General features: G+C 39.7%; 5 protein-coding genes across 7 annotated transcripts in view; 4 read left to right on the top strand and 1 right to left on the bottom strand.

Moving 5' to 3' along the window:
* The window catches only part of LOC311016538 (alpha-protein kinase 3-like), a 10,207-nt gene extending 9,106 nt beyond the window's left edge, over nucleotides 1-1,101 (top strand). The window contains exons 12-14 of the mRNA XM_084014286.1: nucleotides 1-50; nucleotides 538-586; nucleotides 684-1,101. The exon at nucleotides 1-50 is cut by the window's left edge and continues 168 nt beyond it. Coding sequence (XP_083870412.1) covers nucleotides 1-50; nucleotides 538-586; nucleotides 684-957 — 373 coding nt within the window. The 3' untranslated portion in view covers nucleotides 958-1,101. The remainder of the gene's footprint in view (nucleotides 51-537; nucleotides 587-683) is intronic.
* An 8,683-nt stretch (nucleotides 1,102-9,784) lies between these two features.
* sec11a (SEC11 homolog A, signal peptidase complex subunit) lies at nucleotides 9,785-14,579 on the top strand. Its single transcript, XM_084005910.1, has 6 exons — nucleotides 9,785-9,951; nucleotides 10,449-10,558; nucleotides 11,913-12,062; nucleotides 12,305-12,424; nucleotides 13,991-14,048; nucleotides 14,153-14,579. The coding sequence occupies exons 1-6, from the start codon at nucleotides 9,901-9,903 to the stop codon at nucleotides 14,201-14,203; spliced, it is 540 nt and encodes a 179-aa protein (XP_083862036.1). The 5' UTR covers nucleotides 9,785-9,900; the 3' UTR covers nucleotides 14,204-14,579.
* Nucleotides 14,580-16,571: 1,992 nt separating this feature from the next.
* Nucleotides 16,572-17,790, top strand: nmbb (neuromedin Bb). Its single transcript, XM_084025471.1, has 3 exons — nucleotides 16,572-17,023; nucleotides 17,227-17,414; nucleotides 17,525-17,790. The coding sequence occupies exons 1-3, from the start codon at nucleotides 16,858-16,860 to the stop codon at nucleotides 17,576-17,578; spliced, it is 408 nt and encodes a 135-aa protein (XP_083881597.1). The 5' UTR covers nucleotides 16,572-16,857; the 3' UTR covers nucleotides 17,579-17,790.
* A 3,933-nt stretch (nucleotides 17,791-21,723) lies between these two features.
* LOC311016112 (tetraspanin-3-like) lies at nucleotides 21,724-25,731 on the top strand. Its single transcript, XM_084013613.1, has 7 exons — nucleotides 21,724-21,886; nucleotides 22,790-22,981; nucleotides 23,207-23,281; nucleotides 23,718-23,819; nucleotides 24,007-24,159; nucleotides 24,302-24,385; nucleotides 24,546-25,731. The coding sequence occupies exons 1-7, from the start codon at nucleotides 21,824-21,826 to the stop codon at nucleotides 24,636-24,638; spliced, it is 762 nt and encodes a 253-aa protein (XP_083869739.1). The 5' UTR covers nucleotides 21,724-21,823; the 3' UTR covers nucleotides 24,639-25,731.
* Nucleotides 25,732-25,874: 143 nt separating this feature from the next.
* Nucleotides 25,875-35,591, bottom strand: LOC311016098 (proline-serine-threonine phosphatase-interacting protein 1-like). Of its 3 annotated transcripts, XR_014597445.1 has the most exons (16): nucleotides 35,389-35,591; nucleotides 34,668-34,768; nucleotides 34,176-34,250; nucleotides 33,398-33,432; nucleotides 33,182-33,288; nucleotides 32,824-32,886; nucleotides 32,568-32,660; nucleotides 32,201-32,246; nucleotides 30,589-30,668; nucleotides 30,069-30,167; nucleotides 29,332-29,428; nucleotides 29,032-29,122; nucleotides 28,652-28,743; nucleotides 28,264-28,379; nucleotides 26,428-28,048; nucleotides 25,875-26,358 (listed from the first exon to the last, which is right to left on the bottom strand). XR_014597445.1 is itself a non-coding variant. In XM_084013587.1 (15 exons), exons 1-15 carry the CDS (start codon nucleotides 35,419-35,421, stop codon nucleotides 27,917-27,919), a joined length of 1,260 nt encoding a protein of 419 aa, XP_083869713.1. In that variant the 5' UTR covers nucleotides 35,422-35,591; the 3' UTR covers nucleotides 25,875-27,916. The 3 variants fall into 3 exon arrangements, 2 of the variants coding, with proteins under 2 accessions (XP_083869713.1, XP_083869714.1); XM_084013587.1 differs by having other exon boundaries at nucleotides 25,875-28,048; XM_084013588.1 differs by having other exon boundaries at nucleotides 25,875-28,048; nucleotides 28,658-28,743.
* Nucleotides 35,592-64,489: the final 28,898 nt, after the last annotated feature.

Below are 64,489 nucleotides of genomic sequence, written 5' to 3'. Positions count from 1 at the left end.
CTGGATTTTTGAGTGGACCAATGGCAATCTGCTCCTCAGTCGACTAGAAGGTAGACTTATACACGGCAATGTGACATTTGGGGATAAAGTATTAAGAATATGATAATGCTTTGGGATGTGTGATGCTGCGAAAGCGATGCTACCTTTGTTATTCACAACATTTACCAAATCAGTGGCATGTTGAACTGAAGAGGCAGCGAGTATGTGAAGCTCAAAATTGGTGGAGGGATTACACAGATGTTGCCATAACTAATGAGGTAAACTTATTGCTTGCAATATGGAGAAGTGTGAGAACAAAACCATCACATTAAACCTTCTCAACCCTTAAAGGCGACGTGAAAAGACGACTTATGGGATTATTACGCACAATTTATTATGCAGCATTATATTAACGATAAGTTAAAGACTCAACTTGTATTAAAAATGTTAATCCACCTCTCATATTTTTAGTTCTGGAATGAATGTGACTATGGACATTTGCATATGGTACCTGGACAACAGAAAAATAAAGGCATTGTTTGTGCTTTCGTTTTGCAGGTGTTGACACCAAGATCACCAATGTTGGTATTTCAGTCAAATTGACTGGGTAAGTATAATTGTGTTGTGAAACCCTCATTTTACAGGTAATTTACAATTATTACATTGAAATGATCACATTTGTTTTTCTTGTGTGTTTGCTGCAGGCATCAAGGTCTGTCTGTTGAAGGGAATCCCAAAGTGTTTGAGCAGTTTGTTTCCCAGCACCAGTGTAACTACTTCTGTGGTCTGCTCGCCCTGAGGTCAGTAAAGGTCATGGACTCTTTGTTGACACCATCAAAGCCCAAGGGCTCCAAGAGCCCGTTGCTTCAACGCAAAATGGCTGCTGGCTCCTCCAGCCCTCAGACCGCCCGGAAAGCTGCTGGCAGCCCCAGACTGCCCAGGAAGACGGAGCAAGAGGGCGTAAAAACCCCCAACTAAACCAAAAAACTGCTGATGCTCCCAAAGTGGGTGGAATCGACGAATTACACTCGATAAGACATGAAAGATCACACCTTTTCTCAGTGACTTTCTCAATGCTGAAGTCCAAAACCGAAAATGGTTCACTGCTTGGCCCAGATCAGCCACACAGCCCAGTAGGAGCTGGAAGAAAGAAAGAAGGCTGTTGTAAGAGAGATATGAAACCCTTCAGAGACCACAGAAGAGATTTCATAATAAATATTATTATCACAGCCACCATTCCTTGCTGTTGTCACGTATAGTGGGTTGATGCACTCACATGTTTATCTACATTCACCCAATCACAGGGATTGAAACTACAGCATTGTAGTGAGAAGGAGCTTTCCTGGGTTTGTATTCTATTGATCCATGTACCACTGTAGGTCACAGATTGCGAATCTCAATCTCAGGTCAGTATATTTGTACTAAATTAATGTGCAAGAAAAAACATTTTGAACTAAAGTAGTAGTCTGTCATTTTCAGTGTTATAGCACAAACATGATTTTTTGTGTGTGAGTGTGGTCAGCCTTGTGAGAATGTAGGTCAGTTATTATGTCAATTGGAGTAAAAGCATAACGGATACAGAGCACATTTTTAGCCTGGGATTTAACAACCAATATATTTGGTCAGGAATATATCACGCTAAATGTAGCTTCACGTGACACTGTTGTACAGTGGCAATGGTGCTATGCTTTTATATTGTAAGCCGTCATGTTTACTCGCTGTTCTACAATGCATTGTAATTTTCAGAAACTGCACCTTTGAAACAAAACCGGCTGTAAAATAAAAGAAATGATTAATCCTTGAACATTTGGAGACGCTGTGAAAGTGCATAACATGTGCCTTTTAATTGATGAGTGTCAGTCATAATAGGAGCATTTTGTGGAGTGGACTGAATCACTGCAATGAAAGCCATCCCACTTAGTCTATCTGACATCAGTAGTCACCATTAACATATCATTAGAGATATGTAGCCCGGTGTTATCTCAGTGATGCCTATTATCTAAGAGGACTCCGTCACATTTCTTTCTGTCATTACGCTGACAGGAACCTGTTATTTATAGCATTTCCATGAAAAGGATTGCCATATTTGAGCTGATTCCATCAGACAATTTTTGAATGGGAACACTTTATTGCTATCGTTATTCTTGTCTTTTCTATGTGGAGCATGAATGTACAACACTGCCATCTTAAGGAGTAGGTCATGTAAAAAAAATTACAAGCCTTCAGACTTGTTGCGTGACAAAAGAAGCACACCGAGTCACAAAAGTGCACAAATACATCAGAGGGGATCAGCAAAGACTTAAACGAGACCAGAGCCACACGAGCAGCTCTGTGACTGTATTGGTGCTTGAAGTTAAAATTTCAACACGCTAATGTTTTGCATGTAATTTAAAGGTGAAATTGAACCTTTGCTTATCGGCAAAACCATAGTGGACAAATTTAAATTTAACCTAGTGATGGTACTAGATAAAACATTAAGGCATGTCCACATTCATCTTAAAGAGGACGTGAACGTGTGTAGAATCCATCTAGTTTAGTTTATTGGTTTAAATATACAGAGACAATGCACAAACATTTCTGTAAACATGCCGGTTTAGCCAAGTTGGCTAATTTTCAACCATAGTCTCTGGGGCAGGTGACTTGAGCACTACAATAATTAAAATGCACTAAAAAAAATAAATAAAAAAAATAAAACAGTACTATGCCTTCTTATAAAATACATGGTATACGATATATTACAATACAATGTATTACAGTGCATTCATACATATAGTAGTTGAGACGTTTACTAAAAAACATAAATATGAGCCTCACGGCAGTGCCTCTGCTTACGTCCGTAGGATTCATCGCACAAAATGCGATGGCACTCTCTCTTACATGTGATATTTCCGTTTGGACTGAAGTAGAAAACTAACTGCTTGCATTGCTGAATATGAAAATCATTTGTTTTCATATGACTAAGAGTCAGAATAAAATACACACATTTGGAATAAATCTATTAAAGGATTCATGCTGTAGGATCTAATGAATATCTTACATGAGAAAAGACACATTGTGACCAGTGTGGAGGAAAAAAAGAGATCCCTTCTTTCAGCCGTTGCATGCTTTGACAACGCTACCACTCGGGGGCAAATCAGATTTCTTCACAGATATGAACGAATGAAGTGTTGCTCGCAACGATTGTGTGTTTACAGGGTGAAAGGCTAACTTCATCATGATAATCATTTGTGATTCCCGGTCATTAGTGAGTCATCGTTTATGTAAGCAGCGGCCTCATGCACAAGTGTGAGCAGTGCAGGGATGCTAATGTACACCTGACAAGAAAGTATCACTTAGTGTCAATTTTAACGTAATCCAGTCCCATGAAAGTGTCAGATACTGCCAACAGAAGGAAGAGACGACAGAGTGTGACGTAGCTGATGCTTCTGTTTATAGTGAAAGACGTTGGTAGACTTCCCAGTGTGTATAATGTCTGGGATTTAGGAAACAATCTTCTGTAACAATGAGAGCAAACCTTTATTTTAATTGAAATAGACATCTGGCCCACAGGTCTCATAAATCCAGTGATTTCCACCACGTGTCCACATGGTGCTGAACCACAGTGCACTCGATTCATGATTATTCAGACAACATGGGCACGCAGTATGTGCGGACCAGCCACACAGGAGGCGATGTAGGTGAACAGATTATTGTGTTGATGATGTGTGACAACATGGAGAAGGTGTTGGACCATTTATGAAAAAAGACACTTCTGCCACCTACTGTTTGTTCAATCGCCACACTATTGATGGAAATAAACAAGTAAAACAACGTTACTTGCAAACGATGTCTGTTTTCAGTTGGCCGATATTGAGGTGAATGCTTGCTTCCTCTGGGAAAATGATTACAAACATCTCATGTCACTGTCAATGCCACATCTGTCAATGCTAGTATTTGTTTTCCCTTGTATCTTTATTGTGGGGCTGCACTTTGGTGTAGTGGGTAGCACTGTCGCCTCACAGCAAGAGGGTCCCGGGTCTGATACCCGGTTTGGGTTTGGGTTCCTTCTGGAGTTTGAATGTTCTCCCTGTGTGAGTGTGTGTTCGCTCCGGGTTCTCTGGCTTCCTCCCACAGTCCAAAGACATGCAGGATGGGGATAGGTTCATTGATGTCTCTAAATATCCCGTAAGTGTGAATGTGAGTGTGAATGGTTGTCTGTCTCTACATGTCAGCCCTGTGATAGACGGGCGTCCTGTCCAGGGTGTATATGGCATGTGTAAACACTCAGCTAGTATACGCTATACTTGATTTTATAATTCATTTTAATTTCTCTATGTTAGTATCACAGATTTATGCTACATTGGAGGTTTCCAGTAGTCAAATATTAAGCTGCTTTATTCCAAAAAAAAAATTACATACTCATCACAAAATAGGTATTTATAGTATGCATGAAAGGTTACCCTCAATGCTATAACTGGACTCAAATCATCTCATACCTCACCATATTCATTTGAAAAATCAGATCTTTTCAAATCCAGTTTTTTAATTTTTTAATTTTAATTTTTTTTATTATAAACATTTTCTGAGAGGAATAATGTCAGACAATGACACATACCTTAATCTGAATGTGTTTCCTGTAAGGCGTTACTGAAATAGTTATTAGCGATGCACGGAAATTACAGAGAAATGATGCGTTGGCACAGCTTTTCCTGCTGCACTGAGTAGCTCTGACCAAAATGCTATGAAGAGCACTGGATCGCTCACAGTAATCTCAACATTAATACCCATGATAAGACGTAGCAAATGAGAGAATTGTTAGTCCCCAACTGTAGAAATTTTGTGTACATTTAGGCCTAAGTAATTGCCATTTCATTTAATAGGACGTAATGAGGAGTTAATGTGAAGACCTCAAACTCAGAGCCCGGGTCTTTAGCACATTCAACACATTTGTAGAATTCGGCCAGGCTCATTATGTGGCAGCATGTATAAAAATATGCTTCTCCACTCAACAAGCTCATTTCGTTTTGAATTATATTATAAAATATCATCTTTACATTCAGCCAGACATTGTTTTGTATCACATCAGAGGCACAGTTCAGTTGCACAGTCGATCGAGAAGATCTCATTAAATCAAATGGAGAAAAAAAGAGGCAAAACGGATACAGACACAAGTGTGGTATCTAGATACCGCTCTCTCAAAAGGCTGCCTGACCTCACATTGTTGTGCCTGACTGACCTCAATTATCATTGGCAGTCCAGGGTAGTTGTGACCATTTAGGCAGATTATATGAAAATTATCACACCTCCCTAAATGCCACAGACTAGTTGGCATTTGAGCAAAGTTTTATCTCCGGTCCACCAAAAGTCCCAGGCACTGGTCTCGGTGCCATTGCTAAGTTGACTGTCATTGCTGAGTTAATCTACCGTATCACAGCAAGCTATTGCTGACTACGAAATTATGACATTCTGATGCATATCTCATGTCATTTCCTCTCATGGGGGAACATAAAGGCTAAATCAGAATAAAATCGGAGTCGTCTAAATGTTGCGTTTGCATGGGTGATGTGCATGTTATTGCTGTCCAGCAGGGCTGAGCAATCCTCCTTTCATATACTGCAGAGGTAGAGGAGGTGTGGGCAGTGGATGAATCTGCAACAGAGATCAATATATACTGCTAAATCTGCACAATTATGTTTTGCATAAAGCTCACCTCAGCCACTTATTGTGATATCTGGGTGTCGAGAGGTGTTTTTAATGTTGTTGTGGAAAAATGAATCTGCCCAATAAAGATCAACAACCAGGATCAGCTTTTTCTCCGAGGTTTATTCCACTAAGTATTCTCATCTGCAGAGGAGGGACTGGTCACCCCTGCCTTCTGATGCAAAGGTTCAGAATCAGCAGGAACGACCCTGAGTCCAACAACAGTCTCCCTTTTAAGGAGGAGGAACCATGGACAAAGGACGGATCATGTCCTATCTTACAAAGACAAGATGTACAGGCAAGGTCAAGATTTACAGAACACAGGCGTCATAGTCCTGAAATTATCTTATGTCAATGTGGCACTCATGTTCATATCATCTACAAACAGGCATTCATTTTCGTCATAGCATAACAGTCAGATGAGGAGATGTGGATCGACGTCTGGCCTGACAAATATTCTGATTATAAAGTACAAACATCCAAAATTCCCATTACAATGTCCATAACAAAAACATGGCCTATTACCTGGTATCAACCCAGACTTAGTAGAGGTATTCATATTCAAGAGGCACTGTGGGCAGAGCAATGGGTTTGCTCTTGAAAAGAACAATCAAAACATTCAAAAAAGTCTTTAATATTAGAAGATTTAGTATGAAATCACATCTAGCAGAGTAGCACCATGCAGTAAAATTGATAAAGGATATTTACCAACCCTAGCATCGTCTGTATGAAACATAGGAAATGTATCACCAAGACGTCGACAGATCACAACAATCTGAAGGAGTAAACCATAAACCATCTGGGATACTCTGCTTTGTTTGAAGTTTGCTTATGAAGCAGATATGGAAGTGAAAAAACATTGAGTTGCATTTTTTTCTTTAAGGAATACAAGAAAACAAAAACAAAATGTTGAATCCAAAGAGTACTTTTTAAGGTAGAAACAAGAGTACATACATACACGTTAATGAATAACTGAACTTTGCAGTGTGTGTGGGAACTTGACAGCTGCTGTTGTTGCATAAGTGCAGAGATCAAAGTTACAATATTAGATTTAAATTTTGCATTTTTCAAAATTGATAACAAAAACAGTTTGGATCTTCTGTATTTTACAAATCGAATGTGTAAAGCTTTTTAGGATACTCCTCAACATTGACTGTTGCGAATAATCATGCTTACACACATTATAAACATTCAATATTTACATTTACATTTACATTTAGGTCATTTAGCAGACACTTTTGTCCAAAGCGACTTACAATAAGTACATTTGTCAAAAGAAGGAAACAAGGAAACCACAACGTATCATTGCCGATAAAGTAAGAGCTAAAAATAGAACAAGTGTTAGGTCCTCATCTGAGTAAACTAGTACTTCAAGAGCAACAGTGCTACGATCAGAGTGCTATAGGTAAGGGGTTTTTTTTTGGGGGGGGGGGGGGGGGGGGGGGGTCGTTAGTGGGTCATGCTAGTCGAGGTGAAGTCTGAACAGGTGAGTCTTGAGCCTTTTTCGGAAAATGGCAAATGACTCAGCTGTCCTGACATTAGTCGGGAGTTCGTTCCACCACTGAGGCGCCAGAACAGAGAAGAGTCTGGACTTTGCTGAGCGACATTTGTTTGATTTCAGCGATGGTGGTACCAGCCGGCCAGCTGAAGTAGAGGAGCGAAGTGCTCGCTTCGGGGCATGAGGTTTGACCAGTGTTTGAAGGTAGATGGGTGCCGTTCCATTGATGGCCCTAAAGGCCAGTGTCATCGTCAATATATATATATATACAGTGGCTGGAAAATGCAGGACTGACAGACAGCACAGAGGCACTAATCATGGCAGCACAAGAACAGGCCATAAGCACAAGAGCCATAGAGGCCAGGATCTACCAGAGCAGATCAGACCCAAGATGCAGACTGTGCAAAGAAGCCCCTGAGACAGTCCAGCACATAGTAGCAGGGTGTAAGATGCTAGCTGGATCAGTGTACATGGAGAGGCACAACCAAGTGGCTGGGATAGTACACAGGAACATCTGCAACCAGTATGGAATAGAAGTACCCAAATCCCAATGGGCCATACCACAGAAGGTGACTGAGAACAACAGGGCCAAGGTTCTGTGGGACTTCAGCTTCCAGACTGACAAGCAGCTCCTGGCTAACCAACCGGACATAGTGGTGGTGGACAAAGAGCAGAAGACAGTGGTGGTGATAGATGTGGCGATCCCAGCTGACGCCAACATCAGGAAGAAGGAACACGAGAAGATTGAGAAGTACCAAGGATTGAAAGAGCAGCTGGAACAGATGTGGAAGGTCAAGGCTAGCGTGGTCCCCGTGGTAGTGGGGGGACTCGGGGCAGTAACCCCCAAACTGGGAGAGTGCCTCCAACAGATCCCAGGAACAACATCTGAAGCCTCAGTCCAGAAGAGTGCAGTCATAGGAACAGCCAAGATACTGCGCAGAACCCTCAAACTCCCAGGCCCGAGGACCCGAGCTTGAGGATGACACAGATACCACCCCACCGGGGGTGAGAAGGAGATTTTTTTTAATATATATATATATATATATATATATATATATATATATATATGTGTGTGTGTGTATATATATACATAGTTTTACATGAGCAAGTAGGCCTTTATACAGGTTTTTTTTGGTGGAGAGATACAACACTTCTGAAGAAGACCAATTTTGTTTTACCTTATGTATTTACTTAAATGTATTACAAGGTAAATTTCCAAAACACCATTTTAATAGCCCATCACGGAATCCCTGCAAACACATATGTCCCCCAGAAAACCCAAACGTGCTGCTAAAACACACTATAGCCGGGGGAAACTAGACGCAATTCAGAAAAACACACAGAGCATATTGTGAAATTAAATAGACTTGACTTTTAAACACTGAGGGGGAAACAATTAAGCATCAGTCATATAAATGTCAGTGTAAAACCTGACTTTTTAATGATGGCTCAAACAAGTGTAACATATGTGTTACTAATAATCCCCACAGGCTGAGTCAACAAACAAACATGACAGGTGGGTTTCAGGTGTGTAGTCATTAATTATGTTATCACCTTCTCAGTCAAACACACTTCCTCTAGGAAATTAGATGTGACATATGATAAGAGAAAGCAGTTAATAATCCACTGTGATGTAAGCTTCTCACTTGTTAGGAAAAAAAAAACTTAGTTTGGTTATTAAATTTGACAGTCCAGGTGTTGTTTGCCCACCTTTAAAGGCGGCCATTAATATGTCATGAATTATTCATTCAAATTGATTGTGTTCATTGGTGGTTATTTGGTCAAATATACCCACATTGAGTCATTCTAATTATATAATTATTCACATCATTAATTCTATGTTGGAAAGCCTTACTTAATTCAACTCACAATTTTCATTCATCAAAGTTATCAGGGTACGTAAGTGCAATATCATTGACATAATTATGAACATTCTGTTTTAACCATGCACTCTTACACTTGCCTACTTCAGATCTGCACTCTGCATATAGACCTAAATGCGACTGGTCCCTCTTTATATTTTTATGAGCCATACTGTATCCTATATATTGTATATATTTAGTATTAATACTTTTATTTGTACTTTACTGTTATTATCTCAGACTTTTATATTTCACACTTATACTTCCCACTTTGTATTGCAAAGCTGCTGCATAGCAATATCCCTGAAGATGACACACACACACACACACACACACACCTATATTATGCACATATGCACAAATGACCACTAGTGGTACATAGTCCATTATTTTTTTGTATTTTGGTATTTCTTTATTGTATTTGGTATTTTGCATTGTTCTGCTATCTTCACTATCCTCTTTGCTGCTGTAACCCTGCACATTTCCCACATTTATTATTTTATTTTATCTTGATATATAAAGACTTGTGAATCCACAGAGAAATATCACTCATCTCGTCTCTATCGCATTAATGTCCTTATTTTGTCCTTATATTGCATCTTGGCTGTCCCTAAACTACTGTAAGAAATTATTGAGAAATGAAACATTTCGTTTCATTTCGCCCTTTTTTCTCAGTAGTTTTGCAAACTGCTTCTCTTCTCTCGTATCCTGAACTGACACCTCAACACAGCCCTCGCGCGGGGGGCGGGACTTCCGGTTTCGCGCACCCGGAAGATTCGGATGCAAGTTTTTCGGTGCTCGACCGTGCATCCATATGCTCGTTACTTTCGTCGTTTTGATGTGATTTAGGTGTTTTTTTTCTACCCAGTAGTATTTGCAACCATGTTATCTTTAGACTTTCTCGATGATGTTCGTCGCATGAATAAGCGGCAGGTACGTACCCTGACATTAGTGCGCTCTGCGGCGACGACCGCCTCTTTGTATGGTGAGAGACCTGTGAGCTAACGTTAATTAGCCGCCGGCTACCTATTCTTTAAACGTCACCTGTTAGCAACCAAGAAAGTGACCGTTGTGTGCACATGTATCTCGTTGAACGCCCCCTTTATACCGCAGCGTAGAAGACGGCCGATAACATTGTTTTAAACAAATATCTGGACTCGGTGTAACGTTAGCTAGCTAGTCTTCCTCATTTACCACACTGTTGACATGGCACTGCCAGCTAACGGTGGTATTGCTTTACTTTACCAGTGAATCAGCAGTTAATGTTGTATTTTCTCACACATATACTGGATACAATCAGGAGTTGACTACGAAGAAGGTTTTTGGGTTAGTTTTTACTGAATTGTCTAACTTACTACTAAACAGGAAGGCTTTTGAGGGATTGTTATTAAAGTGCAATTTAAATATCCCCCTTTTTTGTGTGTTTGCAGCTCTATTACCAGGTTCTGAACTTTGGTATGATTGTTTCCTCCGCGCTTATGATCTGGAAAGGACTCATGGTGGTCACAGGAAGCGAGAGTCCTATTGTTGTTGTTCTCAGGTAAGTTAATCACACGTGTCACGCGAATTAGATGCCTGTTCTGCCTTAATTTGGCATTTCTACCTTCTGCTGATGAGAGGTAGTGTCGCAAGATTTTAACAATTTTCTCATATGTATTAAATAACATTTCAAGTTGGTGAAATCTGCATGGCAATACAAAAAGCACACACTGGTAGAAGGTAGAATGTTTGAGTAGAATGCATTTTCATTTAATAAAGTGGTCATTGTGGTATTCTTTGTTCTTGGTAGATAAGTCCCAGTTTACTTAGGATGTATGGACTCAAATGCATGGCTAACACTGCCCTTGGATGATGTGTGCATATGTGTACCTCAACAGTTAGTGCAATTATGGTTTTTGGAGGCGGGGTGAGTTTTACCTCAAGAGATTGAGGAGAACAGTAGCAAACATTTAAACTGCATTGTAGCATAACATACTGGATGATATATATATATATATTTTACTGTCTGTCTTTAGTCCATTTGTTCAGCTCCAGTTAGCCATGCATTTGAGTCAATACATTCTAAGCAAACTGGGGCTATTCCAACAAGAACAAAGAATACCATAATTAAACTAAAATGTATTCTACCCAAACCTTTGAAAGCAGAAATAATTGCTTATATTACTATTAAAACACCAAATGCCGATGGAACCCAAGTGCCTGGTCTGCTCAAGAGTTGTGCCACTGTCGTGCTGCAGCGTTGGCTCCTGGATGATTTTGGGATTCTGAAATTATTGGCTTTGAAAATCATGAGCATACTCTGGTCCTGCTCGATGTGTAATTTGTCCTGAGATAACTTATGTTGTGATAAGACACTATAAATAAAATTGAATTGATTTGAAGTCAACTTTTCACCATCATTATGCTAAATACAGCAATATTCCTGAAGACATGCATAAAAATGTGATTTTTCTGAAACACAACATTTACAGAGTGTCTTTCTGACTCTGTGAAAGTGTGTGTACGTAATTTACTCACAAAAGTGTTGTTAAGGTGTGATAATCGGTCCTCTCATGCTGCCTGTTCCTAGTCTAGATTAATATGTTGTGAAGAGTAACACTGTACGCAAGTAAAAGTACGCATACTGTTATGACAAGTAAGATTGTAGACTGTGCTGTTTAAATGATGTTATGCTCTTTTGACTGAAATACATTTTTAGGTTTGTCATCTCATATTATCATTTAGTTTGAAGAAATGCAAGCCATACAATCCCAGTTTAAACACTGGAGGATAGGGATGTCCTGAGGCCGTTAGTATTTTGCTCCTAATCATTTGATGTTGATCAGTAATGTTGAAGGTCAGTGTTATCAGTACCTACTTGTGGCTTTCGTAACAGTTTCTCACATTCATTTCAGTGGGAGTATGGAGCCAGCTTTCCACAGAGGAGACCTGCTGTTTCTGACCAACCGGGTAGAGGATCCCATCAGAGTCGGAGAGATTGTTGTCTTCAGGATAGAAGGCAGAGAGATCCCAATAGTGCACAGAGTACTTAAGATCCATGAAAAGTAGGAATACACTTTCTGTTTGTGTTGCTGTCCCTGATTAAGTTGCACTTTAAGTATCAATGAGTCCCATACCCGTGTGTCAAAGCTGAGAAGGCCAATTTTAGTATTGAAAAGCTATCTTAAAATGCAGCTGCGATATTTCACACTCACTATATATCCTCATCCAGTCACACATATGTTGGGGAAAAAAAGGCTTGGTGTTTATTTTGGTCTAAAATCTCTGCTGATAATTTGTTCCACAGGGAAAATGGAGACATTAAGTTCCTGACCAAAGGGGACAACAATGCAGTGGATGACAGAGGACTGTACAAGCAGGGCCAACACTGGCTGGAGAAAAAAGATGTGGTGGGACGAGCTAGGGGGTAAGTAGAATGTTTGGAGAAAAATCCATAAAAATACAGATATCTTAATAACATTATAGGACAGATAACGGCACCTATTCCACTCCACTGCCGGGGCCGCAGATACATTTACTCAAAACAGGTGGAGAAGAACAAGTCAGAGAATATGCATTTAGTTATCTTTACAGGCAAGATGAAACAATATGTTGCCAAGGCTTTTCTGCAAGGGGTGGACACAATAAAAGCAACACATGTACAATCTAATGGATCTAATCTAATTATATGCATTATATATTATAGTTATAGGTATTGCGGAAAAAGCAAACAAAAAAAACAACAACAAAAAAATAGCAGCCTCCTTACTCACCTTGATACAAACAAATCAAATTAGATGCAGGTGTGCAGGAAATATTGGTTGCACCTCCACACAGTGACTGAGTGATTGGTAAATCAAGTACGTCCCTTGCTCCTACATATATGAAGGTGTTTGTTTGAGCAGATGTCCATTCCAAAATTTGGCTATAATGATCAGGAAATTTTAGTCGACTACTAATTGTGATTAACAATTTGTCCTTTTCAGTGAATTTTATGCCACACAGTGATGCTGCTGTGTTTAGCTTTTCATACTAGACCTAAATTTATGTTGTAAATTTCAATGGCTGCTCATGTAAATGATGTGGTTATTGGCAAAGGAGCATGAATTAATCCTATTGTTTGCTCAAACAATGTTTCACCTCTAGTCTGTTGCACATATATTTATTTTAAATAGCTTGTTCTACTACTGACCTAATGTAACAAAGAGTGTTTCAAGATAGTTGCTGAATGTAGAAAGAGGCTTGATATTATTTTCAAAAGTTAATATGCAAAAGGGATTAACCGTTCCTGCTTCAGCTTCCACACTGTAGACGGGAGGCACAGGGGAAGACACTCTCAGGGCTGAAGTTGACTAACCCACTTCACAACCCAGCAGAAAGCAAGACATAGGAACATTACTTGGCTCTTGAAGATCTGCAATATTTATTCAGAGACAAAGCAATATAAAATAGTAATCAAGAGACGCGCTATTGGCACCTCTCTGTCATCATCTTGCTTCAGAAAGCAACAAATACAGTCTCGTGTGAGCTGAAACAGAAAAATGTGTCCAACAGCAGTAAGATCCAGACAACCAGGCACTCATATTCCATGTGATTTCCTCCTGACATTGGATCTGCATGCTCAGGTAGACAGCTGATTTATCGAGCTGATGTAAACGCACCTAATTCACTTTGTATTTGTTGCAAATTTGTAACATTGACTAACGGTTATGCAAAGTGATCGCGGTCACTTCAAATAATATGAAATAATGGTGACTGGCCCAACCCAGAGAGCGTTTCTGATTATTTACGTTATTTTGCCATGTTTTACCTTAATTTCGTATTTCTAATTTGAAATTAATTTCTGCTCTCCAATGTCTGATTAAATCACTTACAATACCACACGCTTAATTAAATTACTTATGTTGTAGACCTGTTGTGTACTGTTACAAAATGACATATGATATGCATCAATGAAATTGGTTGACCGCATTCATCTTTTCGTCAATTCCAGGTTTGTGCCATACATTGGAATCGTGACAATTCTCATGAACGATTACCCGAAGTTCAAAGTAAGTTGTTGGTTCCAGTTGACAGGATCTGCTTTGTTTTTAACCTTAATGATTTTCAGCATGGCCATCTTATTCATTATTTCTCCTGTGTATTTTTTCTGCAGTATGCTGTTCTCTTCCTGCTGGGTCTCTTTGTGTTGGTCCATCGGGAGTAAGATCCCCAAACTTCAGGCCTCGGGAAGGATAAACTACGTCCAGGAAACCTCAGTCATGCCTTTAAAAATTAAGTTAGATTTTGTCAAACCCAACTGGCTTTTTTGTACCATTTGTTCAAACATTTTGTAGAAATGTGGATAGGATGTTTACATTTGAAAAATCCAAGCTTTAAAAGTATTTTTGTGAGGGAACTAGGCTGCCTTCCATTGGAAATCAATCTTTATTTGTAATCCTCAGAATGTGAAACCGCATTCATCAAGAGAAATTAAGTTTTGTTTCTTTCCTTTTGATTCATTGTCTTTGAAAAAGATATGTGAAGTATTTTATGACAACTGAATATGAATATTAAATATGAAATCTGGTTACCATCCACTATTTTACTTCTTCATCTCTTTCATTTTGACCCGTTTTACATTAATTGTCTTTAAAAAAAATATAAGTATAAGAATAAGTAATCTCATCAGGAAAAAGTTTGGCCAGAATTTTTCTTTTCCTCCATAATGTTGAGCAATGTATTATTTCATATAGAATTGCGTAAAAATGTTGAAATTAGATATATACGATGAAGAGGATGGATTTCATGGAATCTGTTTTACATTCATAAAGCAAAAAATTCTATGAAACCAATAATAACCTCTGTCAAATCAGGGTGAATTTGCAGAGCTGAGCCTGTAATGGCTCTGATAACTTTCTGTAAAGGTCACTGGAGCGGGACACAGGCACTTCCTCTATTTAATAAGCACCTCATTAGAGATGCTATTGAGGGTTAATGTGAACAAAGTAACGTGTAATCAAGGTGAATACGACTTTATAAAGCTATCATTATATAATTAGGCATAGGAATATATGAAAATTGTATTTAATTATTATACCAGCCAAAATAATTGCAATTGATATCATCCTGGTAATCACCAAAATGTGCTTAACAATTTGAAATTTAAGGAAAATGTTTTTATTGTGCCACATCAAAGACATATTTTTGTAGTGAACATCCTATTTAGTGAACAATTACATAATCTTAAATAAGATTATCATGACTAATAAGGGCATCCCAGCATAAATAAAGGATAAATATATTTTAAAAAATATCTTTGTATTTTTATTTAAATCAGGCTCTTTTTTCACTTGTCTTCCGTGACAGTGAGCTAGGCATATTTTCAAGTAACTTGTGACAATATTGACCAATATCCTGATAATGAAAATTCACCATGATCATTTATTGTGAATTTGTTATCCCGATAAGCGAAAAAACCTATATCGTCACATCCCCACGGTCAAAAGTATGGATCAAAATACAACCATACAACCGTGTGGATCCACTTGAAACTCTATTGGGCTACTTGAACTTTGACTGAAACTGCATTTGGTTGTCTTCTTCATTAGACCTCATAGGCCTTGTTATGTGGAGCTATTCATCGCTGCCATGTTCGATCACAAAAACATTCTTCAGTGGTTACAATAATTATCAAGCACTTCACGTGTTTTGGATAACCATTGGTTCTGTTATTGGCACGGTCTGGTGTAAGTTGTGGAATCAACATGAGCTACTACAATGTCATCTTTACATTGGTGTGGCCCCAAGTGAACCAAGTAACACTTGAAACTCACTGATATATCCATCATATATTTTAAGGAAAATGCAATGTTGCATAAACCCATCGCTGTCTCGGTTCATCTAACTTGTGAACTACAGTGAGAGTGATGCTGTGATGGTCAGACAGTCTCCTAATTAGACTGACATTCAGCTATAAAGAATGTCTGAAATCACAAGGATGTCGTGTGAATGCCAAAGGTTGTGAAAAGAGCAAGATGCAAACTGCAGCCCACTAAATTTGTAACTTTAGCACCCTGAAGTGACAAAGAGCCCATCTGTCTTATCAGCTCTAAATTAGCAGTGAAACTCAGCAGGTTCTCCTGTCCTCAGAGGACTGATGGTGATCACAGCAGCATGCTACAACTGGCCAAATGTCATGTTGCTCATTGTTAGCGGCCAGGCCTGGCCCTGAGAGCAGGAGGGGGGTTGAGGAACCTAGGCAGGACATTACTCCAGAAGCAAGCATTGAGTATTGACTCCCACTTGGTGGATCTGGTTACACAACAGTGCACAACGTCCAAGACATTATTTCAGTGTGGAGCAATAGGCTATAGGCTGCTGTTATGGCATGCTATGTTGGATTGGTTTAATGTGAATTGATACATTTATTTGATATAATATTCCCTATAATATTTTTTTATATATATTTCCCTAGGACATACAGCCATACTCATCCCCAAATACGACTGGAAATCAAACAAAAACACTCAGCCTTTAACAGAGGAAAGTAAAACCAGGGTGAATTAATGAAACCCCACTGCATACAGACATTCACATCCGTCTTGAGTTTAAAGACAAATTGTGTGGTGCGTAAAATACGCACAGCCAGAGGTTTGGTCCCAACGAAACCTTGACAATGACTCGGCTGAGTGGGCTACATTTATGCAGCTGGGATGAATCAAAATTAGACCGCACGAAAAAAAAAAAAGAAAAAAAGAACCGAGCCCACCCCGCACAGGAGCGCCTATAAAAGCAGGATGCGTCTGAGCAATCCACGACCAACAGGAGGCACTGGGAGATCCGCACCCTGGAGGACAGTTCCGCCACTCACGCGCTGTAATGAGAGGGTTTACGCTGAATAATGTTTGCCAGTGTGGCTTATTTGCTTATCTTGTCTTATTTTCCTTCATGTCTTTCACCGCTGCGGTCAGTTTCGACCTGACTGAGCTCCGGAATAAAGTTGCAAAAATCAAAGTGAATCCAAGAGGCAATCTTTGGGCTACAGGTAAGAATCGCCGTCTGTGAACTGTTGGACCAGTCGGTCACGTTTGGATGGAATATGATTAATCTAATTCCATGTGTTTTCACCTATAATATGACATTACTTTTTTTACATTTCACATTTTCCAATTTTGCTTTTGTCCCTAAAATATCTTTTCTCTCCCTAATTGAAGTCAACATTAAGGATCGTTGTATTTGTTTTGGCAGGACATTTCATGGGCAAGAAGAGCGTGATGGATGCCCCCCGACTGCCTCCGGCTGAGGGACAGGGCGTCGATGCGCTGGCAGCCTCCCTACCTGCGGAGCAGGGCGCGCTCATGGAGCTTTTTCAGGACTTCTTGCGGGTGGCGTTGCAAGCGCAGGTGGATACACAAGAGAGCCGCACGAAAAATCAGGTGAGCTCCACTGATGTCCAAACGTTTTGTTTTTTTTGGGTTTTTTTCCGTGGACTGAAATGACTGAAATCCTGTAATGTAATATGCTGTTATTGGGCTCTCTGTTCTAGGAGGCGGACATGTTGATGAAGATTTTAGAAAGCTACATCCAAAGCAGAAAGTGATACAGAGGATGTCTCGGCGCGCATGAGCACGGATCCGAGGTCATCTGGCCTCGCTGGGTTCAAATAAACACAATAGACGCAGTCTACAGTCTCCTGTTCATCATGATTGTAATTTACCGTAACTGTCATGCTGCTCATGTGCCATTTGCAATAGACATTAACGTTGTTTTTCTTTTCAATTTGCTTTGATGATGATATTTTACATTGTCTTGTCGTTTACAGTTATTTATATTAAATCAAATAATTATTTGCATTCCTGTGACTTTGATCTGCGGCAGAACACATTTTGACACCTGTCAGCACACAGAATTATTTCATTCATGGCTGCATCTAGAATGAAAAGAGAAGAGTTTCTGTAATAAGGTTAGTTTTTGGCTCTGAAGCTTTAACATGCATGGTGTTGGCCTGTGTTTGCTTTGTCTGGTGTGACCTTCACAGCCCTTATAGGCCCAACACTAACAACCAATTGTTAAGTACAAGTAAGATTTCTTTTTTCTCACACTTTTGTAAAGGCATTTCCAAAATAACACTTATATAAATCCAAATGTAGGCAGCTTATATAAACACACTTTATAGATTCCTGTCTTTGCAGGGATGATTTGTTCTCTCGATCAATATCGTGAGGTGGCCGATTCTTCGCCTGAGGCTTATTCTAGATGACGGGTATAGGCTATTTCAATATCTCTCCCACGATGCCTCGTCTGCTGCTTTACATCAGGTTCAAGGTTAGGCTCAGTGCTCAGAGTAGTTAGTGGTGGGAGGAAACACGGACTTTAATCCACGACTCAGGTGTGAGATAGATGAGAGTTGTGTAGTCTAGATTTCTGGTTAACTCCAAATAAATAACACAGTTTATTAGATCCACCTAAAAACAAATGTAGTCTGATCCAGCAGTCCTGCAATAATCATGAAGGTTCAAATGTTAAAATTAGTTTTATAGTCATTTTGGTGGTTGCAGTTTGTGGTACTGTTGAGAGGTGTTGAAAAAATGATTGAAAAAGTTGTATTTTTCTCCATAAATACACATTTTAAGCTAACCTGATTTTGACAAACAACGGCATTGAACTTTCAGGTGCAGAACAAGTAGGTTAGGCTTGAAAATTGGGTACAATTTGATAAAATGAGCCTTCTCAGTAGGTGACAGGAAATATAAGTCCTTAAAGAGCAGCATTCAAACATTCAAAGCTTTGATGAGGAGAGATAGTAAGTTAGGAAAAAAAGCATATTCTCAAGTATTATTTTGGTTAAAATGTTCTTTTCGGTTCCATATAAAAAGGCAAATCAGTCCTTTCAGTGAAAACAGCTAAATTTCAGAACATTGTATTGTCTAATAATGAGCCATCAGCCGCTTATGATTTTCACTAATAGCACATATACACAAGATGTGCCTGTCTGTATTTGAATACTGAGAGAAATTTCACCAAAATATTGAATCTTACATTAATTAACTTGAAATGTCAGGCAACTGCATGATAATCTGTTGCACAGTGAAGCTCAATGTGTTCATGCAAAGATTACTTGTGTGCACAATCGTGCGCACAATCACACACACACACACAGTGCGTGTGTGTGTGTGTGATTGTGCGCACGTTTGGGGTGTGAACAAGTGCCTAAAACTGTCCTCTCATGATGTAAAAGTGCAAATCCAAACATGCTCCAGTGTTAACCATTGAGGAAGGTGTCTCCACACAATCTGAGGGTGTCACAGATCTCCAGAGGTGGGAAATAATGAAGTACAAATACTTTGTTACTGTAATAAATAGAATTTTCAGTCATCTGTTACTTGAGTATTTATATTTCTGACAATTACATTTTAAAACTAAAATCTGTACTTTCTACTTACATTTTCAAAACAGGCTTATTACTTTAGTTTAAATGCATTCGAGGGGAATTATCTATTTAGTTTTTTCCTATTAATATGACTAGAGATTCATTTATAAACAGGCAGTAGAAATTTCCTTCATAGGGATACTTTTTACTTTATATTTTGAGTAAATTTCAGAGCCTGATCTTTACTTTACTCGAGTAAAGAAGTCGAATCAGTACTTCTACTTTTAGTCTTGTTCAACAAAAGTATCTGTACTTCTACTTGATCTCTCTCAATCCTGGGGAATAAAATGTTCATATGAACAAATATGCCTTTACAATTTTATATATTCACCCTACATTGTGTTGTATCCATCAACAAAATTCAGATGATGGTCATCCAAGAGGACACTAAACTCTCAGCTGCAATGTGGTTAAAAATAATTCATATGAAAAGTTCTTGTGGCTTAAAGACTCAAGAAAATGCTACTGAAATATAAATGTTGTTTAGTCATGTGTATAATACTGACTATTTAAGAGCGATAATACACAAACTACTGCCTTTACTCAGCATGGGGAATCAAGGAATATGTACATCAAATGTGGTACAAAATACAAAATTATATTTGTCAGTAATCTGTTCAGTAATAACTTTATTTGCTCATGTTTTGAGAAAAAGCAGCAACACATTTTCACATTTTTCAACTCAAATGACATGAGTGATGTCATGTGAGTTGTCGTCACATGCTGACGCTTTGTCAGACCCTTTGACATCACTTTGGTATAATTTGTTTCTGTGAGGGTGATTCTTGGACATCTTTCGTCTTTCACTAATTAAAGCTTCACTTCACAAACATGTGAGATCATTTGAATTTGAAAAGTCATAATAGACGGTATGGACATCAATCTGCTTACTGTACAATTAGTGATATTCTATGTCAATTTCTAACTCAATTTGCATTTGTGCATGATTTATAAACATTTATCATTCTTGTTATAAATGTCATGTTTTCATCTGACATGTAAAAGAGGAGCAGAATGTGTAAACTCAACCAAGTCCTTTTACTTTGTTCAGTAAGTGAAGCCGTGCTCTAAACTTTACCACATCATTAACCAACCAGCCATCACTGTGAATCAATGTAAGAACTGTAATAGTCAGTCACATGTCCAGTGGAAGGTAATGATTTTGTAAACATATGATCCAAAGTCACAGACATTCGTCTATCACTGTCACTTTTGGAACCCTGTCTTTGACTCCCTGCATGCGCTTGTTTAATAATGACTCAATTCATAGCCAACAGGTAAAATTGATGCATAATTCACACTGTGGATGTATGTTGTGTCAACAGTAGTAGACCTGGCTTCTACTTGAATTTGTAAGTGCCTGGTTTGAACACCGAAAGCTGACAGAGACAAATGTGGCGAGCTTTAACTCAATAAAAACAAGACTTTCAGGCACCAGCCCCAGTCATTTATTGATCGAGCGCCCCTAAGATACTAATTTTCAATTGAGTTATTTATCTTGCCTTCATGGGAGATACATGTCTCGTAGGTTTTAGTGAAGAAAGCAGGGGTACATCTCATTCGTTCATTTTTTATCACGCTAGCTGTGTGGGTGCAGTGCGTATTTCATTATTTTATTCAGGCCTGAGACTGAACATGAGGACTATCATATGGTTGTAGGTTTTTTTTTTTACCAACTGCTTCTACATCTTCCTCTCAGACAGTGTAATACTAGCCTAGCAATGCTACACTGCCACCCTCTGGCAGAAAACCCCATAAAATAGACCCAAAACCAATCTCTATGCTGATGCTGCCTGACAGTATTTTAGGTTTACAGTAGGCATATGCTCAAAAGACAGGAGCCATTCTTGCAGGAAAATTATAAACCCCTTACACAAACAATTTAACAAGCATCGGCACAAGATGTAGCTCAGATATTGTAGCCCTACAACCTAAATTCCTTTCCTGGACCAACTGCCTGGAGAAAGTAAAAAAATATATAATATATATATATTTTCTAAAAAAAAAAAAAATGACGTTACATTAAACTGTTTTGTACGGAATAATTGTATGATGGCAATGTGATAAAAGCGTTCAACGAGATTTCAGGGATTCTCTGTTCTGTATAAAACACTCAAACATTCAAACAAGGTACTTACAAATTAATAATAAATGTATAAGCTCCGATGTATAGTTGCAGGGCTCAACGTTCAAATATCCTCAATCACGTTGTTTGTTTTGAATGTGACGTCATTGGAGCACGTGACCATTCTTTTTTTTTTTTTTAAGCAATTTCATTGGCCGAACCCAGAAGAATCTGCACAGTGGGGGCAGGACCACCGAAGCCATTTTATTATCAAAACAGCAAAGGTGCAGGTGCATCAATATATGTATATATAATTTTTTTTATAGTTACAGTTTGATTTTAGAGTTACCATGGGGCAGTGTGGAATTACGTCATCCAAAACCGTCTTGGTTTTCCTCAATCTCATATTTTGGGTAAGAAAGCGGTGGATGTTTGAATGACGTGCAGCATCCCAGCGAGGCCGATGGATGGAGAGCGTTAGCAAGCTAGCAAACTGCGCCAGAGACAACGATGCAGTCTGCATTTCGGCGATAGATAGAGTCGCTTCTTTTGGGGGTCAGGGCTGTTCGCTGGACACTGTGTCACTTTAGCATTCACCGTGAGGGGCTCTTAACTGGAGAAACGTGTAAATGTCTAGCTACGGTGCGTCGCTAGCTGACGCCCACAAGTCGGAGCTACGGTATGACGTTATGCAGCAGCCGTCGGGTCCTGTAGCTGCTGCTATTGTTGGCTTCATGATATTAAACAGATGTGGATTAAGAAAAACGTTAATATTAAAAACATGAAGGATGAGCACAGCTTTAAACGGTTCCCCACCAAAAGAGAGACTATATCACCTCTCAGGGTGGATGAATAAAATAGAGATAACAAGTGGTCCATTGCAGCAGTCTCTCATGTTTGTCTTGTCTCTTCTTCAACTGGAGCCAAACAGGTTTAATGTATGGGGTAATGCATGTTGTATTTTAAAGTGTTAGTTATTTATCTCTTGTCTTTGTATGGTGTAGAAATGTGCTTTATTGGCATGGCCATACTTAAATACAGTATTGACAAAGCAATACTAATAATTCTGAATGTTAGAGGAAAGAAATGCTTTACAAAGTCCTACACTACTACACTCCAACACTACAGTATAGACAGTGATTAATACATCTGTATGCAAACATACTCTAAAGACCAATTGACTTACTGTACTAATGAAAGAAAAACAAATCACCACTAACTACAAACCCCAAATGCATTATCAGACAGTTCAACAATTGACAGATCAATACAAAGCTTTCCATATGTGTCCCTCTGCCTTCTGTCTCTCTCTGCAGGCTGCAGCTGGAATTTTATGCTACATTGGAGCGTATGTCTTCATCACTTATGACGACTACGACCACTTCTTTGAAGACGTGTACACTTTGATTCCTGCTATCATAATAATAGCTGTCGGGACCCTCCTCTTCATCATCGGCTTGATTGGCTGCTGTGCAACAATACGTGAAAGCTCCTGTGGTCTGGCAACTGTGAGTGTGAACTACTTCTATTTGCACCCTTCAAATGAACTGAAGGCAGAGGAAGAACATGGATGTGACATTTCTGGTACAAACTTTAGGGAGCACAAGGATAAACCAAAATAACATAAGATTTGGGAAATGCTGAAAAATCATTAGCAATGTCAAGTAATTGTTTTTTCTCTAACTCACCTTACTAATGAACCTATGAACAATGTGTCTTTGTTGTCGTTTCAGTTTGCTGCCATTCTCCTGCTGGTGTTTGTAACAGAGTGTGTAGTGGTGGTGCTTGGCTACATATACAGGGCAAAGGTAAACACCATCTCATTGGACTACATGAGTATTTTACAAGTAAAGTTAAGAGAAAGTGGGTCTACGTTCGCAGCATTCATGCAGAATAAATGAAAAGACCATAAATGTGATACTGTATTTTGTGTCTGCTTTTATACATTTGTTCCAGCTGTACGATAAGGTGGATGTAGTTTGCAACATTTAAAGTTGATGTTTTAGCAAGGCATAGTATTTTGTTGCATCCTGTTTTTGTTTTGAAACTTCTGTTGCTAGGATTAATTAATGTTGATTTGTTCAGCTGCTCTCATGTATTACAGATCCCTTTGGGTATGAGTGTTTCCTAAGGGCCTATATTTTTAAATTAGCTTTATAACAATGTGAAAAAACAGTCCCTCAGAGGTAATGTGGAAATTGCAGTCACTGAACAGGGACAGTAACAGCTGCTGTCTTGTTTCAGGTAGAAGATGAGGTGAATCACTCCATCCAGAAGGTTTACAACCAATACAACGGCACTAACACTGATGCTCCAAGCCGTGCTATTGACTATGTGCAGAAACAGGTAAGAAGAAAAGTTTATTGTGGCAAACATTTTCTTTTTGAATTCTGTGTTTAATTCTAACGTGAACAGACATTTGAATTGAACAAATGTACCTTTTTATGTTGTTTGGATGAATGTGTCAGATTGTGAAACAAAATGTCAAATTGTATTCTGAACTCCAGATTTACCTTCTCTGTTCTCCCGTTAGCTTCACTGCTGCGGCATTCACAACTACTCTGACTGGAGGAACACACGCTGGTTTAAAGAATCCAAGAACAACAGTGTCCCAGTCAGCTGCTGTCAGCCAAGCATCAGTAACTGTACGGGCACTCTCACTCGACCTGCAGATCTCTACCAAGAGGTACAAACAAGCTGCTCAGGTGTAGGGTTATGTGAGCAAAAACAACAGTACAAATGTTTCAATGTTAAAAGTTTTCTGATAATATAGCCTCTGCAAGAAATGTTCACAGAACGTATTACATGTCATTCATTTTCTGTCATAGGGTTGTGAAGCTCTTGTAGTGAAGAAGTTAAAGGAGATCATGATGTACGTCATATGGGCTGCACTCACTTTCGCATCTATACAGGTAAAGAGGACCATTTCAGTGTCCCCTGAAATCAACATGAATTGGAAATGTACTGCTCATTAGCTTTTTGATTACACTCGCACAGTTTTCCTTGTCAAGTTTGGGGAAGGGCATAAGGACTCAAATAACGGCTTTTCGTTCCCTTGCTGTCTGCCTGCAGATGCTAGGCATGCTCTGCGCCTGCGTGGTGCTGTGCAGGAGGAGTCACGACCCGGCGTACGAGCTGCTTGTCACAACCAACAGCTACGCGTGAAGGAAGAAGCCAAACAACGAAGCACTCAGTAAATCAAAAGGAGCATCAATGGACATGTCCACAGTAGATTTCAGCCGTAGTTATATAAGCTCAAGCACACCTTGCACAATTCATGATAAAGCAGCGAATACTGGTGACGAGGTGTGGGTGGGTGCTTCAAGGGAAAACCAGTTATTTATTGATATGCTTTGTGAGTTACTGTTACTTTAAATGTTCTTTTTTTTCCTCCTTACAAATAATGAAATATTTACAGAAGCCAAAGTAGTTTATGGCTAATTGGCATTATTGATGTTGATGCAGATTTTTTTCTTCTTCTTTCAATTGTGTTTTGATCAAATTTGGGCCAATCCCCAGTGAGGATGATGAGTAGTAATTTGGAGCAAGTGTATATAATAATTGCACACAGTGTGGGAGTGTTGTATGGAATGTATTTACTTGTGTGCTAGTTTGCACTACAGCTGGAGCTCTGGAGATTTTCATGGTTGTAAATGGAAAACCTATGCTTAAAAGAACATGTACTCTTCCTGAGAACCTGGTTTGATCAGACTTTGTGAAAATGAAGAAAAAACAACTACCCCTTTTTACCATAGACGGAACAGATTCAGTGGTGTAGACTTTACATTTTTATTTGTGGAGCAGCTCTGCATTTGTCTCTTAAAGCCATGTTTGGTAGAAACATTCTTTATATTCACAAATATTCAGGTTGTGAATAATGTATTGTTTTAGTGTGTATGTTCTCTGAATTGGTCTTCAAGAGTGAGGCGTTGCCAATATTTCAATTGTGAATTAACCTTTTAGTCTCCAGTGCTCTCAGTAGAAGTACTATCAGTGTTACCTGAAGAACTGTGTATCTGTAGATTCAGTTTGTTACAGTCAGAGAATTCACTCTTTTTAGGTTGTTAGTTATAAACCTGCTATAGAGATCATCACACAATCTTTATACTACTTTTTGTGAAATTGTGCACCATTTTAATATGTTCAGCTGTTAAGTTGACCCCTAGATATTTAGCTTGTGTTGCAGAAAAAAAATATGATGATCAAAATTGTGTATAGATTGGAGAAAAGGCAAATAAACTCATTCATTTCAACTTGACGGTTTAATTTCCATTTCATCCACATGGTTTTACATTAAATGTTGCCAGGTAAAAAAACACAGGTAATGAATGCAGAGTCACATGAAAATGAAAATATATATGAACAAGCTTAAACAAATAGCTGTGTTATTGCTCGACAGATGTAAAAATAGTTCTTCAGTTATACAAAGTAGATTGTTGGTTTCTATTAGTTGCTACTAGTACAGTAGCTGATGTCTACGCAGTGGTCACAGACATTTTCAAAATGACAATATATACATACAGGACTGTAACCCTCAATCTTCCTCAGCTAAAAAACATTGAATAAAAGCCACATACAGAACCTGGGAGACCGGGCTCAAAGCCCAAAATGTTGGCAGCATAGAAAGTGTGCTTTTAATTTATAAATTAAAATAATCCTGGATAAAAGCATGGTATAGTTATTTATCTCACAATTAAAATGCAGAGGCTGGATAGAGCGGTAGTTTTAAACTTGCAAAAATGCTGTACAACAATTTATCTGGCAATGTCAAGTTTGTGGTAAAACCCACAGTTCTAGTCACGTGGTTGTGGCGGTCGTTAGAATTTTAAAAAGTTGCGGTTAACACATTTGAAAACCTGCCTCTTGAAGAAAAACTTTGTCTTAACTATTGAATACCATAGTGCCAGAAGCATGTGATATTGTTATAAGCCAAAATGTTGGTAAAAAAAAAGACGTTTTTCCATTGAGTGGTTAGCGGCTAGCTAACTGCTATAGCTCCGTTGCTAACGTGATCTCATCGTAGAAGTTGTGAACTGCTAGCTTGTCACAGAAGACGTTTGTTTTTGGGATTGTACGAAGTCAAGACGACTACACGCTGAAACTTGGATTACCCAATGACGGGGACAAATTAAAGTGATGGTTCGGATTAAAATGCACCCTAGGTCATTTCCACCATGACATCCAGCCAAATACCCCCTCAGAAGCATTTTTAGTGATGGTCAACATTGGTCAAGATAGGGCTATCAGCCGAATGGCTTAGTACTGGCGCAATGGTACATCTTGTTCACTCGTAAATTACCCCACTAATAATGCATGGAATGTTACCAAACTTCTGCAGTAGTACATTATCAGGTCAACACATTTTTATAAATGCTTGTATTATCAGGTCAACAAGTGTTGACAAGTGTTGACCTGATACTACAAGCATTTATAAAAATTCAGCGAAACTTTTTCATACTCTTGCGTGAAACTCGCGTGACGGCATCGGCTGGGTAAACACGGAAGTGGCGTCTACGCAGCGGTAGCGTTAGCAGCAGAGGATAGAAGCTATCAGGCAAGTGTTCTTTTAAATAAACTCCTGGTGTACTTACAAACTTTCAAATGCCTCGTTTTGTGAGTGCAGACCCTATGTGTACTACTGCAAAGGTTTGGTAACATTCCATGCATTATTAGTGGGTTAATTTACGAGATATACAAGATGTACCATCGCGCCAGTACTAAGCCATTCGACTGATAGCCCTATCTTGACCAATGTTGACCATCACTAAAAATGCTTCTGAGGGGGTATTTGGCTGGATGTCATGGTGGAAATTACCTTGGGTGCATTTTACTCCGAACCATCACTTTAAGAAGTACAGGTACAGTATGTACCAAGTCGGATTATTATCATCTTTGTCTAGACACTGTTGATCATACCTGAGGTTGTTGTTGAAAATGAGAATGCTATTGTTATGTAGAAGCTGGCTTGCACTAGTACAACACTAGTTGTTCTACTCTTAGCAATGGAAACTTGTTTTTTGTTCGTCAGACTCACGTTGAAAATATGACGTACTGACAGAGAAACGTCAAACCATCTGTCAAAATGTATCTTAGGAATATCCCAGCTGTACAACATACTGTAGCAGGGCTGCTAAGTAACATCTTCCTATGACTCATAGTCCCATTCATCAGTTCAGAAATCGTTTGAAAAAGCTTTCTAAATAAGCAAGGGGGGTCTGAAGACTTTACATAACATTAGTAAATTGCTTGAATAACCTAGCCTTCTAAAAATGCACGATTTCCCGTATATGTTCAAAAATCAAGTTGCTTAAAATAAAGGGGGAAAAAAATCAAGTTGCTAACAATACAAGTTTATAAATTTTGGTGTGCATGACTATGCACGTCTTACCAGATTCGCCTGTGCGTATTTGTCTGTATTTTCTGGTTTGTGTATATATGTGCATTCAGATTTTGCCCAGATAGTTTCCTGGGACCAATCCAGTCAGCCCATCCCTCTCCACTTCCCACCAACCATCTTCTCCTTGTTCCAACACTCTGACCATGTCCCCTCTGCTGACAGATAATTCATCCTCTTCCTGACCAGGCAATATGAACAAAGATGACAAATGTTAGTAACAAATGGGTGACACTAACAAGCCTTTCTCTGACATTTCTCACCTGAACACCTATATTATCTTTTTAAAATACTGTACAATAAGAGTAATGGTTCTCTGCTATCGACAAAAATGGTTTCATGTCCAGCTACGTCTTAGTATTGAAATAATAGTAAAATATGTGTCATAGTAATCACCTTTGCAGCATATTCATAAAGTACAATGTAGCTGTCTTCATCAGCTGAAACTGTGGCCAAGGATGCTGCATGCTGGAGGCCTGGTAGGGGTGCATAACCTCCATCTGAAATCTCAACTGCAATTGCAAATACAAAACATAATATATTGTATACAGCACATTGCTATTTCACTCAATTAAAATGTGCAATTAAGTGATAGTTCTCCATTTGCACATTTCTGTATTGTTACAAAACATTGAATCCAGTATTTCCCCAACTTATTTTCTGGGGACCCCATTTTTTAAACCTGATTTACACTTGCATAGAATTAATGAATGACAAATAGACTTAAATGTTCATTACTCCCCCACAATACGAGAGAGGTCTAACAAGTAGATGCAATACCTACACCCACCAGAAGGCATCATCAGCGCTGATTCTGAGTTGTGAAGACTGTCGACGCTGACGTTCACAGAGCTTGCGAGAAGGGGATCAGAGAACCTGAATGATACAGGTCAGAGTAGATATTAAGGATATACACAGACATGTATCAATCAAAAGACACATAGGTCTAAATAACAGCTGTATGTGATTCTTTCAAAATGGTTTGAATGTTTTTTTTTGTGTTCAAAATGGAGAAAGGTACTGAAGAAAGATGAACCAGGAGGATACAACATTCTCTTACTGCCATAACAACCTGGCAGTATATTCATGTGTTAATTCTGGCAGGTTGTAGAGTAATAATGCTGGCTCTTCCTGATTCCTCCTCCAATCTGGATTGTGTCAGACCTCATCATAATGTCTTCTCCTCCTCCTGTGAACTGAGCTGGGCCGTTGCTCTCCCTGGATGTCTTGTAGTAGTTCTCAAATACTATGGGCTCTGTGATAGGAAAAGCAAAGCTGCTCATTTGAGAAGTGAAATGCTCATTTGAGAAGTGCACGGCTTGTGTGTCTACTGAAAGAGATGTTAAAGCTGAGTGGCGCTCTAAATCGAGTTATTTTTAAAAGGACACCTTTTCTCACTTTTCTCGTCAAGTTTGTAGTTCTCTGAAGAGGAAAGGGAAATCTAAATGCCGGGTAGCTTCTTACCCGCGGGCCTCATTCCTGTGCTTTTCATCCCGATGAAATAGTTGTTGTCCGTGGTAATATCACATTTTTCCAGTTGTTTCCTCACGTCCTCGTTAAACTGAAAAACAAGAGGCAATTCATTCAAAGTGTACAGTTCCAGCTTAACGCATTACAATTTTATGCTTCTCTGCCGGTGCTAGCAGTTGTATTGTGTGCTCAGGTCGTCTTTCCGGGCCGATTTTAATGTCAACGGTCAAGGTCGCTGTGACCTCACATCCATTCCTTCTTTGTGAACTGGATAGACCAGGAATGGGGATGGGACCATAACGGATTATTACAATTATTGTCACAATAAGTTCCAATGCTGAATTTCCATTATTGGGATAATCGTCTATATCGTCAAGACTGACTTGAAATATCGCTCTAGCTTCCTATCATAGTAGACAAGTAAAAAATAGAGCCTGATTTATATTTATAATACACGATAATGTGAATATTTTTCACTAAAAAGGATGTTCACTAAAAAAAGAGTTATTGCGACAAAGATCTGTGTCGCAATAACAATATTGGTAGAGCCTGGTACATAGAAATAACACTGATGGATTCAGGTTTGAAAGTGCAATGTCTTAACATATGCCGGAATTATTTATTTTATTGTTAAAGTAAGGGCCCAAGCTGAACCCAAAGGGTTAAGTTGGGTTTGTATCAATTCAATTATTTAATTATATATAAAAAAAAAAAAAGGAAAGTGAGCTCACCTCATCATCTTTGACACACTGCATGGAGAAATGATTGCAGTGGTCCCAGAGAGCACACCTGAGCATGCTGATGCGATCTCCCTCCAGTTGCTGAAACACCTGCGAAACATAAATCACTTGTTTCTACTGTACCAAAGGTTATGTCAGTGACTTGGAGAGACTTTATTGTTTTCTTTGTCTTTCATTCACCTAACCTTACATCTCATTATGCTGTAATACCGACAGTAATGTATGATTGTATTAGAAATGACTGACTTGAAAAATTGTAGAAATGGACCTTTAAAAAGTTGCTAACAGAACTGGACTTATATGATGATGGGTGCTACTGCGTGATTGTGGGTATGTTGTTCAGTATTTTTAGCACATGTATTTCCTCACTGGTCAGCAGTAGAGTAGAGCTGCTGTTAGAGGAATCGTACAATAAAAAGGATGTGGTGTGAGGTCTGTGTGGTTGGAAGCCCCTGTTTTGTATTATGGCTATGTTAGAGAGCAGTGCATATAGGAAAGTATTCTACAGTACCTCACAGGTGCTTTTGTGTGTTTCCTCCCAGTCCTGGCGAACGCTTTCTAGTTGAACAATGTTGGTAAAGTACATCTTTTCTATGAAAGATAAGTATCATTATAGGTGATATAGGATGATATAGGTTATAGTTAGAAAATGAAATACAGCAAAAAAAAAAAAGCAAATGTAATGTATAAACTAGATTGCTGGAAAGGCTGACGAATTACTGGTTTGATGCGGAAGAGTGGAGTAATTGCTGAAAATGTGGAAATGAGTTTACATCACTTTTCTTGCTCCATAGAGTGAGCTTTTCTGCCACATTTCGAAGCACTATAACCAACCAGTTTTAATGTTTTCTGTTATTTTATTATCTGTTGGCTGTGCTAAAGTTTACTGACACATTTTAATCAGGCCACGGAACCAGGTTATATCTGTTGATCAGCCACCATTAGCTGATATTTGTTCTGAAATCTGATCAGAAGAGCTGATCAGATGATACATCGATTCTGAATTGAAACGTTTCCAGGTCTGCTCTTTAATTCTCTCTGAGAGCGACACAGATGGACACACACACACACACACTCACACACTCACACACTCTCTCACTCTCTCACTCTCTCACTCTCTCTCTCACACACACACACACACACACACACACACACACACACACACACACACACACACACACACACAGGCACACACTGGGCCTGCAGTCATGGTGCTTGCCTGTCTGAACAGCTCAATTGGTTAAAGGTTGTATCAGTGATTCTGGTTGCCCTCACTTCCGTTGCGAGATCCAAAACAAACAGAGCCAGCTAGCCCCTCCCTCCCGTGTTTTGAAAATGATCATGGACGGCGCATTTTCATGAACGTGCCACCCATCCCCTGTCTGTGATTGGTTGGAACACTGTTTATTTTGCTTTTGAGGTGTTGGTAGTACCATTTGTTTTTGTGTGCGATCTCGGAGCCTAGGCTGCCTAGAGAGACGCGTTTTTTTTTGACGGCCTGCTTATGGGGCGGGCAGCTAGCGGATCGTGAGGTAAAAACAGATGAATGTGATCATTTATGTTTCGGCCCAGAATCGCTGATACAACCTTTAACATAGACGTAAATTAACCTAGACCGACATGCGTAACTGGTCAAAACTGTCCTTGGTGTGACTGTGGCTCAGATGATAGAGCGGGTTGGCCAATGTTCGGTGGGTTGGCGGTTCGATCCCCGCCCTCGTCACTGTGTCATGGTCGTTGTGTCGTTGTGCAAGACACTTCACCCAGCTTTCCTCGTGTGAATGTGTATGACTGCTGTATGTTTGAGGTGGTGGTCGGAGGGGCCGTAGGCGCAGAATGGCATGCACGCTTCTGTCAGTCTGCCCCAGGGCAGCTGTGGCTAGCTACTGTTGTAGTTTACCACCACCAGTATAACTGTGTGTGAATGAATGGAACGTGGGACCCTGTCAGAGCGCTTTAGGGTCTTGAAAAGCGCCATATAAATCCAATCCATTATTATTATTATTATTATTATTGGTTGTTTGGTCAGTGGTGTCTTTGTTGAGAAATATCTTGAATATAGTCACATGCAAATATAATCAGGTTAAAATAGCTTAGCCATAGAGATGAATTCTGGGTCGTACCTGCTTCATTGGCTGACTGTCTGCATTGCTTGGCCCTGTGGCGTATCTGTGAAACAAATATTACATAAGCGACATGCATGACCAGTTTTGACAAGCTCTCATCATAAACTGGAACTTCATCATGTTAAAAACATAATTTAAAAACATGTTAGACCCATTGGAAAGGTTATATGGCGCCTTTCTTGAACATAAAAAAGTTTAAATATAATTTAATTTGTGTATGATTAAATACGATTTTAAAGATGATCTTTTATGTCAAAATAGCACATGAACGTACATCAGTTCCTCCTTACAAGATGTGTCATGATTGTATCGCTGGTATGTCTGAATGGAAGTTTGTATTTGATAGCTCATTTAGCTATTGTACCTTTTCTGAGTTTTTGGATGTGACAGTTGTCTTCTCAGCCCCCTGTTCTGCCTCGTCCGCTTCCCTGCATCTTAACTCGTAACTCTTCTTAGACTGGAGGACAAAGAAACCGAAACCACAGAGTTCAGGAAGAGTTGTGTGCCAACGATGAGCATATGCAGTATGAACTAAATGACAAAATATGAGTAATGTTTGATTTCTGTATTAAATGCAAAATATAACAATTGAAATGTTATCAGCTGTGGCTGTTTCTTACATCCAGGGTCCTCTTGTAAAAAGTAACCTTTTTCTTCTGAATCTTCTCCATGATGCTTTGAAACTATAATGGAAAACAGAATGGTTATAATAAAAAGATGTAATGTATTCATCTACTTTTGATACCCCCATTACTAACATAATGTACAAACTTGAAACAAAAATAACCAGACTTATTTTTAACTTATTTTTAATCTCAAAGGAAATACTAGAATGACTTGTTCAGCTTCCTGTAGGTGTAATATTTACTAATTACTGGAATTTATTTTTGAATTACCTTAGGGATTTAAATTACTTTATGGATACATACAATCAAGAATGACATAGGTCAGTTGTTAGCAACACAAATTACCCAGTACCTTCTTCCTCTGCTCTTTCTGCCGTTCTCTGAATGTCTCAATCTTTTTCACCTCCTCTTTCAATATATCAGACAGTCGGATGTGAAAGTTACCGATGTTCTCGATTTCTGCAGCCAAAAGCAACAAAATGAATCAGTTCAACACTTTACACACAAATAAGATTAGCAAGAGGAATTAGTACTTTGGGTTGATTGGCCAATGACTGGATAAACTTACGTGTTTTTAATAGTTCAAAGGATGCTTTTAAGGTGCTGGAAAAACAAAACAAATTGAGGATCAGAGACAATTCAGTGCAATTTTTTTGGTATGGCAACACAAACCCAACATTTCTAAATTTATCCTAGGCTGTCGTTGCGCATCTTATGTTTGACTAATATGTTCCTTCCTATTCTATACTATTTTCCAAGAACACACAGTCACAAAGAGTCTCAGTACAACTGTATGACTGCTGGTGACTAAGCCACACCAGGACAAAGGACAAAGTACCATCAAGGTCACCTCACTGACTTCTGTCTAAAGAGGGTAAATTGTGGCTCATTAAAGCATAGGGATTCAAATCATACCATTGGGAATTTTCAACTTTGTTGTTGTGACAATCTCACACAAAGCTCTAAAGAACTTTTTTTTTTATGTCCCAGAAATATTTCCTGTGACAGGCCATTTTTCTGTTATTTACACCTTTTTAAGGTGTAGCCACCTCTGTGGCAGGCGACTCACATGATAGAGAGCAGGAAAGTGGCAACATACAGTAAAAGGAAAGGACCTTCTATTGCTGCAGTAAGAGGTGTACGCACACGGCCTTTCTTTTTTGCTTTCTCTTTCTGTCTCAGATGTGTTTCTTCTTGACACCTGACACTAACCGCATTGTCCTTCAACAAAATCTGCCTTTTTCTCAATATGTCATACTTGTATACATATATATAGTTTACAGTATATGTGTAGTGTACATAATAAATATTGACCTCATACTCTGACTGCCAATCGATATATTTACCTGACCTCCGTGTGTCCGCCAGCTTTGCGAGCTATGGACACCAGTTCTTTGCCATACCTCTCCTCTGCTAGCACCCTGTGCATTATGAACACACACATGTCACACTGCAGCCCAGAATTTGTGTTTTCTGATTTAGTTATGAAACTGAACCGTGTTGTCACAACAAATGAGACATATTTCATACATCACTGTTATTTGTGAGTGATATGCTGCCATCTTTAACACCTTTTTTTGGAGCCACAACATCATTTAACAAGAACCACTGATAGTTGTTTGTTTTTTTATGTTATTACAGATAAGACAGCAATTAACATTCTTTTCTTGACAATAAAATGTCCTTCATTGGCCTGACCCATCTTTTGTTAGATTGGATTAAGTCTTGAGGTTTACCACCTAGTGTCACATCATTTGCTATATTCAGTGTTAGTGGTGGTGCTGAATATGAATGTTGAGAGTTTTTGTTTCAGTTACTGATATACAGACTGGCGCTACCTCATCTTAAAAAGCTCCTCCACATCTTTGCACATTTGTCTTCCATCGCGCAACCTTTGGATCACAGCATCGTACCCAGCATGACAAGTGAAATCAGACCCCTGTATTAAGAAGACATAGAAAAAGCTTAGAGGAATACTACATCATTGCTCAACAACCGTTGCAACATGTTCTTGAGGGACTCTCTTTGTGGTAAAAAAAAAAAAAATGCAGAACTAGCACTGAGCAAAAATAATCCTATATGACATGGCAACATACTCAGTACTTCATGAAACTGCCTCTTATGAGGAGAGTAGATTGATGGTAGTTTGGCATGTTGCAATGACTTAAACACCTGGGAAAGACTTGGAGCAGAGTTTAGAGGATTTTTGAACCGTAAAACTCACCTGTACTGTCTTGGTTAAATTATACAAAATTTACCGGAATTTAAGAACTCAATAGACTTTTTTTGTACTCTAAATGTGGGCTAGTTTAGGACTGCAGATTACTGGCACAAGATAAAATGCAGTCTATATACACACAATGATATACAACAGTGACAGGATCAAGCCATGATAATCAAGTGTTTTGAATATCTGCATCTGAGTAAATTAAGTTGTAGTTCACTTACTGTGTGAATTCCACCTAAAAAATACCCCATAACATTAATAATTGCATGACTATAAAGACACTTTTCACTCATTTTCAAGAACAACTTCAGAGAGGACAAAAATAGACTTACCCAGAAAGCATCTTTAAACATCAAAGGCGTCATCTCCGTCTACTTCCTTGATCTGAACACAGTTGCTCTCCTCAGTGTAAACTTACTTCACAGGACTTCTCTCTGAACTGAATCGCTCACCAACGATTTAAAATGAGCCGCCGAAGGTCGTGGAATACTTGGCTGAGTAAATTGGGTTAGAACTGTGAGCGGCCCCAGCGACAATGAGCCATGTTGAATGAGGAAGAGGTTCCTTCCCATGATGTCACTGACCACAGTCAGCTCAGCCCATGTGTGAGACAGCATTTCGTTCACTATCATTTGGTGCACAAGACTGATTGTCTAAAGCTTGTAGGTGTCTGCGTTGATAATGTAGTCTTTTTTAATGTATGTTTCTCTACATTTGATAATCTGTTAGCTACAGGTCAACATTTTATTGGTAATGACAAACTTACACACAGTCATACAGTATGGTTTCAGTCTCACCTTCAGATAGCTGAAGGTTACTTGATAGCATATATCCATCCATCCATCTATTGTCTACCGCTTATCCTGTATTCAGGGGGGGGGGGGGGGGGGGGCTGGAGCCAATCCCAGCTGTCATTGGGCGAAGGCAGGGTACACCCTGGACAGGACGCCAGTCTATCACAGGGCTAACATATAGAGACAAACAACCATTCATGCTCACATTCACACCTACGGGCAATTTAGAGTCATCAATGAACCTATCCCCATCCTGCATGTCTTTGGACTGTGGGTGGAAGACAGAGAACCTGGAGAGAACCCACGCTTACACAGGGAGAACATGCAAACTCCACACAGAAGGAACCCAAACCCGACCCGGGAATCGAACCCGGGACCCTCTCGCTGTGAGGCGACAGTACTACCCACTACACCACCATCATATTTTTCTACTTATTATAATACTCTCCAATATGTTAGCATTAATATAATACAAATCTATTTGAATTAAATCAGTAAAGCATGTGTGATATTGCAAAAGCATATACTGACCTTTTCTTTTTTCTTTTTCTTTTTTTTTTACTTCATCCTTTTATCCTTACTGCCCTTAAAAGTTGGTCAAATAAGGCAGATTAAATTATATTGTTCCCAATATGTCTGCTCATAAATCTGAATGGTACAAACATTCTTCAGTATTTTTTCACAAATCTCCAAAAGCTCATGTTGTCCTGTACATCAATATGTTTACCACAAGGGGGAGACATCGACCTTTCAAAAAATCCATTCAGTTAAACCTCGTATTTAAGTATTTCAGGGGATCAAACCTTCCAATCACAGTGTCGGTAGTTCTCAAATCTCCACAGAAGATCAGACGTTAAATGTCTCAAATCTCTCAATTCAGTTGACATGAATACAAATCTGTGCCTCGGACATCTTTCCGGGAAGATATGGAAACACGTGAATGTGCACCTCGAAGCTTATTATTGATTTTCAAAGTGAGGAGAAGGACAGACTGTGGTGTCTCTCACCAGTCACTCAATAAGATGTGTGAAAATCTTTGGCTCTCTCACAAAGCTGCGGATCATTCGGTCACACACGTAACGGCATATTAAATCAATACAGCCAACTGCGAATAATCGAGCGTAAAGTTTTCCCTGTTTTATATTTATTTGCTTTTTTTAAATTCTAAAGTGCCTTGAGTTACAGTTTTATATATATTGCATTGGTCAGAGTTGTGTTGGTTTTATTGATTCATTGGACAGACGGATCATATTTTGCATGATACATTCAAGAGCTACATCGCTGTCTTGTGGAAACCATTTATCTCAAACATAATCTTCTTTATGAATTAGGCTGATAAAAAACAATATGCTTTTGGTTAATTCAGTTGGTTTTTTAAACGGTTTTAGGCCTTCAGTTTAAGATCTTTGATAATTGCCTCAATCTAAAAAGGGAAATTTAGTTAGTTTTCAGTTAATCTATTGTTGAATTCTCCACATTAGGAGATGCATGGTTTTCATTGGACAAAATATAGGCTACTGTAGGCCTATAAAGAGTTTTCTATATGTCAGATCCATTTGATCTAATGTATATTATAATAGCCTATATATTACTTAAATCGCTGTATTAGCTTATGGAAGATGGATGGATGATGGATGGATGGATGTAACTACCACAAAAGGTCATGTAACTCAATAATTAATAGATTGTGCTATGTATATTTCGCTGCTTGTTCAAAAGGCATGGATTACAGCTGGCCATCATCACCAAACGCGACGCAAATGTTCGCATGTACAACGACGTGTACAACGGGCGTGTACGGATGTTGTGTACAACGTCAACAACGTGTAGGCTACAAGTCAATGACGGATCTCATTGACTTTGCATGGGCTTACGTCACATCATGCCGAAATTAATTGTGGTTCCGCTCCGTTGCATCGCTTGCATCGAAAAAGTTGAGAAAAATTGTAGGCTACTTTTCAGGCGGCCACGGATCCGTCAGCCAATCAGATCGCGTTATGCAACGCCCTCAAGCGGAGTTGCTGTGCATTATATCCATGATGTGTACAATGGCCGCCTCGTACGAACAACTACCGTTTTATCTTCTTCGGATCTACGCTTTGAACTCGTTAAATCCACCGTCGCCCCCTGGTAACACATCTTCATCAAGGTGCGTCTTTTCTGCCTCTCTAGCTGTGAACGCCCCTTTACAGTGGCCATTCGCCGAGTTCAACACGGTGTAAAAACTTGAAGACCAAACCAGTTAAAGCGAAGATAATGCTCCCAGGCCAAGGCTTTCAAATGTTCAAGTCGAGATGCCTGAGTCCGTGGTGCTTGGCCTTCGCTGTGACCCCGTTTGAGGCCTCTAATGGAGGGACAAGCTCTGGGAATCAGCTGTGCTGCCAAGGTCTGAGCACACTATCTCTCTCTCTCTCACACACACACACACACACACACACACACATATACACACACATATACACTTAAGTTTCCTACCCCTCTCTCGCTCGCTTTCTCTCTCTCCCTCACACTCCCAGGAGTGGCAGTTATTGAACTGTGACAAACGAGCCGTGTCAGACCAGCCCCCCTACCTGGGGGATTGGTTAAATGACCTTTCCATTACCCAACCACTGCTGTATTCCCCCTCTACAGATAGAGTTACACACACAGCCACAAAGCCCATTTGCTCGGACCAGTGTCACCATCGCTGCCATTAGCCACTACATCTTTCTTCTTTTATTTTATTTGTTCATTTTAAGCCTGCAGGTCACTTTAGCTGCAACACAAACAGTATATCTGTATTCCTCTCCTCGGTTCTGGACCATGTGAGCATGTTAAGTGTTAAACGTGATGCCAGAAGCAGCTTGTGTCTGGTTGTGTGAGTGTGCGCGTGCGTGCGTGCGTCTTGGTTTTCACACATTCCCCAACATCCACACTTGCTAATCCCCTGTTGACCATCGGTGCTAGCCCTGAATCTCGCCAGATACTTTAAGGAACAAGTCCAAGGAGAAGAACAAAGTGGAGTGGAAAGGTTAAACGTGGATGAAGAGGTGAGAGATAGAGAGAGGAGGTGGGTGATGCAAGAAGAGATGGAACTAAGGACGAGAATGCAGGATCAGGGGGAATTAGTGAAGGAGAGATGAGTAACAAAAAGTCAAAGAAAAGAGACTCTCTGAACTGAAGGGGCCTGAGTGTAGTCCTTAGCTGACTGCTGCTGCCTGTTGGATAGGAATGCAATGAAGTGAGTCCTTGGCCACATTAGTGGGAACCTGTTAGGAGGCTGACAGATGGAGAGCTAATGATGTGTAGGCACAAGGGCAGGGCCTGTAGTTGCTAGTGAGACGATCTGTAGTGGCTGTCATAATACAGCTGAAAACCAACAGCTGAGGGAGGCGGAGGTGCAAGGAGAAGGAGGAGGAGGAGAGGAAAGAGCAGAATCACGCTAACCCCGGACAGCGAGCCGGGGGCCTTTCCAACGTTTGATCTACGTTTGGCTTTGAATGAAACATTTATTAGCTGTCTTAATCCTCAGCATTACTGCTAAGAACTCTGATGTTAATCAATTTGATCCTCATGTGTCCGTTATTCCCTGATGTGATTCTCTGGACACTGAGATGAAGGCAGTATGGGTCCACACACACACACACACACACACACACACACACACACACACACACACACACACACACACACACACACACACACACACACACACACACACACACACACACCAAACATGCATGTGTGGATTGTCCTTTTGTATAAATATTTAATCAGCGCTGATGTCACATAATACGATCATGGCCGTGTTTATTTGATGATCTCAAAATGTTCGGAGATGCCTGCATGTATAGGCGCACTTCTATAAGTTTGGAAAAAACATGTGGGAAAAGGATTGTGTGTGTGTGTGTGTGGGCTTGCATGAATGTAAGTGTGTCCGTACATTTCAGTTGATGTGTACCGGTGGTGACCCCTGTAAAACGGATGTGTGCCACAGGCGATTCCCCCTTCGTCCTCTCCATTCTCCTTCCCCCATACGGACCCTTCAACAGACTGGCTTTTGGTGTTACGCTAATTTGCCCAGCGGCCATTCTCTCCACAGGGACGCACCCTGTCCTCCTCATCTGCCCCCCTCCCCTTTTCCTTGCTTTCTTTCCTCATACCTCCTGACCATCTCCCTATCTCCTCATTTTTATCACTCCCATACTGACCTTATCCTTGTCATCCTCCTCTCTCACCTTCCTCATACTCTCCTCTTCTTTTTCTCTTTTTTCCTTCTCACTCTTCCTCTCCCCAGTTTCTGCATGTTCCTAGTCCTGCTAGTCTCTCATGACCTGGCCCTTTACAACCCCATGCTGCTGGTTTTGTGTGTGCAGATGTGTGTTCTCGTGCACCTGCAGTGTGCGCTTGCATCGCATGTCTATGCGTGTGTTGTAAAGCCAAAAAGGGAAGCCTGCTAATTTGCTAAGTGGCTTCATCCATCTGACAGAGGACAGAGAATCTGCTTGGTCTGGACCAGCGCCCTTCTTTGCTTTGTAGTTCCTCTTCAAAGAGTACAAATGGATTTTGTTTTAAGAGTACGGCATGTGGGCATGCATGAAGGTGTGTGCAGGTTAAGTTTATGTTTGCTCAGTGGAAGATAATGGACTGTGTGTGTGCTTGCACATTCTAACCTGTGTGTGTGTTTGTTTGTTAGGTTCAAAGGGCTATAAAGTGTAAAGTGGCTTGTGATTTGACACACTGATAAAAGGTATCTGGTTTGTTTTCTTTGATTTGGACTGTGTGATAGGCCTACACATTAAGCTGTCGGCCACTTTCTCATTGATACACGTACAAGTTTGAACTTGCCCAACAAGATTTATGATTTTTTCAAAACACTAAATTGTCCACACCATTTCCTGAAATTAACCACACTAGAAATAAGAGCAGTAGCAGCTCCAACTTGTTTATAATACGGCAAAATTATTTTGGAATATGAGGAAAAATGCTGGGATTTTGCCTGTTCAGAACCGAGAGCTGGTTTCACTTATTGTATTTACAACTGGATAGATCTGCCACCAAGCTAAATTTTAGTTAAAGCCAATGTGAGCCATTTGCCTGGAATTAATGGGTACATTTCTACTGCTCACTCCAAGATGTAGAAATATGCTCCTTTGAATAATGTGCATTAGGACATTGCGAAGTCTAGCTTTTTATGACTTGACAGTTTTAGTATTAAACTTCCATTAAATTGGGGGAATAACAAGAGACTATACTCAATGGTCAAAATCAAAGCAAGGACCAAGATGTCCTGACTTTAAATCCCTAGTGTAAGTCTAAAACACAGGATCCTTCATTTCCTATAATGCAACTTGATAGTGTCTTTCATTTGACCCTCTCTCAAGAGTCACACAAATCAGAACAATTAAACATCTGCTTTCATAGTTTGAAAAGTACTTTCTCTTTTCTTGCTTTGACCACTTTGCATCATTTCCTGTCAGTTTTTACCATCATGTTTTAAGCTACCCTCTACTGTTCCTTCCAAGCATACTGTGAGAGTGGCAGTGCTAAACTTGAACCCCGAGGACAATGTACATTTAAAACAGCAGGTGGGGCTGTCGAGTTTCTAAATTTGCGGTTTGAGTTACCGGTATGTGTGTTACAAGCCTCTCCAGCCACATTCCTTTTGTTTTCTGTTCAGTTTCACAGTGAATGGTGAGGCCTTCTGAGGAAATTATCACTGGCTGCTACTCACCCAGCTCATAAGGGGCAGCCTGGTAACCCAGGGTCAAAACTGCTTACGGACAGAGTTGCTGTGAAAAAATCTGTACAGTGCCTATTTTTTTCCCCTTTTTATCTGACCAGTCATGTAAACCAGATCTCAGTAAAACTCTGCTACGCTGTTTCATCCACACCTGGAAGCGTATCCCTACTGCTTGTAGGTGTCTTGCAAAATTAACCAAAACCTTGGGGAAGTTGTCTTTGAACCGCATTAAGATATGATACGCTACATATAACATTGGTCTACATTAAATACTCTAAGTCTGGCTTTGCGTGATACATGCATTCCAGTCAGTTTTCTACATACAATGGTGAGATTTCTGTTTGTTAACTTTTTGATTAGATTATTTCTTTCATCTGCTGATGTCTGAAAACAAGGCAACTAAATTGAAGTTCAGTTCACAAACTTCCGGCTGCAAATGGGCTGATGGTGCAATTAGTAATTTGCTGCATACAGATGTAAGATTGCATCAGCAGTTTTATGTGACAGTTTGTCTTTGATGTTGTGTTGCTGTGTGCAGTGTAAGGTTGGTTGTTTGTGATCCATCAGACATTTTATTGCCATGGTAAAACAGAGGAGAGCACAAGCTGCATTTTACAGTATTAGAGTTGCCCGTTGAGTTTTTTTAACTGTTCCTTTCTTTACCTCTTTCACAGGCTTATTGCTTTCCTTTATACAGCTTGTTAAGCTAGCACAATATATGACTGAACAGCTATTGAATACTGAATGTTGTGTGTAGACTCCAGTTTTAGTGTACTCACTGACGTATGTTTTGTAGTCCGTCCAGGATTTAGCAGAATTTGGGGGATTGTTGCGGATTAAAATGCCTGATTTTACTGCAGCTTTCTTTTTCAAAATTGCGATGCGTGTTGCAGTGTTTTTATGTGTATGATTAAATTGGAAGTAGTCGAAAATTGCAAAAGTATATTGCAAAATATGTTATTGTTGTTTAATTAATTAAAAATCAAACTTGTTCTGATGAGAGTAAAACCACACTGTTCTGAGTGTTCTTAATAACATTACCAAAAAGGCTCAGGATTACAAAAAATCTAACGCTTTAAATATAAAATCAGATATTCAATAAGTAAAAAGATGTATTGCTGTTGATGTTAACGCGACTCCATGCATGTCTGCAGGCAGGCATGCCCAGGTATTGCAGTTACAGTGGTGTTGTGCTATGCGGTGGCGTGCATGATTATCGACCAGCGTGTCATGCAGGATAAGGCCCAGTGTGCCTCTGTTGACTGCTTTGCGGTCAGCACTGCAGGGAGCAGGATTGTGGTTAGCCTACAGACAGCCAAGGCTGTGTAAGAAGATCAGCTGTGTGTGTTTGTGTGCGGGTGTGTGCGTATGCAGTGTTGGTCTTTTACAACCGCTCTGCCCTTTTTATATGTTTTCTTCATGCTTTTTAAAAAAAATCTGGCACATTATTTCTGTTTCTTATTATCTTTTTCTATCTTCTGCCTTTGTTTTTTCTTCTGATTCTTCTTCTGCTATTGTTGTCTTCAATTTACATGCAGACATGCACGCACACACACACACACACACACACACACACACACACACACACACACACAGAAATACACACACACACGCACTCTTGTTGAGCATCTGGGAAGTGCCTTAGGCCTCAAACAAGCCACCAGTACTAATGGCCCTACTGAGTGCGTGAGGGTGTATACGTCTGCCACAGCCCATACTTTAATATGCAGCAAAATGTTTTCATGTTTTGCTTGACTGAGTCTTTATGAAATATATGACATGAAATATATACTTCATCTTGTTCTCCCTCTCATCTTTACTTCCTGTTTCTTACTTATTCTTATTTTTTTTGCCAAATACATTTTTCTTCCCTCCTGTCCTGCATTCACACACGGACACACACACACACAGGCACAGGCACACACGTGCTGACCCTCTCACCGCAGTGACCGTGAAGGCGTGCAGAAGTTGGGGCCCCCGTGGCGGAAGCTAATGGATGGCTCTCATAAATGGCGGGAGCTTTGCACGGGGGAGGCAGAGCCATGCTCTGATTCTTCCCTGTCCCGATGATAGCGCCATCGCAGAGAGCTTCATCAATTCTTCATGGGGCCCGGCGCTAAACACAAACAATATCTGATGGAGGTTTGCCACAGGCATGCTCCGGGCACCCCTCTTCTTTCTCTGTCCCCTCTCAGTATGTTTTGCAAGCTTGAGCAGTTTTGATCTGGTCGCGTTTGAACGGAGACATCTCTTTCAACATCAAGTCGATTGTTTGATGTGATGTATTTAACCTTGACCATGCCTGATTCTTGTCATGACACACTGGAACTATTGATTGTGGTTTTGTAAGTGTTATTACACTTTTGGAGGAATTCTTTCAACATGCATGAAAGTAGACGCTCAGCCAATCTGTGTCACCAAGATGAATGTAGGCTACAGCTGGTGCACTCACCTCTGGAATACAGATGCTGAACCAAAAGGAAGTATGAACGCTACTTAATTTACTTAAAACCATGCCCACTGATGCAGCCAAGAAATTAGAACAGTAGTCCACTAGTCAGTAGATAGAAACAAAACAGCTTACGAAGCATGAACTGGTTCATCTGTTTATTCTATTTTGAATAAATCATAAATCATATTTTGAATGAGGACAGTTTATTTTATAACATATGTCTTCTATCTTTTAGTCACATCAGCAAAAATGTCAGCACGAGCTCCGTTATGCTTCTGTCAGTATATCTTCTTCTTGACATTCACATTATGATTAATGAATTTGTTTGAATAACACCATGACCCCTTTAACCCAGTGTATAAATATCTAATAAGTTTTACACAACCATTAGAGCCTGAATTGAAGGAGTGCGCGTATGGCGTAGATTATTTTATGAAGGTCATAGTTCTTACTTATCCATATAACAAACAGAGTTGTCAGCAGCAACACTTCATGGTGAAAAATACTGCCAATATTGTTGGCTTCACCGATAGCGATATCGGATATCGGATATCGGTCCGATATAGCTGTATTAGGTATCAGTGACAATGGGCTGATCTGCTATCAAATAGCATTATTTTGATAAAAATAGGAAATATTTAGGTCAAGCCTGATGGTTGTCTTTCACATAAAATTGTGATTTGAGTCTCTTCCACACATTGAGGCATACAGCTTTTTATTTTTTCTATAGTCTGCCTGTTTTTATCTAACAGTACATTAAGATCTCGATCTGGACATTGTTGCTATTACGTTTCTCATTCATAGCTTATTTTATAATATCATAAATCATTAATGTTTGCTGGAAATTGTCTCCATTTAAATGAATGGATTAAAGGTGCAAATCTGACAGATTCATGCATTTTCATCTGCTATCTACTCATTCATACATTCACGTAGAAACTACATTCAAACTTTAAAATGTTCCATATATATATAATATATATTAATAATATAATAATATATATTATATTTCATGCATTCTGGGTATTATTCAACTTTCAGGTTCCATTGAAACTTTTTGAAATGTCGAACTTGGATTTTTCACCAACCTGATAATTTTGCAACCTGGAGACCACCGTATCTGCCTGAATCTGACATCATTTTAACTCGACAGGTGGTGTGTTGTCTTGACAACATATGAGCCAGTGGTTTAATGTTAAACTGAACAAGCCTATACATTTTGGGTGATATCAAGGGGGCATGCCATATGTGAAATTAATTTAATTTAATCGAGGGAAGTCGCATCAAATTCAACACTTCCAACTGCAAAAGTGGGGCCATTGAGTGAAACAATAATGGGATGCTTTTCCAATATAAACTCAGTCTCTATTCTGAGAGGATTTGTGTAAAAATTGTTTGATTACTTGAAAGGGTTGAAGATTCACAGTGTATTGTATACAGGTGGCAGGCAGAGGTTATGGTTACAGACGAAGAGGGAAGAGGGAACCGCGATACCCCAACAGCAACATGGAAAAAGGAGTAATGCCAATGTCTCAATCTGGCCTATGTTAGTGTTATGTCTGAAGTAAATAATACATTTGTCACAGACATCAAAGCAGAGTGCTGTTTGGATTTCAAACGAATCAAGAGAGGAGTTCTCCTGCTCGCGGAGCCATGCTCGCTGTGCCTACATGTAAAGAAGTACAACAGTACACCTTCAGAATTCAAATTTCTCACTGAACTAAGACAGGCTTATTTACCCTGTCAACTCATCGTAAAAACACACTTAATTCAAACCGGACAGGAAAGAAATAGAACTCACCAAACACATCTTGGTCAGTCTTTCCACTTTTATTACAATCAGCACCTCTCGTTTGGTTGAAATAAATACATTTTCTATTGAAAAACTGCTGTTTCGTGGCTGATACACAGAATGTACTCGCATCTGTATGTGAAACTCTGGACTTAGGTAACTTGAATGTCAACTGATCCGCAGAAATATTAGACACTCGGAGCAAATGGAAGGCAGGTGATATAAAAGTCCATGTAGGGAAGAGCTAGAGTTGGGTGGATGGATGGAGACAGCAAGAGGGTCCCGGGTTCGATTCTCGGGTCGGGGTCAGGTTCGGGTTCCTTCTGTGTGGAGTTTGCATGTTCTCCCCGTGTAAGCGTGGGTTCTCTCCGGGTTCTCTGGCTTCCTCCCACAGTCCAAAGATGCATGCAGGATGGGGGATAGGTTGATTGATGACTCTAAATTGCCCGTAGGTGTGAATGTGAGCGTGGATGGTTGTTTGTTAGCCCTGTGATAGACTGGCGACCTGTCCAGGGTGTACCCTGCCTTTGCCCAATGGCAGCTGGGATCGGCTCCAGTCCCCTGCGACCCTGAATACAAGCGGTAGACAATGGATGGATATTTCTGGGACAGGGTATGTATGCAGTACAGATTGTAAAACCCTCTGAGGCAAATTTGTGATTTGGTTATATATACATAAAGAAGAATATAATTTTAGAGTTAAATAGTTAACTTGTGTTGTAGGCTATTTCAGTTCCATAACAAACAATAGTTATTTTTTTTATTTTTTTTTATTTTTTTTTATTTTTTATTTTTTTATTCTTTTAATGTGAGACAATACAATGAACCACCGAGTGATACAAGACATACTTGAGAACACAAGACATAAACAGACAGTCACATATGAAAAACCCTAAAAATCAATAAATAAAATAAAATAAAATAAAATTAAATAATAAGATAAAGCTAGCAGCAGCAGTGCAAAATTAAATATTTCCTGTGCTTATTCAGTCACTTTTCAAATTCATACCCCTATACATATTACTCTAGACCATTCTTCTTTCAAGTATATTTCTAATGGGGACCATTCCCTTACAAAAACCTCAAGCGTGCCTCTTAATACATGTGATAATCTCTCCAGTGGCAAGATACACATACATTTTTCATACCACATTGTAATATCAGGAGGATCTTCGTCTAACCATTTTTGTAATATTGTGAGGCGTGCAGCATACAAAACAACTCTAAGAATGTACCTGTACCTACGATCACAATTGGAATCTAGTCCCAATACAAAATTACATGGATTTAGAGGAATTTCAAACCTAAAAGTTTTCTTAATCTCGCTTTGGACCGATAGCCAGAAACTTTTGATTTTTGGACATGACCACATTAGATGACCATATGTGCCGCAGTTATTTTTACATTTCACACATAATGATGAGCACGTAGGATCATATTTACATCGAATAGCAGGGGTAACATGCAGTCTGTGTATAATCTTATATTGAGTCTCGTAGGATTTATTAGAACATGTAATTTTCTTTGCGTTCAACAAGATCTTTTTCCACATCCCCTCATCCATATGGGATCCAAAATCATCCTCCCAGGAAGTTTTACTGTTAATAGTTGGGATGTTGACAAACATTTTAGAGTAAATATAACTTAAAACTTTCTTCTTTAAAGAAGAAGCCTTTAATAGGATCTTTTCAAGTGGATTCACATTCAAGCCACTCTTATATGTTGGTATAGAATGGATATAGCTCCTAAGCTGTAAATAATGAAAAAATTGTGTTTGAGGGAGATGGAATTCAGTCCTAAGTTGAGAGAAAGATTTTAAAATCCCATTTGAGAAGAGATCTTGTATTTGAAAGATACCTGCATCATTCAATGTTTTAAAACCCACATCTAAGGAAGACAGTTCAAAATCAGGATTGCAAACAATAGGCGCCAAAACAGAGAATTGGTTTTTAATCCCAAAGTGTCTACGTACTTGATTCCATGTTTTAAGGGTATTTCTAACAATAAAATTATCTTGTATTCCCTGTACTGAAATTGCATTATTTATAAAGGGCATATCCGATAGAACCGGTTCACATCCAATATTTTCCAAATCCAGAAAGGTGGAATTAGCATCATTATTTAACCATTCAGTAATGTATCTTATTTGTGAAGCCCAGTGATAATACATTATATTTGGCAATGCTAACCCCCCTTTGTCCCTTGGTAACTGCAGTTTCTCCAATTTTAATCTTGGGCGCTTACCCTTCCATACAAATTTACTTATCAAAGTATGTAATGATTTAAAAAACTTAACTGGAATGTAATTGGGTAGCATCTGCAATGGATATAATAGTCTGGGTAAGACATTCATTTTAATAATGGCAACTCTGCCAAGTAGTGATATTAACAAAGGGCTCCATCTTTGAAGATTTTTTCGAATTTCATTTACCACTGGATCTAAATTCATTTTTATCATATCATTGAAATTACAACATATATTAATTCCTAAATATCTAAACCCATTAGGGGACAACTGAAAAGGAATGTAGCCCGATAAGTCAGAACAAGTCAAGTTCCCTAGAGGTAGAGCTAATGATTTTCCATAGTTGACTTTATAGCCAGAGAACACCCCAAACTCATTTATTATCTGGACAACAGCTGAGACGGAGGGTATGGGATTATTCAAAAATAAGAGGACATCATCTGCATACAGTGAGATCTTGTGTGTTTGTTTTTTAGTTTGAATCCCGGCAACTGAGGAGCTAGATCTAATCATCTCCGCCAAAGGTTCCATTGCTAATGCAAATAATAAAGGAGATAAAGGGCATCCTTGTTTGGTACCTTTACTTATAGAGAAAGGAGAAGACATTACCCCCATAATAGAAACAGATGCTTTTGGTGCAGAATATAACAACTTAACCCATTCAATAAACCCATCTCCGAAAGCAAACTCCTTTAAAGTTTTAAACAAATAGTCCCACTCGATATGATCAAAAGCTTTTTCAGCATCCAATGATACCACTAAAGCATTAAGTTTCTGAATTTTAACATACTGTAAAATACCCAATAATCTCCTAATGTTTGAATATGATTGCCTGTTTTGGACAAAGCCTGTCTGGTCATGTCCCACCATTTTTGGTATAATATGATTAATCCTAGTGGCAAGAAGTTTAGCTAAAATTTTACAGTCTGTGTTTTGAATACTTATTGGTCTGTAGGATTCAGGGTATTCTGGGTCTTTATTTTCCTTTAGTAACATATTAATCGAAGCCAATTGTAATGATTGAGGAAGCTTTTTGATTGACAAAGAGTGTTTAAACATTCTAGTAATTAGGGGAGAGAGAGTAGCTTTAAACATTTTATAAATCTCTGGAGGAAGACCATCTGGTCCGCAAGCCTTTCCAGACGCTAGGGTACCTATCACCTCCTCAACTTCCATACAAGATAAATCCATGTCACACTTAATTCTATCCTCATCAGAGACCTTGGGAAGCTTTATACGTTGAAAGAAATCATTCATTTTATCATCCATGCTGACAGTTTTTGATGTGTACAAAGATGAAAAAAATGCATTAAATACATTAGCGATTTCAACGTTTGTATAATGCAGTTTCCCATGTTTATCCTTAATTTTATCAATAGATTTGTTTGAAGATTTATTACTTATAAGTTTAGCTAAGTACCTCCCTGATCTGTTTGCATATTCATATATTTTATGTTTTTGTCTAAATAAACTCTTTTCTACCTTCTGAGATAGGAGTGTATTTAGGGCAGTTCTGGTTCTTATAACTTTGTGCCAGTTTGCATTGCAACCATTACGTTTATGTTCAGATTCAGCTTTTTGTAGTTCCAACTCAAGGCGTTTCTGTTCTTTCAGCTTTTTTTTCTTTTTAGCTGAACAATATGATATAATTATGCCCCTTAAATAAGCCTTAGTTGTTTCCCATAAGTTTGAGGGGTTTGTGTATTCATTATCGTTCTCCTGGATAAACATTTTTAATTCTTTTTGAGCCATGGAACAAAAATCTGGGTCAGATAATATAGACCTATTACATTTCCAGCTGTGTCTGTTTAAATTATATGAAATGTACATACCCAAAAAGACTGGAGCATGGTCTGATATATGAATAGATCCAATAATACATTTTTCAATTTGTTCTATAGAGGATTGTGGAACAAGAAAAAAGTCAATTCTAGAATAAGATAAGAAAACAATAGTTATTTTAACCCAAACTATGATCTTTACTAAACCTTACCAAGTAGTTTTGTTCCCTAAATCTAAGTAACACCAAGGAGTCCTGACTAATCGTCCATATATTAGTAGAGTTGAAGAATAGATTAAGCATTCATTCGTTTACTCTCAAAATATCTAGACTTTAAATATGGCTGTAGTACTATAATTGTGATGAATAGTACTTAAATGGAAAAAAAGAATATTTAAAAAATACAAATCCACAAAAAATACTTTGATAAAGTAACAATAGTAAATGTATTTGTGATTCCCACCCCTACACCATCCTCATCCTTTCTCAGCCTGGCTCTTCATTCATTACCTGATGAGTGCTCACCGACACGGCCCTCTTCTCACTGTTAACCGACATCCATAATAAGGAGCGGTGGTGGCTCGGACATCTTTCACTAGTCGACTTGTCATTAACTAAAAGCATTGTGGAGCTTTACTCCCAATTACCACTCCTCTCACTGCTCACATAAATCACACATTGTGTCGTCTTTCAAGAGCTATACTCTTGTCCTCCCTCTCTCTCTCTCTCTCTCTCTCTCTCTCTCTCTCTCTCTCTCTTTCTCTCTCTCTCTCTCTCCCCCAAGCCCACTGTTACCTTTACCACTGCGCTTTCTTTCTTTGCCCCACACGTTTTTTTTTTTACCAGCATGCTCTGTGGATGTCAGTGTACTGCCATTATGAGGAGTAGTAACTTTACCTCCCAACCTGTCCCACTTTATATTGAGTGCAAACGGTGGTTTGATTGCAGGAGGTTTAGGCCAGAGCAACAATAGAGACCTCATCGTTTAAGCTGTTATGATCTTTTAATGGTCTTCCATTACTGTATCATTGTCTAAAAGCCAGCAGTCACTGTGGCGGGCTCTCGCATTGATATCACTTTCATTAAAAGGAGGCCAGGATCATTTGTAGTGGCATTTAAGTCATTTGTTGAGAGTGTGTGAATATGTTTGTGAATGTGAGTGTGTCTGTGTGTTTATAAAAGCGACTCGCTGAGGTGCAGTGTATTTTTATCTGGATCATCGATCTGTTTCAACCTCCCCTCCTCTGCTCCTGGGTGTAGAAGCCTTGACCTTCAGTGTGGGAGGTATCAATGAGCCATGTGACCTCCGCACTGGGCCACTGCTACACCATTCTCTCACACTACACATTACTACACACACCTGCTTGCACATGCAAAAATGTACTTGCAAAGTAAATCGTGGATAACGATAACAGAAAAATGCAGAAACACTTAAATTAAAGGTGTTAAGTTCCCTCTCCCTTCCAAATATCAGACCATACGGGATTCCAATTGCTGCACATGTTGAAGAGTTTCCCTTTCTTTGTCTCCTTTCTCATATAAGCACTCATCCTCGCACATGTATGTGTGCGTGCACACACACACACACACACACACAAACGGAGTGGGTCAGGGTCTCGAAACACTAGATTTCTGTTGTCTTTGTTTGTCGTCAGCACCTTCTCAGGCGGTTGAGGTTTCGCCTTCTCCAGAATCAGCCGAGCGCTGCAAGGGGGTCCGTCTTTGTGCGTTTGTGTATTTGAGTGTGAATGTGGATGTGGTATTGTGTGTCTAAGTGTGTATGTGTGCGTGTGTGTTAGACTGTGTGTGACTGTGTGTGAGCCAAAGAGAGAGGGAGAGAGGCAGCAGGCTGTGTGTGTGTGTGTGTGTGTGTGTGTGTGTGTGTGTGTGTGTGTGTGTGTGTGTGTGTGTGAGGACTCGGTAGCTGCAGGGCCCTGTATTGATGTCCGCTGCCTCCCCCCCGAGGCACAGCTCTGTGGGATAGTGTGTCAGTAGGACAAAGGCATGGCGCCATCCGTCCTGCTCTACGGGCCAGTAACTAGAATTAATTACAAACCAATCGAATCCGCTGCAGCCAATTGGTAAACTAATTGGTAATTTCAGCTGCCCATCTAGTCATGGATGGGCATCTAGCTGTGGCTACTGGTGCTGGTGTTCTAGGTGGGAGCCCTTCAGAATGACTTTTGTTCACTGTAGCTGTGCCCAAAGAAAATTAACCTGTTGGATTGAGCAATGCCCAGAGTTGTGTTATGACAGGATTACTGTAAAATTACTCCAGTGGTTCCCAGTGTTTGCAAGTTCACTTTTCTCACATTAACAGGCAGCCAACAATTTTGGCACTGTGTTAAACCAAATACTTGTTTAATACATTGATTGCCAGTGAGTATGAAGTTTATTCTGGGGTATTCGTGAAACGAACTAGTTGATATGATTTTTTTCGGAAGAATAAAAAAACAGAAAGCTCAGGACATGCCAGCAGAAGTCCGAGCTAAAGACTAAGATTGTGTTAAGGCCAACACACCTGTTAGGAGCGGGTGAGTAGGTGGAGCTGCGTGTGCTGCAGCATGGAGGCAGGCCGGATGCTGTTCATCTACCAACCGGCAGTCACACAGAGCTGGTGTGTAATGACGATTTATGTTGCCTTCTCAAATAATGCGTCTATCAATTTTGATTACAAACAGGTTTGTTTGTTTACTTTTGTTCTGCATTATACAATGACATAGTCTACATCAGTTGAAACATAGTTATCCCCTTAGTGAGAATTTGTAATTAGGTTAACGAACCCTTTAAAAATATTCCACACTCCCCGGAGTCGCATCCATTTTTTATTTTTCAGAACACTGGTCAGGACATGCCCCAGTAGCCCTGGTCTGCCCCAGCTGCTTGATGCTTGCATTGTAGAAGTGGTGGATGTGAGGTTCAGGTTACACGCCGTTTCAACGTGGACTGGTGATAGGGGACACGGTAGATCCACTGACCCCACCATTCCCCTCCAGGTATTCCCAACAAATAGCCCCATTAGCTGGTACCGATGCCCCTATTCTTCTAGTCCATCCAAGGATACTCTCTTCCTTTCAGCATTTCTATAGCCTCAGTAATAGGTAAGTCCAGTCCTGTGAACATCATGGGAGATAAAGATGGTTGGCACAGGCAGTCATTTATTGAAAGACCCTCTGCCCGTTTGTGGTTTCCCCCCGGAAGATGCTGTTAACACGCCAGTGTCATCCCTGCTTTTGAGGCCTTGGAGAAAAGTCCTCAAAAAGGACAGTTGTCTGTGTTTCAGCGAGCCGTCAACATGTCTGGCGCTTGCCGTTTGGGAGGAAGTGCATGAGGGAGGATGAAAGGCATGTCAAGGTGCCAGGTTTCTGGAGGAACATCAATCTCCCAATTAGGCCTGAAATAACCTGGCCTGACCTGACACTTCCTGTCTGCCTGAGCGTGAGGGAGAAAGAGAGAGGAGTGGGAGGACAGGAGGGCAGAGGGAAAGTGTGAGAGACTGAAAATGAAACCGAATGAGGATTAGACGGAGGCACAGGACCTGTGAGTGAAATTGTGGGTGTTTGTCATGAGGAAGTTTATTTGCATAGAAATGTACAGCCAGCACCCATGCAGAATGTCTCAGGTCATTTGTTGGTTACACAGGGAAATTGTGACGCAAGTATCAGTAGTTAATTTGTGCTGTGGATATTTCTAGACTCTTACAACCTACATCTAATCAGACTTTTTGTGTATATAGAGTTGACCCTGCTTGGCTGTGGTTCAACCAAAGTGTTTAAATATGTCGAGGCGTGCTCTAGAGCACTAAATGAATAAATGAGATATATTTGAAAACAGGGCTGCATGATTCTTGAATAAATGTGAATCACAATTTTTTTGCTTAGAATTGAGATCACAATTCTTGCACAATTTTTTTTTCCACAAAATGTTTATTGCGCTGATGAACTTTAACAAAACAAAAAAAACATTGCTTTGGCAGAGGCATAGTAGTTGTTCTATCATTGGAAGATAAATTATTTTCACAAAAGTAAAAAAAAAAATAGATATGCGGCTTCATCATGCTGTACTTTGTAGTGACGTTTAAGGTGATTGTAGAGAAACACACTTTACAATGGACCTCACACTGTTTGTCATCGTCTGGCTTAAATCCAAAATACCTCCACACCGCCGAATGCGAACCTTTTTTGGGCACGAGGTCGGTTCGGGTGGATGGGTGACTCTCGTCACTACCGCCTGGGTTTTCGTCGCCATCCATTCAACCTTCCTTACTGGTGCTGACTTTTCTCCGCTTTAACTCTTTCCAAACACTCAACTGCAGGTGGGCTTCCTCCGCTGAATCATGTGTTGGAAAGACGCTTTACCATAGCTTGAGGGAGGAGGCAGTGGCAGTGCTGCGTTTGGGGCGCTTCAAAAAATCTGTGAGGAAATAGGAGCATTTGTGATGCAGCTCGAGATATAAAATGCTTCAGAATCGCTGTGTGTAGAAATGAGATCACGTGTATGTGTGAATCGAGATCGCGATTTTTTAACGTTTTTTTGTGCAGCCCTATTTGAAAATGACATCAAATTAACCTTATATTTTCACGATTATGTGAGTCGAATTTAAGATACCAAACCAAGAAACATCCATCCATCCATTATCTGTAACAGCTTATGCTGGAAGCTGGAGCCGATCCCAGCTGACATGGGGTGAAGGCAGGGTGCACCCTGGACAGGTCGCTAGGCTAGCACAGGACACGTAGATACAAACAACCATTCATGCTCACATTCACACCTAAGAGCAATTAAGAGTTTTCAATGAACTTCTCTTGCGTGTCTGAAAAAGTTCTAACTGAAAGAAAGATACCCCCCAAAACAATGATGATAATATCCAAGAAAATTATTTTATTGTTACTAGCTAACCAACAATAGAAAAGATATGACAGATTGATCTCTTCAAAATCCATGCTCTATATTAGACATAGCATAGTGTGACTGCTGTTTGCTATTATGGTTTTGAAATTAACGTTGCATATTTATTCTGTATTTGTCAGCTATGTCTAAACAAGAGAGCGAGCACAATATGCCGACACACACACACACACACACCTCTGTTACTTTGAAGCTTGCATCGTAAACATAGCTGGTCAATGGACTAAGCAGTATTTCAAGGTAATCCACCAGTTTATTGGCTTAAACAGAATGACCAGTACAGCCATAGATTGATTAAAGCATAAAACTGCAGGCTGTTAAGTAGGTTCCCCCTTCCCCGTTTTGTGCTTTTAGCAGAGATCGTACATTGATTGAACTAGTGCTTTGCATGGGTTCTGGCCTTTTGGTTTTCCATAAAGGTAATAACTCAGTTTACTGATGTAGAAATGTATTTTACATGAGCTGGTTTTCACTATTACAAAGATCCCCCAGTGGGGAGCGTTAGTAACACTCCCCATCACAGTAACTAGTACTGCCTCAGGAAAGCTTTCTATTAATGACCTCACAGTCTTAACTGTCCTTCAAAGAGAAAAAAATCTGCCTTTTGAAAGATTATATATTTGGTTCTTTGATCTTGGGGTGTCGATCTTGAGTTGTGAACTAAATTCTTTCCCACTGTTTGAAAACAAAAAAAGTGGCCAGATCATGAACCCCATCTTGATTTACAGCGCTCAGCAATGCAAAACGTTGACCTGACCTACAGTAAATTTCATTAAATTAGTGTCCACAGAAATGTCAAGGAGGTAAGCTGGTTTTACTGAGATCACAGGTTATAGTTTCTGGTTTCTCAAGAGTTGTCTTCACAAATCAAAAGCTCCTTTCCCCAGCATAACACATGCATTTAGTTTTAGGGTGGATTTTCTTGAGCTCTCAGTAGCAGCAAGATCAAGAGTTTCCACCTATTAAGTTAACACTGCTGATCTGTGCGGGATAAACAGGAATTGCAAACCAGATTAGAAGCACATTCCCTTCTCAGATGCCCAGGGTGCGCTGTTAGGATCTCCCAGTAAGGCCAGTGGAGCAAGATGGATGATCAATGGCTAGCCTGAAAATCATTCGTTTAATCTTATTTGTACGGATTTTCTCTCCTTCAGCAACGGAAACGGTGGCCAAGTGGGAGAGAAAAACTGTGGTGGGAGTCTGCTGAAACATTGGTTCAATATGGACATTATTCTGAAACCTGACACCACAGGAAATAGATATTGATCATGATGACCATTTACTCACTCTCTGGCTGCGTGTGGGGCAAAGCAAGAATATGATGACTCTTAGTTGAATAGAGATGGCACCGCTGCCCTTTTAAGCTTGTTGCAGACAGTTCACAGACAGTCAGACGGTTCTTAAAAGGAGGCAGATGATATTTCTAATACGCAACATCCCATACATGCAATATATTATCTGTGTATCCAAAGCCTGATTTGTTTTAGTCTGCTGTCCATAAACAAATAAATAGACCACAATGATGTGGCACACACAATTCTTCATTATGATGTACATGGGCACTGGAGTCATTCCTAATGCCATAAATAGTTATTAGCACCAAATTGTATCCAAAAATAGGCCACAACAAATGCACTATTAATTTAATAATGAAAGAATATATCTGTAACATGTTTTTAAAGATTAACATATTTCGTAGAAATATATTGGCTCAGGGCTAAGAAGCATGCACAGACAAAATTATGGACATTTAGAAAAATATGAGCCTTTATTTCATTTTTTTAAATGGCTCATCTACCAGGACTGCACATATTTTTGTAATACATGCCATAAGCAGTAGATGTACCCATATCCTCTTCTTCTCTGGGTTGCGTATCTCCTCTTTTCTCGTTTTTACATTATTAATATCCCAGAAATCTGTTTGCCCGGCCACTAAAGCCTGGGCTTTCAACTTCTGTTAGTGTCTGCATTTTTCCTCATCAGGTTTCTGAAGCTACCTATGATGTTGAAAAATGTATTGGAGGGGCCAAATGCACCAACTAGTCATGCATGTAAAAATGACGGGCTAATGCCCTTTCAGAATAGTCAAGTTAGTCATGGTCACAACCAAACTGTCTTCTTAGGTCATATTTCATGTGGGCTCTGTTCTCAACTGCCCTCATACATCTGCCTCCATGAATTGATCACATTCTCACTCTGTATTGTAGTTGCTTAAGTCTGTGTGGTTTACCTCTAATTGTGATTGAGCGTTCATGCAGATCTAAGTGTGATAAGAGCCAGAGACGATTGGTTACAAAACCTGAGTGAAAATAACACATAATTAAGACTACACGGTTATATTCTCATGATGTAATTGTAATTTTAGATATTTATATATATATATATCTCTGTCTCATCCAGCCAATTCTAACAGCATTGATCTGGACAGGAACAGGATGTACAAGATGAGGATATAAAGAAGAAGGAAGAGAATTCAAGAGGATTTGTCTCAATGCTGTTCAACCTAAACAGACTTGATGGGGGTTATGTGTGAGTAGAGACATTACGAAAGAGTGTATGTCGTGTGTGTGTGTGTGTGTGTGTGTGTGTGTGTGTGTGTGTGTGTGTGTGTGTGTGTGTGTGTGTGTGTGTGTGTGTGTGTGTGTGTGTGAGTATGAGAGAGAGAGAGAGAGAGAGAGAGAGAGAGAGAGAGAGAGAGGGGGGGTATGATATCAACAGAATAAATCAATACAGTATGAGGAAGGAGAAAAAGTGTGTTTGTCCTGTTTGGGTTGTTCATTAGGCTCATGTCTCCTAGTGAAAGCTGAGAATATCACCCGGTGTGTGTTGTGCCGAATGGTGGTCTGAATGATGGTATGGGACTCGGGAAATCTGGGTAGGGGTTTCCCAAGACATTTAAATATTGAATCTTTAGCTCCTGTAAACTAATTCAAAAAATCAGTGCTGAAATTGAAATTAGACGTAAGGACCTATTTCCACATCGCACCTTTGTGAGTGAAAGATTCTTTTTAAAATTGTTTTCAATGAGGAGAAAGAGCCTACGAAGTTGAATGCATCAACCTTGAGGAACCATCTGTTCTGTATGATAACATTTGTAATGAGCAGTAAAGAGAAATTAATCATAAACCATATTTGAGTTAATTCAATCTTGACCTGATGATGTTGCTAGATCAAAGGTCAAGGGGTTAAAGTTATCACACTTCATCATACTGGGACCGTGAATGTGTGTACCAAATTTAAGGAAAGCAAAAGATTGTGGTCTGAAATAAAATGTCATACAGTACAGAACCTGTCTCATGCTCCAAATCACTTTTGACCTTTTCAGTATTTAACCAAGACCATATGAAAGATTGATGAGTTGGCATTTTTTGCAGATATGCTCAGTGTCAACATAGTGCGACCTGCCAGATATAATGTTTCCTTATTATGTTAAGGTAGCTTTAATCTGTGCAGCAGGGACAGAGTTGGAGTTGTTTATTGTTAAAATATCTCTTTAAAGCATTGTTTAAATTAATTTTACTGACTTAATTTCACTGGCTGTAAATAGTCTAAACAGGGACTGTATTCTGTTATTGAAGGTAGTAGGTTTTCAGTTCCTTCCCATTCATTCCTCTGAAGGATTTCTGACATACTATAATTTAAAGTTGAATTTGTATGTAAATATATCTCAACTACATTTATTCATCAATTTCTTTATTTGATTTTTTTTGCCGTTGGAAAACAGCAAGTAGTACCACTATTTTAACGGTGTTTAGATGTGGTGGAGTTTAAATTGCTTTCAAAACAGTTACTATAGCCAGACTCCGCAGTGAAACTTAAGACACTCTGTAATGGCACTGCTTTCCTCCATAACTGTTTTCTGTGGCTAATTACAGAGCGTTAATGATAACATCTCTTAAACTGGATGGTAAATGGAGTCTTACAGTGTCATGAAACATATATAAGCAAACACCCAAGCTGCTACACAGCAGACCCCTTAACCCGGCCTACTGAGATATTTTAGACTGAGCGGCGTGAGAGATGAGGGTTGAGGTAGCGGTGTATGGGGGTGGAGCTGACTCCCACAGGACACTGTGACGCCTAAACAAATTTGATAACCTAACCTCGTTACCCCCAAGGCACTGGCCTCCAAAGTAACCCCCTTCCATTCAAAACAATAGCTTATGAAGACAGGCAAGACAGGTTGTGCATACTATAGACGCTGATGTGCACACACGTTCAAACGCTGACAGCCACAAGTGGACACATACACACACACATGCACAGGGAATTTAATGAATGAGCGGTTGAGAATGGTACGACTGTGTGGATTCAGCCAGCCTCGGCCATAGAATGATGAATTGACAACAGCTCATAGCAGAGGCTGACAGGCCCTGGATCACAGGAGAGGAGGGGAGAATAATACTGTGCTGTGCAGGAGAGCCGAGGAGAGAAGATGGTTGTGGGGAACGATTTGGAAGAGAGGAGAGAGGGAGGACTCTGTGGGGAAGGTGATGAAGCATGCAGCTCAGGTTTCCTGTCTCTGATGTAAGGCCAGCCTGGATCGATGGCTCCGCTGGGGCCGGTCCAGCACACTCCAAACCCGCCTGCTCTCTACAACTCTTGCTCTCACCCTCCCTTTGTCTCAAGCCTTATCTCTTTTTCTTCTTCTCTCGCTGTTGTAATCTGTCATTCTCTCCACTACTCTCTCCATCTGTCTCTCACTCTCCTGCAGTCTCAGTCACAACAAAGGCCGCACAGCTCAATGGCAACTCCCATACTGTATCATGTTAGTGATAAACCACCCTTTCTTGCCTTATCACCCTCACTGCAACACTTTTCTGTCTTGAAGTATGGAATATTTGAGATTCAGTGTCGAAAATTCAGGTCACCAGCTCAATGAAGGTGAGTAAATTTGAGGAAGACTGTCTAGGCAAGGCAAGGCAAGGCAAGGCAACTTTATTTTTATAGCACATTTCATACACATGGCAGACTCAAAGTGCTTCACACCATAACATGTCATACAATAAAATGAATAAAATAGAAGAAAATAAAGAATGCATTACAGAAAGACAAGTAGAAAAAATAGAAGAATTAAAAAGAAAATAAAGGCAAAATGAAAATGCATTCCAGAAAGACAAGGAGAAATAAACACATATTTGCAATAAAAAACAGTCTAGTAGAATCAGTGCAGATATATATAAGGAGTAGTTAAGTAAGATAACATTTACACGCTGTAGACATTACCATTTGTCAATCATTTTTGTCGATAAATAACATACAGTAATGGCATACCAGGTTAATGCTAATGTATTTTCTGTGCAGTTCTCCCTTAAAATCCTTGTAATACTAATATAAATACGACAATCAACAATTTGTGTCCCACCACTGCCGAAAATGTCTTGTTGCTGTCTATCTAAGCTAACTTTTTCCAATTACACTGTGCTATCATCAATTATGAAATGTGTGAATGACGATGTTCTTGGCAAGTACCCTGCAGAATGTTAAAGGTCATTCTGGCTCAATAGGTAGAGCCGGTTGTCCTTGACCTTCAAGGTTGGTGGTTCACTCCCAACTCCACCTGTCTGCATAGTGTCCTTGAGCAAGACACCAAAGTTGCTGCACATGGCCAGGCCAGCACTTTGCATCGCAGCTCCGCCACCATCGGTGTATGAATGTGTGTGAATGGATGAGTGAAACTGTTTTGTGCAGTCCAGTTACCTTTTCTGTTGCCACAACTGCCTAGCTTATTTTAAATTCTTGTTGGAAGGTCCAGCATCCATTCATCATTGCAATACTGTTTGATGATTATTTGCTCACAATCCAACTTGCTGGGTGGGTTAACATCCAAACGTCACATAGCATCAGTTAAACATTTCATGTAATCCAAATAATCACTTTCAACATTGTTAATAGATTTTTGTATTTTCCTGGAGCTCTTTTTAATTGATGTAGTGGAAAGTATCACAAATGTCATTCTATATATTGACAACTAAACAATCGATAGCGGTGGTTGTTAGCAGCTTTGGGATGAGTGAGATGAGAACACCTCAGCTGCTTTTCTTAACTGGACACTCTGGTGTAACCCAAGCAGCGTTATGGCAGACAAAGGAGAATCTACAGGGTTAAAATAAAACAAGCAACACTTGGGCTGTGTATGACTGGCTGCCATTTGTATTGAGACAAATGGTGTTTTAATAGCCTTTAGGGATTGATACTAATCTAAGTAGGCTGGTCTGGCTCTTTCTCTCAGTGTGGGCTAAAACACCAGATTGGGTGGCAACAGGGGCAGGCAGGCAGCCCACCAATGCAGGTCCTTCAAATGCCATCCAAACAGAATCCACTTCTAGAAATTAGCAAAAAATTAAGTGGAACAAAGTGGTGTCATAAACTGTCCCACTACTGACCACACCTTTTCCCTGCTGTGAATACCATTCATATTTAATTTTGTCATACACTACTTCAATGCAGTTAATACAGTACAGCATATAATTAGAATGAGGGGCGCTGCATGCATACAACTGGAGGTGCAGCGTCGGAAAACCATAACAAAAGATACTATTTCAGTATAGATTTTCTCTGCCGAGTGACAACAGCCATGGTGCTGAAGGAGCCCTGTCCCTCCTTGTCCTCATTAAGTCCTGTTGTAGCCTGTAAGCAGACATGAGACTGGGGGAGCTATTGTTAGGTGGCCCGAGTCTGGGGTTGTCATGGAAAAACTCTAGTCTCATCTGTCAACAGGAGGATAAGTGTTTCAAAACTAAACACATGCTGCTCAGACAGCTAGCCTCCATAACACCTTTAACATACACATGGGTGTCTCCAATTTTGTTTAAATGGTTGCAAGATTAAATCAAACTGCACTTGAGCCCTTTAATATAAGCTTTGTGTAAATGTGGACACCAAGCTTTACCTCGTCTAAGAGTGAATATTATCTTGCAATTTCAAAAATCCAGTTATTTATCACAAAGTCTCCTCACTTAGCTTTATTTATTGCCCTTTACTCTGTCTTTAATTTGAGGTTAGAAATATATTAGGCTAATGAGCTGTAACATGGTAAATTAGTGGTGTGTCAATTGATATGATAGAGGAAAATGCATTGCCTGAGTGAAGGGCTGTAGGGGACATAGCCAGGAAGACGAGTATCTGAGCAGAGCTTTTGAAACTAGATTAGATTAAATGGCCTCTCCAATTTACAATGTAAAACAAAAGTCAAATCTTGTCCACCCTCTAATGTCCAATATTTCAATCAGTGTCAGAAGAAAAATCCCCAGATATCACTTAAAATTGATATGCGTGATATCAAAATTACATAAAATAATGTGTAATTTAATAATACTAATAACTGTAGCAGCATGTTCAGCACGTAGTGTTCTTTTTTGCCAGAGTCACATACTTATTTGCATATTTTCTACGGAGTGCAATCATTCAAAACTGTTTTTATTGTTGACTTTTGTGAAAAAGTCAAAATCCTGTATCCTTTCTAATTCAATTTCTGTATCTCTTTTAAACCGCGCTTGGAGATATACGACATGGAGATATGAGGTTTCTTCCAGCCGCAGAGATGTGAGCCTTGGCAGACTGCAGCACAAAGAGAGGGCCTATCTCTTACCATTTGTCTGCGTGGAGCGCCTCTCGTCATGGCCTGATCTAAACCTACCTGACACCTAACATAACCATAGCCGACACATCGGTGCTGATAGTACATGAGAGAGCAGTCAGAAGTTACTCAGCAGAGAGTTCCACTCCCTTGTGTTTGTGGTCTGCCTTCATTTCCTCAAAAAAACACGACGGCAGCACAGTGAGGTGCCCGTCTGCACTGGCTTGCACTGGCTCCATAAATATTTCACCTAAAAAAAGCCACAATGTCAAGAAGCCTTGGGTGAAACTCCAGCAAATAATTCATACCATCTGCTGTCAAACACACCCTGGATCCGAGAGGGTGGTTTGGTATCTGCATGGAGAAGTACTGGAAAGACAAGCACAGAGGCATATATTGTGTGGTGTGGGTTGGTCTGTATAGCTGCCTGATGCGCTTACATGCGGTTATGCTGCAGATACAAACTAAAGGCTGGAGGCGACAAACCAAAGCCAAGGAGCTATATGAAGGAGCTTTACTAGACAGTAAGTCGAATGTGGGCTTCTCACCTTAGGCAACAGGTTTCTTGGCAATCCGTTGACAGACCCAGAGAGATCGTGCCATACATTTAACAGTGTAGGGGTCTGTAGAGAGGAAGCAGTTGATGGGAGGAGAGAGGAGGGTGACGACTTATCTTGGCATCAGCAGCAGCTGAGCAACGGCCCCAGTAACAGGCGTGAAAACGGCGAAGCGAGGGCCATCCAGAACCTATTGACTGGCGTAAAATTGGCTGCAGAAGCTTACACAGCGCTCATTCACAGTGACTTGGCCAACTTGACTGCTGGGCTCGGATACGCTGCAACCAATATGTACCGGCCTATCACCTTCCTTTTCATCCTTTTATCCATACCACTTGCTTTCGCTCTCACGTTTCAATCTCTGTCTTGATATCCCTCCCAAGCCCCTTCCTAAATCAATTTTCAGGAAGGATCGTTAAGACTGAGCAGCAACAACTCCTGATAAAGCACACGGAAAGTTACAATGCTCTTACACTGTAAATGACAGCATAAGATCTGAGCCTCCGCAGTGAATGTCTGAGCAGTTTTGGTTCTCAAGGTTAATGTTATCTGAAAAATCACACCTCGAGGAAGAAATAATGACACTGCTGTGTTGACTGTCTGACTAAAATAAATCATCCTTTGGAAAAGATGATTTATTTTCATTCAGACATGATGACATTTCGACATGATGACGGGATTGTGTTTCATTTGTGGTATTTCAACTTGACTTTTAAATTATTGCCTTGTGTATTTTGCTTACATGTTTAAAAGAAAACACAAAATATGGCAAAGAAAATTGTTAAGCCTTAAGTATGATTTGATGAGGGCTTTGACAGCAAGCTAGATCTTGAATCTGAAAAAAAATCTCAGTGCTCAATTTGGAATTTTTGATATTGCAAGTAATCTATATTATTAGAAAAATCCATTAATACTTAACACTGCAGAAACCTATCAAAACATTAATGCAGGGGTTTATTTCTTCATTAAAACTGGGCAATTAGCATGAAAATACATATATCAAAATAAATCTGACTGATGAAACATCTGTGAAAAAAAAGTGCAAGATTTAACATAGTGATTTTCCAGACATATATTTTGATGGTTGCATCATGAACCACTAACCTTAGACTCTTAGAGCCACACAGCCTTCATCATATTTTCAGTAGGGTATTCATGTTTAGTGAGCCTTGGCTGGGATATTCACACTTATGGTGGCTTCAGTGAAGCATGCAGGTGTGTTAAAGGCTGTTTGTACAGTGCTGCTGCGTCTGGGAGCCAGCCTCTGGTGGGCCAGCGGTGAGCTCTGGCAGATCTCAGCCCATCACATCTAACTGATCTTGTTCTCATTTCACTGCCTCACTGACTGAGAGGATGTTGGTGCGGTTGCTTTGTCCACAGGGAGCCTTCTCACATGCACTGCACGCAAGCATGCACGTAAACCAAGGAACATGTTTCTACCACTGACGTTTGAGGACCTTCACATGATTTTCTTTTACAGTTTTTCTCAATTGTTTACACACAAATACTGGTACTTGAGACACAATGACCACAACATGTAACTCATGCACCAACCCCCTGAACTAACTCTGCTAAACTGCAAGCACAATTCCTGCTTTACACTC

This window comes from Eutrigla gurnardus (assembly GCF_963514095.1).
Source record: "Eutrigla gurnardus genome assembly, chromosome: 1".
NCBI classification, from domain to species: Eukaryota; Metazoa; Chordata; class Actinopteri; order Perciformes; family Triglidae; genus Eutrigla; species Eutrigla gurnardus.
This window is presented reverse-complemented; position numbering and strand designations above follow the sequence as displayed.

Bases quoted from the DNA above. Each gene is read 5' to 3' on its own strand.
- LOC311016098 (XM_084013587.1), bottom strand. From the start codon at position 35,421: ATGACGCCTTTGATGTTTAAAGATGCTTTCTGG. The intron at 34,251-34,667 runs GTAGCGCCAGTC...CATAATGCACAG, and splicing joins GAGGAGCTTTTTAAGATGAG to GGTGCTAGCAGAGGAGAGGT. The intron at 28,049-28,263 runs GTGATTACTATG...TTGCCTGGTCAG, and splicing joins TTTATGAATATGCTGCAAAG to GAAGAGGATGAATTATCTGT.
- nmbb (XM_084025471.1), top strand. From the start codon at position 16,858: ATGAGAGGGTTTACGCTGAATAATGTTTGCCAGTGTGGCTTATTTGCT. The intron at 17,024-17,226 runs GTAAGAATCGCC...TTGTTTTGGCAG, and splicing joins AGGCAATCTTTGGGCTACAG to GACATTTCATGGGCAAGAAG. The intron at 17,415-17,524 runs GTGAGCTCCACT...TCTCTGTTCTAG, and splicing joins AGAGCCGCACGAAAAATCAG to GAGGCGGACATGTTGATGAA.
- LOC311016112 (XM_084013613.1), top strand. From the start codon at position 21,824: ATGGGGCAGTGTGGAATTACGTCATCCAAAACCGTCTTGGTTTTCCTC. The intron at 22,982-23,206 runs GTGAGTGTGAAC...TTGTCGTTTCAG, and splicing joins GCTCCTGTGGTCTGGCAACT to TTTGCTGCCATTCTCCTGCT. The intron at 24,160-24,301 runs GTACAAACAAGC...TTTCTGTCATAG, and splicing joins CTGCAGATCTCTACCAAGAG to GGTTGTGAAGCTCTTGTAGT.
- sec11a (XM_084005910.1), top strand. From the start codon at position 9,901: ATGTTATCTTTAGACTTTCTCGATGATGTTCGTCGCATGAATAAGCGG. The intron at 10,559-11,912 runs GTAAGTTAATCA...CATTCATTTCAG, and splicing joins CCTATTGTTGTTGTTCTCAG to TGGGAGTATGGAGCCAGCTT. The intron at 12,063-12,304 runs GTAGGAATACAC...TTTGTTCCACAG, and splicing joins GTACTTAAGATCCATGAAAA to GGAAAATGGAGACATTAAGT.